At 36.0% G+C, this 56074-nt stretch overlaps 1 protein-coding gene and 1 long non-coding RNA gene across 7 annotated transcripts; one reads left to right on the top strand and one right to left on the bottom strand.

Annotated features, from left to right (window-relative positions):
- Positions 1–7054: 7054 nt before the first annotated feature.
- Positions 7055–21078, bottom strand: LOC141677551 (uncharacterized). Of its 2 annotated transcripts, XM_074483538.1 has the most exons (8): positions 20909–21078; positions 17044–17293; positions 16744–16959; positions 13653–16655; positions 13246–13430; positions 12960–13126; positions 9376–9498; positions 7055–7267 (listed from the first exon to the last, which is right to left on the bottom strand). In XM_074483538.1, the coding sequence occupies exons 2-6, from the start codon at positions 17248–17250 to the stop codon at positions 13072–13074; spliced, it is 3666 nt and encodes a 1221-aa protein (XP_074339639.1). In that variant the 5' UTR covers positions 17251–17293; positions 20909–21078; the 3' UTR covers positions 7055–7267; positions 9376–9498; positions 12960–13071. The 2 variants fall into 2 exon arrangements, with proteins under 2 accessions (XP_074339639.1, XP_074339638.1); XM_074483537.1 differs by having other exon boundaries at positions 7055–9498.
- A 16904-nt stretch (positions 21079–37982) lies between these two features.
- Positions 37983–44281, top strand: LOC141677252 (uncharacterized). 5 transcript variants are annotated; one of them, XR_012557371.1, is made up of 6 exons: positions 37983–38158; positions 39042–39127; positions 39271–39883; positions 39962–43004; positions 43093–43445; positions 43525–44281. It is a non-coding gene; the product is annotated as an uncharacterized LOC141677252 (long non-coding RNA). The 5 variants fall into 5 exon arrangements; XR_012557370.1 differs by having other exon boundaries at positions 39271–41194; positions 41556–43004; XR_012557369.1 differs by having other exon boundaries at positions 39271–39314; positions 39608–43004; positions 43525–44278.
- The last annotated feature ends 11793 nt before the right edge of the window (positions 44282–56074 follow it).

Below are 56074 nucleotides of genomic sequence, written 5' to 3'. Positions count from 1 at the left end.
TATCCAGAAGAGATTGATAGAAGCACAAGACCGTCAAAGGAAGTATGCAGATCAATCAAGCAAAGATATGGAATTCGAAGAAGGAAATCTGGTATTACTGGAAGTATCGCCGTGGAAAGGATTGACAAGATTCGGAAAGAAAGGAAAACTGAGCCCTAGATATGTCGGACCTTTTGAGATTCTAAAGCGAGTTGGCAAAGTAGCTTACGAGTTGGCATTACCTCCGCACATGGAGCACATTCACAATGTTTTTCACGTATCGATGCTTAAGAAGTATAATCCAGACTCCAGGCATGTAATCGAATACGAGCCAATAAAGCTTCAAGCAGATTTGTCATATGTAGAGAGTCCGATAGAGATTCTAGAGGGAAGAGAGAAAGTGTTAAGAAATAAAGTGGTAAAGTTAGTAAGAGTATTGTGGAGAAACCCAAAGGTTGAAGAGTCAACCTGGGAGTTAGAAAGTGACATGAGAGAAAAGTACCCTTATTTGTTTTCTTAGGAGATTCTGAGGACAGAATCCTTTTAAGGGGGGAAGGATGTAATATCTGGGAAATATCGTGTAATTATTTTTGCTAATAAATAAATATTATGTATGTTCAGTAATTACTCTGTGAATTATTTGTTAAGTGATATATATGTTTGAATGTTTAAAAAATAATATAAATTGAGTATTGTAATTTTTATATGTCCAAAATAAAATATAGATAATTGTCATATCTTCCTATTTATTTTTATGTTGATTTATGATTTTATAGGAAATATATGGATTTTATAAATTCTTTTTCTGAGTAATTATAAACTAATTTATACAATCGGGAACCAACCGACGTCACCCGTTTTTACTTTTTTATAACCCGAAACTCTTCCGAGAACTCCTTCCTAACCTAATTGCAATATTCCGAGCATTTTCCATATTTCGACTTTTTCGATCCGTCGTACGGTTTGTCCTGCGCAGGTCCCAGCGCAATAGTTTTGATACATTATTCATTTCGGTAAATCAATAAAACTCGTATTTTCGGTAAACGGGATCTTTTTATTAAACTATTACAATTATCACCTCGTAATACGTGTAACTAGGCGCTGAGACCAAGACCGCGGTACAAATTGTACCGATTTGGATAATTATCCTGAAAACCGGTACCGTTTGGATCTGTTTTTATAAATAAACGTACTATTTTATATCCGGAACGATCCAACAGGATACTAATTTTCCGTAAATATAAATAGCCAGTACATTATCTATTTCTGGTTCAGATAATCATAAAACACAGTAAAAATCCTGTAAAATCCATAGAAACCCCTAAATTAAATTATGTTCTTCAAAATCAAACCCAAATTTGGAGGCGTTACCGGTCTCAGATTTTGACGCTCTTATACTCAAATCAAAGTTCTGGAAATCAAGAATCACAATCTTTCATCAAAACATACCCAGAAACATCAGGTGATTTTATAATTAATTATTTTAATTCGAATTTATTGATATTCAAATTCGGATTTTTTGTTCGATAAGTTGTTTGTATGATTTTATGCTTGCATGTTGAAGATCTTTTCTTCCTGATCATTTTGGTATATTATATGACTGATTTGGAATTCAATAACATATAGAAATTGTTGTTTAATTATCGAATGGTAAAATTAGGGTTTATAACCGTTTGAATGTTTTCAATTGGATTAGGTAAATTATTTTCCTAAGGGTTAGCAGTCGAATTGGTTGGTATGTTTGTGTTCCTTGTGAAATTTGCAATTGAACCATGTATAGTACATCAACAACCAATTCCTAGAAGTCAAGTAATCGAGCTCGCCGTGTTTTGTTGAGTTCGTCGGAGTTCATATCGATTTTGACCGGAGTTTGTTCCAAAGCTGTTGTTCGTGATTGATTTGTGTATGTCTGTGTTCCTATAACGATTTAGAATCGTTTTACATCAAAAGCCCTGAAAAACGAAATTGTTTTGAACCCCAATTGTGGTCACCGGATTCTGGGTTCGTCCGGCGGTTCATCCCGACCCGGCGACCCGGTTTCCTTACCCATTTTTTTTATTAAAAACCCGGTTTTGATCCAAATTAATCCTAAACCATAGTTGTTTTTAGCATTTTTACAAATTAGTACCTGAAAGTTTCCAGAACTTCCAGGAATTTGATTTCTGTTTAAAATCTTTTAAAAATTGGATTTCTTTTATAAAATCATTTTAAAAATTGTTTTTAATTTCAAAAAATTCCGAAAATGATTATTTTAATTCTAAATTTCATTTTTAATTCAAAAATAAATCCAAATTATTTATTTAATTAATTTTAATTAATAATTAATTAACTGATTGGTTAATTAACTTAAATATTAATTGATTAATTAGTTTAAATATTTATTAATTTATTTTAATTTATTATTTAATTTGATTTAATTATTTAAAATTGATTTAAAAATTCTGAAAAATAGTTTTGAGTTTTAAAATATTATTTTAAAATATATTCAAGGCTCGATAATTATTATTAAATGATTTTAAGTTCGAATTGAGCATTTGAATCCTATTATTTAATTATAAAATGATTCGGAGACCCGTTTTAATTCCGAAAAATATTTTAAAAAATCATATTAAATACATGAAAGCCTGTTTATGACCCGAGACTCCTTTATAAATGATATATCATTGATTGTTAGACGTGTTAAGTCTTATATGTGACTTGTTGATTGACTGTCGGTCTATATGTTCGGTGTTTACTTGTTTATAGCGTAACTTTCAATCCGTTAGTCGGATTTGGGTAAAATGAAGGGTAGATAGAAGAGTATACTGAATAGAATCGTATGAGTTGAGTATTGATAGATGCTTATGATATGTGAGCAGAAGAGGCAAGGCATAGGATAGGGAAACATATAGTCGAGGAGTAGACGGTTGCGATTGAAAGTTAGTAAAGTATAGCAAGCTAGTACCAGAAAAGTGTTCTGAACTTTCTCGAGATATATTGTAGTTGATTGGTAGTCCTATTTTATATTACAAGTGCTTTGAAGCACTAAACCTTAAACCTTGATTCCATTTGTTGATCTTTGAGCCGTAAACCTTATTTATTTTCTGAACCATTGATTGTTGAATACCCGAGTACAAACCACAGATATACGATACTACTCCACAAATACATACAAACTAAATACCAACCACTGAATCAAATGACTTACATATTCAAACCATTGTACCCTATGCTTTGAAGAAAAACCAAATCCTTGTAACCTTGAAACGTTGATTCCTTTGTTACCCAATTCTTTCATTACCTAACAGCCATTCTTTGAAATTTCCATACTGTTCCTTTGTGAAGATTGAAACCATCTCGTTATTGAACATCCAATGTTGCTTATGATTTTGTTTATTGCTTTACATTAATTATTCTGTTATTATGTTAGAATTGGATTGTTTTATAAAATTGTGGACCAGATTCGTGGTCAGGCCAGATTGGTGGTCAAGTTAGGCCAATGTGTGCCTTGGATCCAGTAATTAGAGCAGAGCTGTGTGCCTTGCTCGGGGTTAGTGCGTGACTGATCAGCAGCCTAACCTTGGTTTTTAAAATGAAAATATAATATCCAATTCTAAATCATTAATCATTGTTCACTTAACACCTTAACCCTTTTCACTTGATGATCATTATTCTCAGTCTTGTCATTGTGACTTGCTGAGCTAGTTAGCTCATTTGTGCAATGTTGTTTATGTTCTTTTCCAGTTAAGAAGGAACCAGTTAGTAGCGAAGATCCCCAATCCAGTGCGAGAGATAGGGGTCCAGATTGATCGAGTTAAGCTAGCTGATGGCTTTTGAGATAGTTTAAGTTTGTAAAAGTTTGTATTAATGTTTAATATTCAGTCTGATTTTGAATAGTTGTGATTTGGACGTTTGTAATATAAGTGTGTGTGTGTGTGGCTTGTGTACATACTTTAACATGTCGCGGTCCGTGGTAGTTGGTAAGTAGGGTCATTGTATATTATTATTATTATTATCTTTATTATTGTTATAAGCAGGTTATAAATAAGGTGTGTGTGTGTGTGTGTATGTGGACCCCAAAATTCTGACCCGGGTTTGGAGGGCGCCACAGTCATCATGGAATGATACATGTTCAGCCTCTTCATCTACATTCTCAAATTCACAATTTTATTCTTTGTCCACAACTTCTTGTTCAAGATCATTGGGGGCTTTACACATGCCCTCTAACTCCAACAATTGCACTAATTCATCATCCTCCCTTTGTGCAATGTTAGGTCCTCAATGTAGTCAAAATTCAACCACTGAGAGGGAATGAAATTCATAGTAACTGGCTCGTTGGGTTACCCTCACAATACAAATGCATCACCCTAGTTGAGTGAAGATGTTTACACATCTCAAGCACATCTGCATCATTTACCAGAGGGAATAATGCTACATCCATATTAGATGATGGATGTTTATAAAATAATTCCAAGATGCTACATCTGAATAACTTGCATATTCCGAGTGAGATCCTGGTTACCCTTCCACCAGAGGAGCTTCATGCAGTGAACAGGGTCCTTGTCACCATGCACCAGAGACTTGTTACTGCTAATACAGACAAGGAAGTTCTTTTAGAAAAACTGAAACACGAGGTTGCTGTAAAAGAGCGTCTTACAGCAGAGGTTTGTAATCCAACAGTATAAAGCTCTATAAGTTTAGTAGTAGTTTTTTATTATTATATATTAGTTCTTGTAAAATGTAAATTGCACGACTTAATTTTTTCTCAACAAGTAAACATTAGGCTATTTTAATAAAAGAAGGAAAGGGCTTGTTGATCGTTGCTTTGAAGGTCGCCGCCAGCTTTTTTTATTCTTTGTATTTATGCTGACTTTACCAACTACAAATAATTGATTGCTTGTTAAATTAGTGATTAGTTGTCTAACATAGTGACTTGGTGATGGAAGTCAAACAGCGGGACAAGGCATGCAGCATAAAGTGAGTAGTTGTCCTGATTATTGTGAGAATGTGTCAATGTGTAGCTAATCTATCCACAGGTACTCATGTTGCATCTCGTGGAAGGGTTCAAAGAGAGAAGAGGCATGATCCTTAGACAAGAACCAAAGGTAGGAGTAGGTTGGCTCAGTGACATGTTTCATATGACTGGATGAATTAGTGGATAATAGATTTATGTTGATATTTTTTGTAGTTTTAGTATTGAATGGTTAAATTATGTAATTAGTTTCGATATTGGATAGTTAATTTGGAATATTTAGTTAGTTTTAATATTGGATGAATTGGACAATGTAATTGGCCAATTAAATGCATGTTTGGTTTTGGTATAATGATTTTTGTATACTGGTTAATTGGAGAATGTTTGACAATGTAGTTGGCCAATTGAATGCATATTTGGTCTTATAAAACAAGATTCATATACCAATCAAACCTAACAAATAACTGATATTCTATGAATATTTGACATCAGCTTATTACATAGCAACTGATGTCTCTTATGAACAAAACATCAGTTTAGTTTAACATGACCGATGTTAAATTACATCTTTAACAACAGTTCGAAAGTTATGTTAAATACAAGTTTACATAACTGATGTCTAATATTATAATTTACATCAGTTCATAAAATAACCGATGTTAAAAGTAGTTATTTACAACGTCCTAATTTTCATAAATGTTGTCTTATCTTTTTTTTCTTTGTGTGTCACATGCTTAAATTGATAGAAATTAAAAGATAAACTATTATTGAACTCATGATCATGTGTTAAAATGTAATATATTAGAAAAAAGATATCAGTTTCTAAGTTAGTACTGTTGTCTACTGGTATTTTAGACATCGGTCTAAAACTGATGTCTCAAACTCTGGATCTTTCTCTACACATGCAAAGACATCGCTTTTAAAAACTTTTAACATCGGTTTATAACCGATGTCTTTTGACCTATTTTTTGTAGTGAAGTTTCACTACACTCATTGAACATCCTAAGTACTTCTATGTAGCTAATTTGATCAACATCACACATGTCTACATATCGGACCTGACCTTCAACATAACTTTTAAGGTTTGACTCGAAATGTCCCCCAAAATGATATTTAATGGTAAAATGACCAGGTGCCCCTGCAAATTCAATACATGGTATAGAAGATAAAGTGATTGTAAACATTCATACCAAACCCTAATTTATCAATATACACGACCATATAACTTAAGATGATACTATGCAGATTTTAACACAACAAAACAAGGCAAAAATCTATTTGAACACAAGATATGCATATCCTCATATATTCAGTTACATGAAAGTGTGTAAACGACCATAAGTTATACAGAAACAAAACAAAACTATTTAACATAGTACTAATTACGGCTATAATCGGGGCACTCATTTGGATGATATGTCAGATGGTCATCAAAATCACGCATAAACCAGGACATTGTTGCTATGGGCTTCAATCAAGAACCAGGTGACTAAGTTACATGTGTGAGTTTGTGTGTATATAATGGCTGCGATAATAAAGATGTAATAATGATATTAAAGGCGGGATTGCCTTTCTTTATGGCGCCCTTTTGGCCATTTTGCAACTACATCACTGTTGTTTGACCTCTTTTGCAATAGAATTAACAGAGTCTTAACAGAGATACACACATTTTTTTAAACTTAGGTACACACAATACATTATTGAAATATTAGGTACACAATGTGCAGTGAAGCCAAATTTTGGGCACACAATATGCATTTTACTCTACATTAATTTGCCCTAAATTGACCCTCATAATTTTAAAATTTTTTAAAATATATTTTTACAATTATTTTGCAAAACTACATTTTCCATTTTTTTAACAAAATCTTGGTTTTGCAACTTCTATGCAACATAATACAGCCAAATTCACCTTCTAATGCAATCAAAAAAAATTCAATTCATTTTAGAAAATGTAAAAGTGGTTGTCAATCCGGTTGATTTTAGATGCAAACTGTCTATAATTTATTATTATTATTATTATTATTATTATTATTTTTATTATTATTATTATTTGTAATTACAAAGAACCTAAGTATAGGTTTAGATTAACTAATAAACTAGTAACATGCAACTAATCTTCCTTCTGGTTGAATAAATATGATAAACACCTGACAGAATTTAATAGTAGGACACATTATTTAACAGAGCTTCACATATATATCATTTGATTTTCATAGTCATACATCTTCAAAAGCACAACAAATATGTGTACATTAGCAATGTAAAAAATGTAATCAACAGCCTCCTGTGCCGAGCAGGAAGCGAACAAGCTCCAACAATTCGTCCAATAAGCACCTGGGCACCTCACAAAACAAAACTTAAATCCGCATTAATATCAACAAATTTAAAATATTCCCTTAATGAATTACATTACACATTAGCTATTACCAGAACACCAGAAAAACATATTTCATGAGGATGCAATTTGCATATATGGCTGGTAAAAAAGGATTTTTTTTTTACAGATACCATTCTTTTTTGCATCAGTTTTGGAGTCTGAGAAAAACCCGAGGGTGTATCCACCACATAATCTGGATACACCAATATTCTGTTCCAACTAATATTCTGAATCTTATAAGATGCATCAAACTGCAGTATACTTGATAACAAAAGAACCAGAAATTCAGAACGCATCGATAACATCAACATGAAACTAAGCAGTTCCAGAAAAGAAACGTAATAATCCAGGCCAATGGAGGCCAATATTATGTTAAAAGCCCTAGTAGCGAGGAGACGCCAATTATAATTATAAAAGCCCCATTAGACGCCAATTTTTTGTCACGAATAAGCCAAAAATCCTAATGGGGCTTTTATAATGGAGAGCTCCTAGTCTGAAATACGAGGAATATGGGGGAAAGAACTACTCCAAATCACTAGGTGCTTCTCCTCGCTACTTAATTATATGTAATCTCTCTTCTCCGAACTCAGATTTTATAACAAAATATTAAGAATAACCGCTTGCTCTCTCTACTGTAGATGTTATTTTCAGAGACCAAAAATACTGATCAGCTAAAAAAGTTATATAAGGAATGAATATAAGTAAAATTGTTGGAGATGAAAATACCCGTTTTTGACTTATATTACAAAGAAGTAAGAACGGATACATTAAATTTAGGAAATGGAGTAAGAGGCTGTGGGGGTTCCTCTTATAATATTTGCAGTTCCTTCTCGATCTTAACATTAAGGATTCAACATAACTGAAAGGCAAATTTGACAAGCATGCTGCAATGAACTTTCTCAAGGACCTATTATTATCATTAAAGGGACAAAATAATCTACAGTGGAAGCATATAGATACAATAATTACGGTTTTTGAGGATAGATATCTAAGGTTGCTGAAGCAACTGTTCTTAGTTAAAATATGTATCATTATATGTTAACCGACAAATTACCACAAGTAAAGAAGATCGCAATTACCTAGGACTGCACCTATTCCTATTGCAATCTTATAAAACCAAGTTAACAGTATCGGCAGAGTAGAGTCTCTGTATACCCAGGTAAAGAAAAATGTTACTACATACCAACTCTTTGCTTCCTGAACATGTCTAATGTTCTAGATAATTTAAATCAATGTCACAATATTTCCACCCTGAATATTAACATAAAGTTTTTACTATCTTCATTTCTAAGAAAATCTCTTCAGACATCTCATTTCATAAATTTATCGCTTGAATTCCTTTATTCCTAAATAATTTAGTTTGAACACAATAGTTAGTTCCAGAAAGTCACAAGCATCCTTCTCTTGTGAAGCCCACTCTTACGTGTCTTCGAAGAAGTTGCAGCTTCCTGCCCTCCTGAACAAATATGACTCAGACAGTAGTGGTCAATAAATTGTGAACTAGTTGACGCTTGTATTCAAATACTGATTTCCTCTTTCAGAATTGATCCCATACTAAAAAACCAATGATGCTGGTATTCAAATACTGAGTCCCTCTTTCAGAGTGATCTCATACTAAGAAACCAATGACACTCGTATTCAAATACCGAGTCCCTCTTTCAGAGTTGATCTCATACTAAGAAACCAAATATAATCATCAACTTACAAAAAAAATCAAATATAAACTTTAGAAGTATCCACTTAATGTCCCATCAGACGCTCTATTTAAGATTTTACTGTTTTATTCTGATTCATGCACCATGTTCCCGTGATTCTTAACCCCCTCTATTTCTACTCATGTTCCATGTGCCCTGTGACTTCCTAGCACAATTCTTTACTAACAAATTTTTAATGCAGTCTAAATTTAATTGAGCTGGTTATAAACTAGAAACGTAGGGGATATGTTTTTCAAAAGAAAAGTTTACTTCAACAATAACAAAAACAAAAAAGACAAACTATGATATAACCATATTTCAATATATGCATATTGCCATTATAAACTTAAAACTCCAAAAATACAGCAAACCTGGAAAGACTATACCGAAGTAGCACCTCTAAGTCCAACATTGTCCCACAATGGCAAGTCTACCTTGTAGCTCCAATCTAATCCCGGGATTTGCCAAATACACACCTGTAGCAAGGAAGATATCTGCACATGTACAAAGAAATATATGATTAAGCACGAGTACACGATACAATTATTAACCTTTAACAATAGAAAACAAAAAGAAAATTAAGGCCTTACAAAAACTATCCATAAGCCTTACACCAGCAGTCTGTTTTCTACCAATGTGAACCTATATTGCCTTTATTCAGAAAACTCCCTAATTCTTAAAAGACATGCAGTGTTCCACTTATAAACGATATCATGATTCCTAACTCTTAACAATGAATCTTTTATATATTTTTGTAATATTAAATCTTACACATACTTTTGTAATGACTAGGAGAGAGAATTACAAGAAATCTTATAGAATGTGAAATTTAATTAGAAAATGACATATATTATGTGGGATTTAATTAGAAAATGACATATAAGTTTGTTGATGTCATAAAATTAATAAGAAAGTGACCCCTAAGCTGATGGCATCAGCTGTCTTTTGTTTCTTTCGTTCTAGTATTAGGTAGATTGATTATAATAAATTTATTGATCGAAATTGAATATGAATATCAAATCCATATTAGGTATCTTTAAAGTCAATAGTATCTATTTAAAAGGTCAGAATCAAATAAGTTACTGAATTCAAATCTGAATCCAACAACATTTATGGTGTTAATAATATTATCACATATTTATATATAGTTGATTATTAGTATCTTTAAAGTCAATAGTATCTTTTTAAAAAGTTAGAATCAAATATATAAGTTACTGAATTCAAATCCGAATCCAACATTTGATAATATAAAATTTTATAGTTTATTATATGGTAGATAAGATTCGACCACTAGACCTTTGACTGTATCTTTCGAGCAAATAATAATACTAATTAAGATAAATTGACATGTCATTAATAAGATTTGATCCCTTGAAAAAATTGTATATACTAAAGTATAAAATATTTCATTTTTAAATCCAAGAGCTCTCATCTATTCAACATAAAATACTTAAAATCTAACCGTTCTTATTCATTCTCATTCTGCCATACACCAAAGTTTTGGATAAGATATCTCATACGATACAATATTAGGACCACAAGACTTATGTACACATAAACTTACAAATCACTCGTTAATATAGAATTTTATCAATTTACAAAGTAATTATATTACTTTAACCAAGGTAACATTTTAACAGATTATGTGTTTAGTTCAATCTATATAAATAATATAAGAAATACACTCTTTGGAATTTGGTGTGTGTTTATCACCAAAAACAATTTTTATATTCACTTTTTATGAAAAAGATTATTATTAAAAGTACCTTTTTTTGGTAAAAGTATAAAAGATACTCGTACAGAGTGAAAAAAAGAGTATCTTCCTTATTTATTATACACTATATCCTAAAGAGTGGTGAATACAGGAGGCATTAAAGAACAAGATTTTGGTCATCCCTCTTCGAATCTAACTTAGGAGGCAAAATATAGCTGCTCTCGATGATGCTCTTAAAGTGGTTGAAATAGAGATTTAGAGAATAGTTATTAAAGGGGGTACATAAGAAGTGATGCACTCAAGCTAACGTGTACTGCAACGAGCAATTAAGCTCTTCGTTGAAAATTGATAGATAAGAAAATACATATTTATAAGTCTTGAGACCCTTACAAATTTTGGGCATCCCATACAGAACTTTAAAAACACCTAGATAAGAAAAATAGATAGATAGGATATATTCTAGGTCACATTAACAGGGATCCTTAAACAAAGGGAAACATGCCCCTTCATAAATTTATGTAAAAGATGCTTTTTTGATGCAGAGGAGATCCAAGAAGACAATGTGACTTTTTAAAACAAAATTTGATAGGTGGTGAAAATAATTTTATAACTTTTATGAAGAAGAGTAATTAATCTTTAAGACAAGATCACAAGACACTTTTTAGTAACCTCGACTCTCGTTGATCACATTAACTTTAATTTTGCCGAATTTGATTACCCTCCTATAATTTTCAATAGGATTCTTCTCGTTTAACAATTTTATCCTTACTTATTTACCTGGTTCAAATATTTAACATAAAACCAACTAACAAACTAGCTCAGTAGGACATGATACAAAAATAGCTTAAAAAACAGCCGGTACCAATACTTTATTCATGATTCAACTATTGCACGGGTAGTATATGACACGAAAATAGCTTAAATAACCGATGCTTAAATAACAGTCGGTGGAAATACTTTATTCATGCTCCTATACATTGAGAATTATTGATTATGGGCTATAAGTTAGTCTATTCAACAAAAAAGATGCCAGATTAATATTAAAATTCTGTCATTTTCATTATTTCCACATTATAATATACATTTCCAGGAATGATGGTATCTCAAGATTGTGCTTACAACAACAAAAAATATTAATAAAAGATATACCACAAGGCCTATGACATCTAACAGTAAATCATGAGCTAGCAAAATTATACATTAACTGCTTTTAACATAAAGATTTAGGTTTAAAGCGTTCCTTGAAATAATAACTTTAAAAGAATTTAGCCTCTCACAAATGCACAATGAAGGCAAATTAGGTAGAAAAAAATTTGTCATGACAAAATTTATTTTCTTAAGACTAAAGCCTAGTTCAGCACTGCTCCCTAACATGCATTTGGGCGAAGTGTTATTGGGGATAGCATCGTGCAAGAAAGAGACATGGGAACAAAATCTGCCTCAAAAAAATGATAACATTTGGTTAATGTCACAAAAGTTTGAACTTTATAACACAAAAAAAAAAAACTTTTTTTCTGTTTTATTGAAGTTAGGTTGAGGGTTGATGTTATTTTAATAAAGAAAAAAATATTTTAACAAGTTGTGAAGGTTTTTTCCGCAAAATCTTAAGACAGAGGCTTTTCTCCAAAACAGCTTCAAAAGAAAACCAGGTTTGGGTTTACAAAAACTGTTTTCGAGTAGATTAGCTCCAAAGGTGCTTTTAGGGTCAGGGAAGGCAATGTTAAATAGGGATCGGGGCCAAAAACACACCTAGATGATTTCATGCCAAAGGTAAGTGAGAACTAAGACCTAAAGATGTATTGCCAGGCTTTCCAATTGGCACTCATTACAACCACCTTATCATTTGACAGCAGTCCAGGGCAAATAATACGAGAAGAAAATATTGCTAGACTCTTGCAATTAACAACGACTTCGAATATTTTGGGGTTTAAGAAGACACAAACTTCAGGGTAATAACATAATATTGCAGATAAGCAGTGATATATAAATATCAGCTCATACCAGCTGCCACTCAGCTCTTGATTAGACTGATAGTCATAATCAACTCTAGCACACCACACTACTACTAATATAATAATATGTAAACATGTGCATCCCAATGCGAAAATTTCAGTCAAAATGGTTTAGGTTTATACTAATACTATAGTCCACAAGTAAGCATGATCACCATATGAAGCAATCTGAAATGACATGTGTAGCATAAATCCGGATAATATTGTGAAACACGGAAGGGTGGATCACCTATTGCTAATTGTATGCAAATCGCAGATTCGACCCTAGATGGAACAGGCACCGCCTTGAAAAATGCCACAGCAGATACTGCTCCATTTAAGCGTTGTTTCCTCGTCTCCTATTACCAGCACCTTGACCTGATTCTCTCTTCAACGGAAGAGTGATCTTTAGAAGTTCTATGACATTATAAATAGGAAAAGATCAAAAATTCTTGTTATTCCTTTTATTTAGTTGATAAAGAGAGTAATCAGCATAACGTTTCAAAATACTAGGGTGAGTCAATATTACAACTTACTTCTGTCTCTTTGCACTCTGCTGTTTGATGCTAATAACCATGTCCATAGTCCTCCGCTGGTGCTCTGTTGTTTGTGAGTGTAGGTCAAGGCCATCCACACTACCACAATCGACTTTGCAAATCCGACACCATCCCATGCTAGTAGGCATTCTCTTTCTCAACCTATCAAAGGAATCCAAGTTGCCCTAAGGAATTCCCACAAAACAGAAGAATGGTCAAAATGCTATTTAACACAATCATGAACATCAAAATGCTATATAACACAATCATGAACATGAGTACACAAAATGAAATGTTAAAAAGAAAAGCAGGCAGTAACTCTTCACAAAAGCTAACTCTGACCAGAGCTTCTGAATAGGATAGAAAAAACTTAAACACATATATTTGCGGAAAATAACATCACGTACTGCATAAAAGCCACCAGAGCTTGAAAATCCATGAAGGGAAAAGCTGCTCCTAAATCCAGGCTCACCAAGACGCAGATGGTTTGATTTATTTCCTACAAATGATTCTGTATTAGGGAGGCCACTACGACCAGTGAATTCCCCCATACGAGGATCTGGAAATGTACCAAAACCATCTACAGCATGAAAATGACTGGGTACATTTCTAGGACCAAAAAATTCAACCCTGCGCAAGTGGTTGGGAATAAAATCTTGTCCAGTCATGTCACCACTCCTAAGATAATCACGTAGAGGCTTTCCAGTTGGATCAGAAGACATGTCAAAAGTTCTGGACCCTTCCTGAACTGCATAGGTGCCCCTGGCATGAACATCAACATGGCCAGGCTGATTATATGGCCCATCTGGTAGCCCTGCAAACCCACGGGATGGAATGCCATAGTATTCCCTTCCTGGACATCTAGGTGGAAGATGATCCACAACACATTCAGGCCCTGAACCAGGAAAATCTGGCTGAGTACCAGTTGGTCTTTCCCCAACATTATTGGCATTAAAAGTCCAGCTTGGATGATATGGGGGCAAGAACTTTGAAGGATTGTCATAATTACATTTATGAGGATAATCACCTGCGCTTAACGAGCCATTCCCTATATGTGTAGGCAGAAGCTTAGGGAACTGTTTCGGAGCTTGCTCATACTCACCCTGACCGATACGTCCAGATCCAATCATAAACTGATTCTTGTGATCATCGACATTTTTAAGATGCGGACCTGAGGCAGCTTCAAATGCAGGTACACAATGTTTATATAGACTTTGATCAAAGGATTCTGATAAATAGGGGTCCAGATATCCATCTTTCGAGTGGTGAAGCCTCTGATTCTGGAGTAAAGCAACACCATCAAAGCCATGTAGTGGTCCGATTGGCTCAGCTTTAAGAGTATTCGAAAACGTAGGCTGTGAAGGTGGGTTATTCTGATTAACTTGCCCCCTTTGTACACCTTGATAATATTCAGATGGATAACGAGATTGATGGAGTGGAGCCGACAGTCCAGGTCCTTTAGGTTTTAAATGAGAAGGTCCTTGACCTGGTAGCGCATTAGGTGGAGCTCCTAAATAAGAACCTGACTGCGAATTTGAAGGCATGGCAGGTCTTTGTTGATGAGATGAAGGCCCGTAGGGCCCTGAAGGCATCTGATACCTTCCTTGATCGGTGAGTGTAGCTGGAATGGAGGAATTAATAAGACCCTTGTCCTGAGTCCTAGCATATTCCCTAACGGCATGCCCTTGTGCAGTGACTTGTTTGTTACTCAATTTATGTTCTTGTGCCAATACATGTGTATTATGTCCCGCATAAGCTTCTGTTTGCCGCACAGTTGAATTTTTTGCACGGGAATTTTCTGTTTGTTTTGCAACAAAAACACTACTATCTTTCTCATCAAGTATTGCAGTTTCTGATTTATTGCCACCAGATAAAGAATCTAAGTTAAAAATTCCATCTTTTTCCGTAACAATTTTCTTCATACCAGCTTTTAAAGCATCAACCTCAGCTTCTACAGCCTTGTTCCTAGTTCCTTCATATGTTGCATTATTTTCACCTGCACTTGTGATTTTATATTTCTCATCCCCAATTTTTCCTCTAATTTCAGCTTCCAACACTCTAACCCTAACAGAATCCTCTCCAGGACCACTAACATCAACAGTCTTGTTTAAAGCTGGTCCACATTGTGCAGCATCACTTCCTTCACCCAATGTAAGTGTAATTGATCTATCAGAATGAGAAAACTTTTGCACAGAAGGCACTTGTGGTTTTCCAATGCCACCCTCAAATGTCTGATGCCCAGATGGTTGCACTAAACTCGATGGCAATGGTCGGGAGTCAGCAGCACCACCAAACACACCACCAGGTTGTGGAAAGGGATGAGATGCTACTGTTTGATTTGATTCAACAGGTCTACCTCTGTAGGCTTGAGGGTACTGAGGTGGCATGTCATGTGCTTGTACACTGCCCTGCATTGGTGGCGGAGGACGGGCAACAACATTTTGTTGCGACAGAGTCGGGCCCTGTGGTTGAGACTGGGTCTGCATAGGCTGCTGACCAAAAGGAATCTGATGCGATGGACCTTGAACCGAACCAGATGCCAGTGATGAAAAAGGCTGTAGTCGATATTGCAGAGATGGTTCCTGCAATGGTATTAATGCAGGAGGTTGGTGACCGATGCACCCCTGCTGTGAAGTCTGAGTATGCTGGGCAGTAGGGACACCCTGGATTTGGCTTTGACTCAACATATGGTTTGCCTGCTGCTGATTTGGCGGTAAAGCATTAGTCTGGGACGATCGTACATGTGGGGATTGCTGACGGAACTGAGCAGACGGAGGAAAAGAACTGCCAGAAGGATGTATAGGAATGGGATTTTGTTGTTGGGGGGGCTGCAGGGTTTGCTGGTGAGATTGAACTGGAGGATGCGGTTGATTACCAGGTACAACACTGGGTGCAGGTTGCTGACTTGGATGATTGTTAGGCTGCAATGGGTGTAGATAGGGATGACTTTGGGGATGAGATTGTAAAATGGATTGGGGATTAGATTGATGCTGGACCTTTGTCTGAAGCTGTGCCTGATGTCCCTGAGACGGTGCTTGAAGATTCTGTTGTGCAGGAGGCTTCGCAGAGTTGGGTAACGGAGGAGGTTGTTTTTTAGGGTTAGGCTGATGCTGAGTAATATGACCCTGGGCAGCAGTTTGAGCGTTAACTTGGATATGTGGACAGGGCTGTGTTACAAGATGAGATTGTTGTTGTGCATCAACCTGACTCTGCACAAAGGACTGTGCGTGAGAATGTCCCTGAGGCTGTGGCTTAGTCTGTGTTTGGCCTTGCCCTTGGACCTGAGACAATGATTGATATTGACCCTGCATCTGGTGCTGAGCATAGGCCTGAGGCTGTCCTCCATATGTTGACTGTAGCTGCACCAGCTGTGCAGGTAGGTAGTATTGCTGATGTAGATAATATTCACCCTGTAGTAGTTCAACGAATAAGAAAAAAATTCAAGCATATGAAAGACTTAATTAAAATTGTGCATTACTTAATGATTTGCACACTTACAGGACAACTTTGTGCGTGCTCCTGTACTTGGCGATGTATAATTTGCACACCACATACGTTGCACATGACAGGAAAATTTCCAAAGGAACAGCCAGAACAATGAGAGTTGCACTCAGATAACGGGCCCAGCCACAAACATCCACTCTTGTAGAACAGACAATGCACTAGTGTATTGCCTATTCGGTCTGCCAGTGCTTTGTCTGATTCAACTAGTGGCTGCAATTAAAAGGTCAATGAACAAACTTAGAAGATTGAAATCATAATAATTTGCTAAAGAGCCATAAAATAGAAAGTTTAAACCTTAGAATCCTTTTCTGTCACCAGGTATCCATCATAGGGACAAGCCTTTGTAGTCCTAACCACATATGTTAGACAGAGTTTACAGTACAGATGAGTGCACTGTGACTGAAGCGCTTCATTGGGGTAAACAAGTGTGCGACAAACAGGACAGAAGTACTCGCCCGCTAGAGATTGTATATTCACTATGCACTCATTGTCAAAACCCATATCTGCTCTGGAATCTGCCTTCAAATCCCAGAGTATTTCAAATCTGGGATAAAATAAATTACAGCCATTTATATATCAACAAATTCATATCACTTAAACACAAGTAAAAGTAATAATTATCATGCATTAAACATGGCAAAATTAGATAGAATTTTTTTGAAAAATACACAAATTTGTAACTCAAACTACACTTGGAGAAAAAGGCCAACACAAATAAGGAAATTAAAGAGCATGATCACAACATATGATTATGATATACTAAATTTGACTGATCCGCCACAAATAGACAAAAAAAAATATATGTTGGCAGTCCGACAGCATGTTAGCAAATTTACTCCACTCATATTTTAGACATAGTACTTAATCCAAATGAAATAAATATATATATATATATATATCAAAACACCCCAATTCAACTGAAAATGATTATTACGCCTTTCGAGTTTTGAAGTACAGACCTTTACACACAATGAAACACGTGATCATCTATATCCAACATTTACAGAAATTAACAAAAAAAATGTAAACATCAAATTACTTGAGCATAAAAACACTAACAACAATATAGAATAGCCAAACATACCCATACATATAAATATATATATGTAGACATGTGAATTGAGATTAGAGTAAAAACAAGTTCCAAGATTGAGCAGAAGACGAATCCAAATGGAAATTTGAACCAGTCAGATGTGAAAATCGAAACTTTATGATAAATCAGTTTGGAATGAAAAGAACAATAAGCAGGCGGCGCTACTATTATATAATAGCCCTAGTACAATACTGACCCATTAAGGAAATAAACACATTTGTATTCAACCTCAGCTCCGCCTATACATTTTTTCAAGCAAAACAATTATATTTTAAAATTGCAACTCATATTACACTTGGCACAAAAGGTCAACACATGGGGAAATTAAAGAGCATGATAACACAATTTGATAACACTAAATTTGACCAATCCAGCATCAAGCACACCATATAAACACATAGCTTGATCACTTTAGCAGTAACTATACAAGACACCTATATTTAGACATAAAATATAATACAAATAGAATTTATATCGAAACACATCAGTTAAATTTGAAATTAATTTTCCGGCTTTTGAGTTTTGGAGTAGGAATCTTTACACAGTGAAACACGTGATGATCTATATCTAAATATTCACACGAAAATTAACCAAAAAATGATTAAAAAAAAAGATGTAAAGATTAAAAACTACACATAAAAACACAAGCGACAATAGTGAATAACCAACCAAACACGCACACAGATTTACATACATGCATACATCTATTTATATTTAAAGATGTATAAACATGAATGAGAATAGAGTAAAAACAAGTAAATGAATCCAAATGTAAATCTTTAAATCTTGAATCAATGAGATGTAAAGATCAAAACTTGATGGATAAGTAATCAGTTTGGTCTGAAGAGAATAATAAGTGTTACTATTATATAATAACCCTAGTACTACACTGACCCATCAAGAAAATAAACATCTTTGTATTCAACCTAAGTTCCGGCTATGTACATTTTTTCTAGTAAAACAATTATATTTTTTGAAAAAACACACTTGCAACTCATTCTACACTTGGCACAAAAGGCGAACACAAGTAAGGAAATTGAAAAGCATGATCACAGTGTATGATTATAATATACCAAATTTGACTGATCCACCATCAAATACACAAAAAAAAACACATATCTTGACCAGTCCAGCAGCAACTATACACCACTCATATATTAGACATAGAACATAATCTAAATAAAATATATCAAGACATACCACTTCAACAGAAAATAATAATTCAGACTTCCAGGTTTTAGAGTATGGATCTCTACACACAATGAAACGCGTGATTATCTATATCTAACATTCACACAAAAATTATCAACAGAAATGATTAAAAAATGTAAACATCAAAAAGCCAAACATAAAAACACAAACAACAATAGAAAACAGCAAAAACAAACACACACACACACACACATATATATATATATATATATTTGTATAGAAGCATGAATGAGAATAGAGTGAAAACAGTACCTAGATTGAGCAGAAGATGAATCCAAATGTAAATCTTAAAATCTTGAACCAATCAGATTTAAATATCGGAACTTTATAATATATAATCAGTTTGGTCCGAAGAAAATAATAAGCGAACGGTGCTGCTATTATACTGACCCAAACCAATTTGTAAACAACCTGAGTTCCGGCTGTATACATTTTTTCAACACAATGATATTTTTTGAAAAAGCACAGCAACTCATAGTACAGTAGGCTGCTAGGCATGAAAGACCAACACAGATAAGGTAATAAAAAAGCATAATCACAACATATAATTATAATGTTCTAAATTTGACTGATCCATCATTTTTCAAGTAAAGAAAAAAACAATTATCTTAATCTGTGCAGCATTAACTATAAACCACTCACATATTAGACGTATACCTTAATCAAATTAAAATATATCTCAAAACACACCAATCAACTAAAAATACTTATTCCAGCTACCAGCCTTCATTTAAGTTTTAAAGTTAGGGCAATGAAATACCACAACTGGAAAAGTTGATTGAATCAATCACAAATTCATGCATGCAGAAAAAAGGAAACCCTATTTTCAATCAGTCCCAAATGTTATTCGGACATAAGAGAGGCTTATGGTATGAGGGGCCTAAAATACAATTTGTAATATTTATGTAATTTTAATCATTTACTGCCATCAAATCCATCACCCAATACCACCTCCCCCCATATAAGAATTTTCATTAAAGCCCTTGATGAAAACAGCAAAAGAACATCATCGTGGAGGAAATTGAGTAAGAATGACACACATAAAACACACCCAAAGAAGAAATTGCTTCATAACCCTGAACAAAAAAGGCAAAAAAACATCATGGAAATAAATAAGAAAATTGGATAAGAAGGACATACGTAACCTATACCCATATAAGATTTTTCGTCAAAGCCCTTAACAAACACAGAAGAGGAACATCATCATGGAGAAAAAGAAGGAACTGAGTAAGAATGACACGTAAAATGTACCCAGATCAGATTCTTTTCGAATCCCTAAAAAACACCGCAAAAGAACATCACTGAGGAGATGAAGGAAATTGAGGCTTGACCCACATAAAAATGTACCTGGATCAGAATTTTTTTCAAATTGCTAAAGAACCTACCGTAAAAAAACAGCATAATGTAAATTAAGAAAAAAATTGAGTAAATAACGTACATAGATGTACCCAGATCATAACTTTTTTAAAATCCCTAAACAAACATAGCAGAAAAACATCATCATGGAGAGAAAGAAGGAAATTGAGTAAGAATTACACAATTAATTGTACCTAGATAAGAATTTCATCAAAACCCTTAACAAACAGCAAAAAAAACATCATCATCATCGAGATAAAATGGAAATTGAGTAAGAATGATACACATAAAATGTAGCGATATATTGAAATTCAAATGAATAAAACAACAAGAAATGATCATCTACATCTAACATTTACACATGTTATCAACAAGAAATGATCAAGAGAAATTAAACATAAAAAACACAGACAACAATCAAGGACAACCAGACATATATAACACATAAACATATATAGATGATATAAAAATGTAAGAGAAAAGAGGAAAAGCAAGTACCAAGATTGAGCAGAACACCAATGGGAATGTAAAATCTTGAAGCAATCAAATGTAAAGTTGAAAGCTTTATAGATACGAAATGAGTTTGGTCTGAATGAAATTAAGAAAACAGGCGGCTCGTAGGTTGTCTTGTCAGAACCCTAGTTCCTCACTGACAAACAACAAAAAACGCCTGTGCATCTGTCCTGGCTTCCGGCTTTATACATTTTTGCCGCGTAGCATTATTTATTATTATTATTATTATTATTATTATTATTATTATTATTATTATTATTATTATTATTATTATTATATATTTGACATAATAAATATATTTTCTTTTTTCAAGGAATAATTTGTTTTTAGATAGTGTTATGGATTAAAAATTAGGGTCTATTAATTGTTGTATTTATTACTAAAGTTCGTGAGCTCAAGACCTTTAATGGCTGCTCTCGTGTTTCGTATCTTAACTCTGCTTTAAGAAGATGTCTACGTACATGTGAAAATTAGAGAATCAAGCCAAAATTATAGTTCTGATTTGTGGGGTGAGGCCCCTTATATGGGAGTCCTTGAATTGGACTAGATCTAGGAAACTTGGTGGGCAAGTCTCAGAGTTAGAACGGACTTTGGAGTCCTAGGAAGTAGTAATTGATTCTTTATCTTATTAGGTCCTTTGGAGGCTGATCTACAAGGATTTATGCCTTCATTGGGACTCATCTTGACAGCTGATTTATCTCTTATTAATTTCGTAATTAATTAATATTCAGGGTTTTGGGCCCTCTCTAATTGGGCTTCGTTATTGGACCGTATCTGGTCTAATTAATTTTAACACCAATTATATTCCTAGGCTATTTTTGGGCACCTATCCAGGGTCGTGGGCCTCTTCTAATAGGCTTAATTGCTAGCCCAATGTTAATACAATTAATACTATATTAATTTCGTAATCAGGGTTTATTTTATTCCCTATCATTTGCCCCCCAACTTCTCAGAAACCATAAAAGATTTCGCAGAAGTTAAGTTCATTCGTTCCCTTACAGGGTATCGTTTTGGTGTAAAGTCTGGAGCGATCTACACATTTACAACGATTTGCCTTGCACATGGCTTCAGGGTTGTCTTAAAACTTCCTTATCATTTCCTTATCTTTTTCCCTCTTTTTATGAATTTTCTGGTATTTCTCAGGAATTTTCCCTTAATTTCTGGAACTTTTTCCTAATTTTTCAAGAATATTCTATCAAAAATAATTTTTGAAATTATTTTCAAATTTTCCCTCATTTTTCTGGGATTTTTTAGAATTTTTTCAGTCCTTTTTCGACTAGGATTCTAGTCGAAAATTCGACCTGGATCCTAGTAGAATTTTGGGCCAGCTCTTGGATCCTGGTTGAAGAACTTCGACTAGGATTTACGACCAGGATTTCGACCTGGATCCTAGTCGAGTTTACGACCTGGATCATGGTTGAAATTTTGGCCGTTTTTTGAATCCTGCTCGTGTAACTTTGACTAGGATTCACGACCAGGATTTCGACCTGGGTTCCTAGTCGAGTTGACGACCTGGGTCTTGGTCGAACTTCATGCCACCTTTTGACTCCTGCTCGTGAAACTTCGACTAGGATTCACGACCAGGATTTCGACCTGGATTCCTAGTCGAGTTGACGACCTGGGTCTCGGTCGAACTTCATACCATCTTTTGACCCCTGCTCGTGAAACTTCGACTAGGATTCACGACCAGGATTTCGACCTGGATTCTTAGTCGAGTTGACGACCTGGGTTTTGGTCGAAATTCATGACCTTCTTTTTGTTCCTTTTCGAATGATTTCGAGTTTGATCCACGATCAGGATTTCGACCTGAATCCTGGTCTTTTTGATGGGTGTTTTCCTGGCTCCTGTTCGAAAGAATTCGAACATGATTCACGATCTCAAACATGACCTTAATCATTGTCCATTAGGCGGGTGTTTTTCTTGCTCCTGTTCGAAAGATTTCGAACAGGATTCACGACCTCAAACATGACCTCAAACCTTGTCCATTAGGCAGGTGTTTTTCTGGCTCCTGTTCGAAAGAATTCGAACAAGATTCACGAGCTCAAACTCGACCTAGATCTTGGTCTATTTGGACGAGTAGACTTTGTTCGGCCTTTCCTAATTCAATTTGGATTTGGGCTTTGAATTGGGCCTCTCATTTTCCAAATCATGTTTGGATTTGGGCTTTGAATTGGGCCTCCAATATTTCTGAATCCGGGCTTTGAACTGGGCCTCCAATATTTCCGAATCCGTTTTTGGATTTTATAGTTTTAGAAATCCTTAAGAATTATCAAGGATATTCTGGAAAGTTCCAGAACTTAAGAATTTTCAATGATATTCTGGAAATTCTAGAATTTGGGCTTTTTCTTTGGGCCTTTAGCTCAATGAGCTTTTTTTCCCTTTCATCTTCTCCTTTTCTGCCTATATAAAGGAGTGAGTAGAGTCAATCACTCCTCACTTCTTATTTCCAAATTCTTTCCCTCTTCTTCTCTCAAAGGTCTTGGAGGTCAAAGTATAACTGTAGGTCAGAGTTTTCGAGCCTTGAAGTTTCAGCCTTTAGCTCACCAGTCTTCAGCATTATTTCAGGTAAATACCCTCTTTCTCATTTTTTATTTTCAGGCACGCCTTTGCATAAAGTTTGTTCTTAAAATTGTTTTCTTTTCCGCCCTTTTTCAGATGGCAGATGTAATAACCCCAAAAATTTTGGACTTTTTGTAAACCTTATGAATAGTGATTTTGCTGATTATGCTGAATAAGAAAACTTTTCATGCCACACAATGTAGCAGTTCTTTTATTGATATTCTGAGGTCTTATTAGTACTCTATATGGTATATAAGTGTATGTAAAGATCGTCAGAATCCAAATCCGAACACTTTGATTTTTACCGAAAATCCACCAGATACCGAAAGAATTGAGTATAAGGTAACATGATAAAAAGGATTTAAATTCAAGGATTTTTAGAGAGGATCATAAAAGGAATATAAAATATTGAGAAAGGTTTAGGGGAACCTAAGTAAAAAGATCCCCGGTATGATCCCTCAAACGATAAACGAGAACGAAAGTTAAGCGAACCGTATAACAGATAAGCGGTCATTAGCCAAGTAATTAGGGGTTAATCAAAGAGGTTAGTGGATGATGATGTCATCACACCAACAAGAAGAAGACAAGTGTAGGAGGATGACATGAGAAAGATGACATAGGCATGGTGACATAAGCATGACAAATGGAGGGATTGGTAGGTTGATTGTGAGCCACACAATTTTTACCATGGTAACAATCTAATTAAAAACAAAAGGAAGTAACCAAGCTAAACACCACACAAATCATTTAATCAAACTAGAAATATTTTTCCTTCACTTTTTCTTCCCTTGCTCTCGGCCAAAACCAGAGCAGCAACTTAAAACTACCATATCTCCTTCAATACTCACTCAAATGTTGTGTTCTATAACTCATTGGAAAGGTATTGAGATGACCTACAACTCTTGTTCACAAGTCTCGTCCAAATAAGCATGGTAAGACCCTCATTTTTACATTTCTTTAAATCGGACTTTTAGAAACTTCAAAACCTAACTTTGTGTTCTTGATTTCTTTGGAAAGATCAAGCTTGTAGGAGGTTAGATTAAGGCTCCTTAAGGCTTCCTAGCAACTTAACACCTACCAAGGAAGATATCAACTTCAAACCATAGCTTTGATTTTATGATTCCATTAAGTTTTATTGAAGAATTGTTAGTATTAAGACTTGATCTTTGATTATAAGTAGTTTTGGTGGATTTGTATTGGTTTTGAATATTGGGTCTTTGATTGGTTGGATAAATTTGTAAAACTTGGAGTTGGGGACTGAGTTTGTAGTATGATGGTTGAAAATTGTTGTATTGGTGGTTGTGAGTGAATTGATGATAATTTAGAGTGTTAATTAAATTGGAAATCGCGTAAACATAAACGTCATAATACCCGATTTTCCTTAACTGTTCTGTTCTTAACTTTAGGACCCGTGAACTCACTGAAAGATTCTAACCTTTGCCATGTTTAGATAGGTCATGTTATGAGATTCGTTTTGATATGTGGTTCGCTTGAATCCAATGTACGGTTTAGGAGAAACGACCGTTTTAAGTAACGGCGTTTCGCGAACGAACCATTACCCCTCGCCTTACCTTGAAACCTTGGTTAAGGCCCTTAAATGACTAATTGGAGTATGAAACAATTATGTAAAGTGGATTAGGCAGTTGGTAGAGTACTCGCGAAAGAATCTCCTTAAAATTCTTAATGGTTAATTTATTAAAAAAGGTGGAGCCGAGTGTACTCGAACGACTTATGTGATTCGTTAAGCGTAGAAGTGACCATAAGTGAACGATAGGGTTCAATTGGTTAAAGTCTAGTTTCTTAAGCGACCAGGGTCTAATTCCGACTTATGTTGTTGTTCATAGGTTGTCGGACCCACTCTAAGCTTAAGTCTATCCGGGAGCACTCAGGCAAGTTTTCTACCCGTTATAATGTTGTTGTGATGTATATATGTATATGCATTATCTTGTGATAAATGCATGATTGTTATTAGCAAATCTTGCGATATATTGGAGCATGCTGATATGGTATATATGCATGTCTGTTTCATAATCTTGATATCTAATTATTGATTCGATTGCTTATAAGTTGCATAATACCTATGATAGAGATAAGCAGTAGTTGCGTATACCCTTAGTATAGGGGACCCAAAGGTGAACATATTGCTAAACCGGGAGTCGATGTTCCCGAGTATAATATATATATATATATATATATATATATTTATATATATAGATATAGTTTTCAAAACTATTAATCGAATAAGGTTTATTCGATAACTTTATTTTATTTAATGAATATTATTTTGAATATTCATTCGAGGACTTATGACTCCGTTTATTTTATTTAATGAATATTATTTTGAATATTCATTCGAGGACTTATGACTCCGTTTATTTTATTTAATGAATATTATTTTGAATATTCATTCGAGGACTTATGACTCCGCTTATTTATTAAGTAATATTCTTTATTTTATTAAAGAATAATGTTTCGATAATCAAACTTATTTTCGATTATTCAAATAAAGATCGTACTTTCGTATAAGTATATCTTTGGTTATTTATTATTCATTTCAAGTATGAGTTTTAAAACTTCTACTTCAATTATTTTTATAGAGATTATCCTTTATGGGAATATTATTTAAATAATAATATTCAGATATTTTCTAATATATCGGGACTGATTTATTTCATTAAATCAGCATTACTCCAAACATTCTTAAAAATGTTTTCTAGTCTTCAAAATGATTTTTAAAAGTTAGAGCGGATCCCAAAACTCATTTTTATATTTAAGATCTTCCTTTCGAAGGGGATTTAAATACTCGCTCAAAACCTGAAGGATCCGGCTCTGTGGTGTATTTTGTATTCGCAACGAGATTGCTGTTTTGAGAAAACATTTTGATTACTTGCCCAATGTTCGGGAAGTAAGTCCATCTATTTGAGTCGGCATAAGCAGCATGGGCTCAGTGGGCGTCCATGAAAGTGTCAGTGGCTCAGTGGGAGTCCATCAATGCGTAAGTGGCTGAGTGGCAGTCCAACATAGGTCCTAATGCGGCCAGGGTGATGACCAGTGGGGAATTCGTCCATCTACTAGTAGAAAATGTTACTTATTGGTATCTTTGCCTGATCAGCAAGATATCAGGTTTATGCCAAGGTTTTCTCCTTTCCAAATTCATTGGATATTACAACTCTGTTTATAATTTTCATAACAGAGGGTTTCAAGGAGTGTATGAAATGTATATATATATAGGTGTATATATATATCGGGACTTAATGAAGTATCTCATAATTTCATTATTTATAATGATATTTCAAAGATTGAATCTATCCAAGTCTTTTCTTGTAGTCTCATCTATGTGACGAACTTTTGAAACTGATTATACCTTGAACGGTGGTAGTTCAAGTAGTATTCGGAAAAGATATAAGTATATTGGAGTATCTTGTAACTTCATCTTTTCAACTTATATCTGGTTAATGATTATCTTATGCATGACAAAGATTTTCACAAAAACGTTGAGACAAGGTTAGATATATGAGATCACCTTGCAACAATATTTTTATACAGTTATAAACTGGAACTCTGTGTATATTATGCATGGAAGAGGACTTCCAAGATTTTGAAAAGTATATATACATATATACTGAATATTTTGCGACTTGGTCGCGATAAGATATCAAACTTGGTTCATTTTTACTTGACCAAGACTTTCATGAGTACTATGAGGATGCTCACATATTGTTAATCATTATATATATTATTCTGGTGGGCTTGTTGCTCACCCTTGCTTTCCTCTTTCATCACACAACAACAGATAGACAAGATGAACAGGACCAAACTCCCAATTTGTGAGGGGATAGGAAACGTTCTGCAGTTTCCTGTAGGCGTTGATGCCGTTGTAGCTGAGGTAGGAACTACCAATAGGCTAGGCTTTCAACTTTTGATGTACCAGACTTATGCATACTTATGAATTGTAATAATGGCAAAGAATATGTAAATTTATTCAGAAACCCTTTTAAGGTGTAATGATTTATAATTGTGGAATAAAATGACTTGTGTTATTTTTTGGTATTTATCTCTGAGACTATAACTTGTGGTGTGTGTGTGTATATTATAGGGTCATAGTACGCAGTAGTTGATTGACTGTTAAGATTAAGTATTGATAAGGGAAATGGAACTCGTGACAACCCGAATCCCCGACCTCGGATTTGGGAGTGTTACAGAAATGGAATCAGAGCTAAGCGTTATAAACCTCAGAGATGATGTGACATTAAAATAATAAGTTCACTAAGATAATAAGAACTCTTGCCAAGTTCATAGTCGGACTACCTAACATAGTATTGACAGTTAAAACCCTTATGGGAACCCTTATAAATATCGTGATAGAAGCGTAGTTCGTTATCGTATATGGTAGCGGGACTCCGAACCCTGAGGTTGAGGAGCAACAACGCGATGATGTTTTATTACTTATTGGAGATCACATTATGGATCCGATAGAGCGTCCTAACGCGGGACCGGATGATGTTCATATTGAGGATGTAGTGGTTGAGGATGTTGTCCTAGAAGGGATTGTTGCTAAAAAGAATCCCGTGGAGGATCCTGACAAGAATGAATAAAGGACCACTGAGAAATTGATGACTATGGTTAGGGCGATTACCAGAGGTAGGATTGGCCGGTACTACAGGAGGTTCGTTCAAGTTCGTAAAGATAGTAGCCCCTTTAATGCGGCTTACTCATAAGACTGAGAAGTTCGAATGGACAGAGAAATGCGAGAACAGCTTTCAAGAACTGAAGCAAAGGTTGGTGATAGCTCATATGTTGGCGTTGCCGGATGGAAAAGGAGATTTTGTGATTTGTAGTGACGCTTCGCATAAGGAATTAGGGTGCTTCTTATACAGCACAACAAGGTAATCGCGTACGCGTCAAGATAATTAAGGGAATATAAAATTCGATATCCCCACCCATGAGCTTGGGCTCGTGGCAATAGTTTTGCCCTAAAGATTGGAGGCACTACTTGTATGGAGAGAAGTGGGAGATTTACACAAGCCATAAGTGCTCTAGTGCATTTTCACGCAGAAAGAGCTCAACATGCGCCAGAGGAGGTGGTTAGAGCTAATCAAGGATTACGATTATGAGATTCTTTATCATCCAGGGAAAGCCAAAATGGTGGCTAATGCCCTTAGTATAAAGGAGAGACTCAAGATGAAAATGTCTTTGGGAGAGTTGATAAGAGATTTTGAGAAAATGGAAATAGAAGTGAAGGTAACCGGAGCCGGTACCGAAATGATGTTTGAGATTGCAATACAGCCCGAATTATCGAAAAAGATCATATTGTGCCAAGAAAAAGTGATGAATGAAGGCAGAGAGTCAATGACTGGAGAAGAGATTAATACCAAGAAAGATGATAAGGGAATAACGAGGTATTCCTACAGAAATTGGGTTCCAAACGTTTAAGAGCGTAAGGACTGGATCTTAGATGAAATCCATAGCTCGAGGAATAAGATTTAGGGCAAACCCCGAATGTGATAGTCAGGGATGTTGCCATTAAGAAAGAAGGAGCCCATAACATAATGAAGTGGAAAACAAGGATTTTAACGTATAAGATAACCCCAAGTATGGGAGAAGGATGAAACATTTTATACTAAGGAAACAGAAAGTCGAGTAAGGAAAGGAGACCCGAGACGGTACTCCTATACGGCAATTCATGGACCTGTCTAAAAAGAACTTAGACTATTATCCCAACCACCACCTTGAGGAAACAATGCGGTAGGAAATCCTTTCATGACCTTTAAGTCGCTAAGCTCTCAGAGTTCCAAGGAACAGGTTGACCCAGTCGAGGAAAGAGCCTGGCTAAAGGAAATATAAGAATCATTTGAGATTCTAAATGATTGACGAAGCACAAAAGACTGTTTTTGTCACTTACCCTCCTAAGAGAGAGGCTACCCGTTGGTGAAAGGACAAGAAAGGCACGGAGCCAGAGGTTATAATAAACTGATTAAAGTTCAGACAATTATTTTCGGGAAAGTACTTCCCAAGGTTATGGAGGTAGTGTAAAAGCTTTAGAGCCAGAACAAAGGCGGACTAGTATGATGAATTATGAATCTAAGTTATAAAAGTTGTTAAGATTCGTTCTGAGGACACGAATCCATAATGACGGGATGTTTGAAATCAATGCTTATGTTGTGTTGGTTCATGTAATGGTTGTAATAGAACGAAAATAAAAGACTGAAAAGGGAAGGAGTATAAAGGGATATAAAGGAAATAGAGTTGAGAAGTGATAAGGGAGTTAGGTATGGGAAACCCTAAGAAACCCTTACAATAAATATAGAGAAGTGTGTCATCATCAGCGCGATGGTGACTGATCATGAGATAAATTCAAGGTTTGAAGGCGTAAGCGATACGTATAGTTAATTCCCTTTAAATTGAGAGTATTCGATGAAACTTTGAGATAGATCGATGGATTAATAAGGAAACACAGATGAGCTGGGGAGACAGGATAACAATATATTAGGAAAATGGGATGAAGGAAGTGACCTTCAAGAATGGGAAGTGTATGAAAGACCTGTGACTTGATACCCAAAAAGGGAGACACCAAGTATAGAAGATATCTCAACATTGAGATGACTGTTGAGATAAACAACAAAAGTAAATGAGGATTTAGTAAAAGGAAGTTCACGTTGAACACGACCAATATCTTCTAGAACATCCCTGTTATCATTACTGAATCAGGCAAGAAATGTAGATAACCGTTGTTATCTTTTGGAGGCCATATTGATTGACCTCATTTTGAATACAGATGTTATTGTGAAATTAGGCATATACTATCGAGATGGGAATGATTGAATAAGACACCCTTATCAGGGATATATGACTTGATTTATTCATGTAAGGATGCATGTACCTTTTTAAAGGTGGAATTAAGGATAGAACATCGGTAACTTAAAATGAATCCTAGGGGAATGCATAAAGGATGGCATTTCACCCTTAATAGGGACATTATGAGTTTGGGTAGTATGGAACGAAGGACTAAGGTAACAACCTTTAAAGATCAGTAGAGAAATTTTTCAGAAGTACATAGACAATGGTTCTAGTATTAGTAAATGGTATTTTGATATGCCTTGTATCTAGGGAATACAGGAGGAACGATTCAAGGATAACCTTAGAGGTTTTACAAGGAAAAAGGTAATATTCAAAGTTCTCAAGAATAGAAATTTTGATAAAGAAAATGTGACGTAATTATAATAATGTCAGGTGGGCACGTGTTGAAGCATAAGAAAGTATAGATCGACCCAATGAAGGTCGAGATTGGTGAAAACAAGTAGGACCCAAGATAAGAGACGTCTGAAGTACGATCGAGAGTCAGCCATGATAATGTTTACATTTAAAGACTAAGGCAGTGACTTATGGAAAAATGGTGATTTTTTTCCACAAGGACTTAAGAAAAGCATTTTCACATAAGCAGTGATTTGAAATGAGGTAGAAAATTTAGTGAAGGTGGTTAAAATGACATTGATTGTAAGGAAATATTACTATCAGGAAAGGCCAAAGAGGTGGCTGGCACTTTAAGTGTAAGAAGACAATTATCGGCGCTCGTGCTAGAGGAATACAGTGATAATGGTTAAAGCCGTGAAGATTGTATTATGGGTTGAAAGATTGACATTCCTTCTGATGATTGTGCGATACTCAACCGTGATAGTAGTTTGGTAAAGATTTAATTTATGAAATCGCCGTGAGCGGGCTATCTATCTTATAAGGTCATATCTTGAAATAAGCCAGGACCATGTTACGAAAGGACTAAATGAACCTTTGAGCTTCATGTCTCCTTATAAAGACATATGGTTAATAATGGTATTAACCTGCTATCGTTGCTTTTATTGAAACTCTTCTGCAATTTTATCTGCTTCATGTCATATGTACGCCAAGTTCAGGAGTGTTCTTCACGAATCATGAATGGTGATTATGTTACCTCCTTAGAAGGATTCGATATGATATGAATGGACTCCGTATGGTTAGCTATTAAAACTTCATGAAAAATGAATGACTACAGTAGGTCAATGGTGAGCCATAGTAATACAGAAATGATTCTGCGAGTAATGAGCCGATTACTAACAACCGTGAGAGTTGTATTGGAATGGATGTTGAGCGTGAGTACCACTAATCGGGTCGTGGTGGTGTATAAGTTATCATTGATAGGCTAATTAAGTCGATTATCTACCTATTAAATACTTATTCCTTCTTATTAATAGAGAGTCGTATCACTATACGAGGAAGGTTGCGATGCAAGCATAGAATTCTAATAACGATGACGTCTAGAATGAAATCCCAGATTCGATTTTCGATGTCGAGGGAGTTTCAAAGGTGATTGTTTATAAGCTCGAGCAAGAGCATGGGTCCATAGAATGATGAACGGAATAGTAAATATTCAGACACGTGAAATACGATGCTATAATACTTGATGTTGATATATATACGTATATGTTTTGTTCTCCTATGACAAACCTCTATAGTTCAGAGGTAGATTCCAAGCCAAATATTTTGTGGCAGTATATTTTATATACATACAATTCTCTTCAATTCGTTCTTTTCTCTCCTTTTTATTTCATATAAGCTGAGAAGAACAACCCTTCCAGAAGGGGAGGTATTGCCGAATGACTATCTATCTGTGTGATAGAAGCCTAGTAGGATACCATCTATTATTTAATTGCTTGTCAAGTACTAAAGGCTGGCCACCTTCTGTACTAACTATACAATGTAACAAGTGTTCATGATCATAGTGATCTCTCAATAAATTCTTTTACTTCTATACGAAGGACCAAGCTTTTGAAGATAGAAGCAGCTAGAAAGGAGTAGTACCAGTGCGGTGGTATTCCAAATCTAACGCGCTCGTGATACTAAGGTAGACGTGGTTATTAAAAGGTTATAAAACTCTAGCGAGTAAAGGTATATCTAGAATAGTATTCTGTACGGAAGATAGTAACGCTTACGAACAAGAAAAGAAGGAGTATTGAGAAGCAAAAGCTATAATGCTAGAAGCTATGATGAGAGTCTGTGCAATAAGACTTGAAAGAATTTGGAATGATCACTTAACGCGGATTGAGTTTTCTTACGATAATCGATCATATGTCAGTATCGAGGTATCGCCTTATGAGATCCTTGAGGGAAGACAATGTCGATCTCCCTTATGTTAGGATGAAGTTGTAGAGCGCAAGATGCTCGGACCCGCAGTAGTCCAAAGGACCAAGGATATAATAGATCTAATCAGAAGACGGCTGGTAGTAGCCCAAGATGGACATAAGAAGTATGTTGATTTGACACGAAAGGACAAAGAATAGGAAGTAGGGGACCTAGTGCTGTTATAGGTATTCCCTTGGAAAGGATGGATGTGGTTCGGAAAGAAAGGAAAGCTAAGTCCACGAATTGTTGGACCCTTGGATATATTAAGTCATATTGGGAAGTTAACATATGAGCTAGCCTTACCCCAAACCTTAGCAAGTTCATAACGTGTTCCATGTATCAATGTTAAGGAAGTGTAATCCGGATGCCAGACAAATAGGGGCATATGAGCGCATAGACATGCAACCAGACGTAACCTATATAGAGCAACCAGGAAGGGTTATAGATCAAAAATGGACAAGTGCTTAGAAGAAGGGTTATCATGCTAGTCAGGGTTTGTGGCAGAACCACAATGTGGGAAAATTAACTTGAGAGTTAGAAAGTGCAATGCTAAGAAAGTATTCCTATTCATTTTCTATCTGATTCCGGGACGAAATCCTTTTAAGGAGGGGAGACTGTAATAACCCAAAAAAATTTGGACTTTTTGTAAACCTTATGAATAGTGATTTTGCTGATTATGCTGAATAAGAAAACTTTTCATGCCACACAATGTAGCAGTTCTTTTATTGATATTCTGAGGTCTTATTAGTACTCTATATGGTATGTAAGTGTATGTAAAGATCGTCAGAATCCAAATCCGAACACTTTGATTTTTACCGAAAATCCACCAGATACCGAAAGAATTGAGTATAAGGTAACATGATAAAAAGGATTTAAATTCAAGGATTTTTAGAGATGATCATAAAAGGAATATAAAATATTGAGAAAGGTGTAGGGGAACCTAAGTAATAAGATCCCAGGTATGATCCCTCAAACGATAAACGAGAACGAAAGTTAAGCGAACCGTATAACAGAAAAGCGGTCATTAGCCAAGTAATTAGGGGTTAATCAAAGAGGTTAGTGGATGATGATGTCATCACACCAACAAGAAGAAGACAAGTGTAGGAGGATGACATGAGAAAGATGACATAGGCATGGTGACATAAGCATGACAAATGAAGGGATTGGTTGGTTGATTGTGAGCCACACAATTTTTACCATGGTAACAATCTAATTTCAACAAAAGGAAGTAACCAAGCTAAACACCACACAAATCATTTAATCAAACTAGAAATATATTTACTTCACTTTTTCTTCCCTTGCTCTCGGCCAAAACCAGAGCAGCAACTTAAAACTACCATATCTCCTTCAATACTCACTCAAATGTTGTGTTCTATAGCTTGTTGGAAAGGTATTGAGATGGCCTACAACTCTGGTTCACAAGTCTCGTCCAAATAATTATGCTAAGACCCTCATTTTTACAGTTCTTTAAATCCGACTTTTAGAAACTGCAAAACCTAACTTTGTATTCTTGATTTCTTTGGAAAGATCAAGCTTGTAGGAGGTTAGATAAAGGCTCCCTAAGGCTTCCTAGAAACTTAGCACCTACCAAGGAAGGTATCAACTTCAAACCATAGCTTTGATTTTATGATTCCATTAAGTTTTATTGAAGCATTGTTAGTATTAAGGCTTGATCTTTGATTATAAGTAGTTTTGGTGGATTTGTATTGGTTTTGAATATTGGGTCTTTGATTGGTTGGATAAATTGGTAAAACTTGGAGTTGGGGACTGAGTTAGTAGTATGATGGTTAAATATTGTTGTATTGGTGGTTGTGAGTGAATTGATGATAATTTAGAGTGTTAATTAAATTGGAAATCGCGTAAACATAAACGTCATAATGCCCGATTTTCCTTAACTGACCTGTTCTTAACTTTAGGATCCGTGAACTCATTGAAAGATTCTAACCTTTGCCATATTTAGATAGTTCATGTTACGAGCTTTGTTTTGATATGTGGTTCGCTTGAATCCGATGTACGGTTTAGGAGAAACGACCATTTTAAGTAATGGCGTTTCGTGAACGAACCATTACCCCTCGCCTTACCTTGAAACCTTGGTTAAGGCCCTTAAATGACTAATTGGAGTATGAAACAATTATGTAAAGTAGATTAGGAAATTGGTAGAGTACTCGCGAAAGAATCGCCTTAAAATTCTTAATGGTTAATTTATTAAAAATGGTGGAGCCGAGGGTACTTGAATGACTTATGTGATTCGTTAAGCGTAGAAGTGACCATAAGCGAACGATAGGGTTCAATTGGTTAAAGTCTAGTTTCTTAAGCGACCAGGGTCTAATTCCGACTTATGTTGTTGTTTATAGGTTATCGAACCCACTCTAAACTTAAGTCTATTCGGGAGCACTCAGGCAAGTTTTTAACCCGTTATACTGTTGTTGTGATGTATATATGTATATGCATTATCTTGTGATAAGTGCATGATTGTTATTAGCAAATCTTGCGATATATTGGAGCATGCTGATATGGTATATATGCATGTCTGTTTCGTAATCTTGATATCTAATTATTGATTCGATTGCTTATAAGTTGCATAATACCTATGCTAGAGATAAGCAGTAGTTGCGTATATCCTTAGTATAGGGGACCCAAAGGTGAACATATTGCTAAACCGGGAGTCGATGTTCCCGAGTATAATATATAATATATATAATATATATATATAGTTTTCAAAACTATTAATCAAATAAGGTTTATTCGATAACTTTATTTTATTTAATGAATATTATTTTGAATATTCATTCGAGGACTTATGACTCCGTTTATTTTATTTAATGAATATTATTTTGAATATTCATTCGAGGACTTATGACTCCGTTTATTTTATTTAATGAATATTATTTTGAATATTCATTCGAGGACTTATGACTCCGCTTATTTATTAAGTAATATTCTTTATTTTATTAAAGAATAATGTTTCGATAATCAAACTTATTTTCGATTATTCAAATAAAGATCGTACTTTCGTATAAGTATATCTTTGGTTATTTATTATTCATTTCAAGTATGAGTTTTAAAACTTCTACTTCAATTATTTTTATAGAGATTATCCTTTATGGGAATATTATTTAAATAATAATATTCAGATATTTTCTAATATATCGGGACTGATTTATTTCATTAAATCAGCATTACTCCAAACATTCTTAAAAATGTTTTCGAGTCTTCAAAATGATTTTTAAAAGTTAGAGCAAATCCCAAAACTCATTTTTATATTTAAGATCTTCCTTTCGAAGGGGATTTAAATACTCGCTCAAAACCTGAGGGATCCGGCTCTGTGGTTTATTTTATATTCGCAACGAGGTTGCTGTTTTGTGAAAACATTTTGATTACTTGCCCAACGTTCGGGAAGTAAGTCCATCTATTTGAGTCGGCATAAGCAACATGGGCTCAGTGGGCGTCCATGAAAGTGTAAGTGGCTCAGTGGGAGTCCATCAATGCGTAAGTGGCTGAGTGGCAGTCCAACATAGGTCCTAATGCGGCCAGGGTGATGACCAGTGGGGAATTCGTCCATCTACTAGTAGAAAAGGTTACTTATTGGTATCTTTTCCTGATCAGTAAGATATCAGGTTTATGCCAAGGTTTTCTCCTTTCCAAATTCATTGGATATTACAACTCTGTTTATAATTTTCATAACAGAGGTTTTCAAGGAGTGTATGAAATGTATATATATAGGTGTATATATATATATCGGGACTTAATGAAGTATCTCGTAACTTTATTATTTATAATGATATTTCAAAGATTGAATCTATCCAAGTCTTTTCTTGTAGTCTCATCTATGTGATGAACTTTTGAAACTAATTATACCTTGAACGGTGGTAGTTCAAGTAGTATTCGGAAAAGATATAAGTATATTGGAGTATCTTGTAACTTCATCTTTTCAACTTATATCTGGTTAATGATTATCTTATGCATGACAAAGATTTTCACAAAAACGTTGAGACAAGGTTAGATATATGAGATCACCTTGCAATAATATTTTTATACAGTTATAAACTGGAACTCTGTGTATATTATGCATGGAAGAGGACTTCCAAGATTTTGAAAAGTGTATATACATATATACTGAATATTTTGCGACTTGGTCGTGATAAGATATCAAACTTGGTTCATTTTTACTTGACCAAGACTTTCATGAGTACTATGAGGATGCTCACATATTGTAAATCATTATACATATTATTTTGGTGGGTTTGTTGCTCACCCTTGCTTTCTTCTTTCATCACACAACAACAGATAGACAAGATGAACATGACCAAGCTCCCATTTCATGAGTGGATAGGAAACGTTCTGCAGTTTCCTGTAGGCGTTGATGTCGTTGTAGCTGAGGTAGGAACTACCAATAGGCTAGGCTTTCAACTTTTGATGTACCAGACTTATGCATACTTATGAATTGTAATAATGGCAAAGAATATGTAAATTTATTCAGAAACCCTTTTAAGGTGTAATGGTTTATAATTGTGGAATAAAATGACTGGTGTTATTTTTTTGGTATTCATCTCTGAGACTATAACTTGTGGTGTGTGTGTGTATATTGTGGGGTCATAGTACGAAGTAGTTGGTTGACTGTTAAGATTAAGTATTGATAAGGGAAATGGAACTCGTGACAACCCGAATCCCCGACCCCGGATTTGGGAGTGTTACAGCAGATAAGAGAATGACTCGTTTGGCCAAGATGAACGTGGCTAAAAATACTACGTCATAAGTGAGCTACTGTAATGCAAATGTTACAAACAACGTTACATTAGTTAAGAAATATTTGTCCTATTACAACACCTCTTGATTTGTGTTACAATAGCTATAAAACTAGTGTTGCAGAGAAATATCGGTGTTGCACAACATGTAACACCAGCAGCTGGTGTTACAATAGTTATTTTTTAATTTTTTAAAAATATTAAAGTGAAAATATTATTTATTAGTATTACAATTTATATTCTTGTTTATTAGTGAATGAAAAATGTAATATATAATATAACCAAATTTATAAAAAATAAATTTTACATAAATACAGAAGTTACTTCATTTGTCTTTATATTATAAATAATATTTCATAAATTAAAAATAAAAAAGTAAAATAAAAAAGATTATTAAATGATATACGGTTTATATAATATAATACAAAATTATAAAATTTATTATACATTAATATAAAAGTCACTTTTTTAGTTTATTAATTCATAAATAATAATTTAATAATTAAATAAAAACTAAAATTATAATAATAAAATATTAAAATATTTTGCTCTTTACTCACTAAAATTTAGGGCGGTAGTTTTCCCCCTTAAATGGAAACACACGGGTATACTTTCTCCCAAACAAAACACTGAGACAATAATTGTCTTTCTCACGACCCTCTCTTTCAAATTCTCTCTCTCTCTCCCTCTCTCTCTCCAAACGTTGTCTTAAGAACAAGATCTAAGGAGGATTTGAAAAGCAAATCGAAGATTTGATGTCTATGGTTCTATTTTAAAGGTGATTTCTAATTTTTATATTCATATAATTTTGCAGTCGATTAAGGTTTCAAAGGGGCTCCGATATCTTAATTGGGTTCTGTTTTGCATATTTTGAACTATATTTTTCAGTTTGATATCTTAAGAGATTAGGACTATAAAATTGGCGTTCCAATTTAAAGATTCTATTAAGGTCAATTTAGGGCTTTTCTCATTCTAACTCGATTGGGTTTTCAATTATAAGTTAAATTTATGATATTTTTTGTTGGTATGTCTAGTTTAATGGTCTAGATTGCTAGGTTCGGTACTTTATGATGAGGTTTTTGATTAAGTGTTTGTATTGTTATATCGACGATTATGAATTGAGCTATTACTTTATTGCTTCAGAATTTGTTTTTATTGTTATAGTTATAATTTTATATATTTTTGCGTGGCTATCATGAATAGATGAGTGACATGATAATATTAGAGTTGTTAAATGATAATGAGTGATATTTTTGTTGCTATTATGATAAGAATTATTTGGCTCTGTGATACGAGTCCTTGGTCATGAGGACGATGAAGTTGACTTGTAATCCATGGCTAAATGTTTTATATGGACAGTGATTCACCTTTGCAGATCATTGTCTGAAGGTTTTATTAAATGGGTATTAAGGTAAAATTTTATTAATTCAATATAGTCTTTAACCATGTTATAAAATTAATGAGATGGCATGACAATATTAGATAAACAAATGATCGTATTAATATATTAACTTGGTTCCATGGTCCGAATTTGTCATGCACAGGTTACAAATACATACTTGTCGATCATCGAGTACTTGACATTTTATCTCTTAAGCTATTTGAATAGTTGATTTATCATATGTCCGTTTTTTAAACCATTTATCTTATGTGCTTAACAGCTCCCAAAGAAAGCTATAGAGAGCTTGAGAAAGAGCTTAGGAAGATAACGAAGGATGAAGCAATCAGTGGCCAAGAGTTTGAAAAGGTAATAAGTATCTATTTTGAATAAGTCCTAGATACTTGTAATGACTAGTCCAAATATTCGAATTGAGTTATTCAGATTCTTTTTTCTCATTTTTTGGTTTTGTTACGAGTAGTTAAACTGTGTCTATATACTTGTTAATACAGTTTGATCGGAATTAAATCGATATGCAGTGAAGTTCAAATGCAAGGTAACTTTCATATATGTACTTTATAGGATTGAATATATTTAGATGATGGTGGAAGTTGTTTCACTATACTGCCACTAGTAATACTAATACTAGTTAACAGAAAATGTAATACTAATACTAGTTTTCCGGATTTGATGACTTCACTGTTGTATACAACTTGTACCTTTGAGTAATTGTGTTTAGAGATTTCACAATAAAGGTGCAGAGCTTGTGATCCACTATGGTAACGTTTTTCACAATAAAGATCCTTATAAAAGGTATTCTAATGTTGCACATCATGGCCTTCTTTGCAGCAAAATTCAGCATATAAGGTAGCATTTTCCAACAGATTTTCTGAGTTATTGGAGCTCTTTTACAAGCGCTCTTTTACAGCTTTTCTCGATGAATTTTAGAACTGATTCAAGTGCTGACTCAAGTTAGTTTTTAAGTGCATTTTAGTAGATTTTTCAAAAAAAATCAGCAGGTTTTATGGCCATTTTCCAGCAGATTTTCTATTGGTTTTTCTGCACCTTTTACCTTTGTTTTCCAGCAGATTTTATGAGCACCGTTGAACGGAATTCAAGCCATAGGTACTTGTTTTTACAACTTCTTTTTGATATAAAAATCAGAATTTATTATTTTACCATTATCATTGATTTTCATGCCAGAAAATGATATTCCAGTGGTAGCATTACATAGATCTTACCATTGTGAGGTTGGCTATAGAAGACACAATTTTCCCATTTAAGCCGCTTGAGGACAAGTTCCTGAATACGAGTTGAATTATGAATTTAGTATGCAGATGAGATTCATTTATTTATAAATTACTTAGATTATAGGCAAGTTCTTACAAGGATATGATCCTTGGTAAATCAGAGTTATTATAGCTGCATCCAATACCGTTCCAAGCTGCTCTGCCAAACAGGGAAGTTGTAGAATGCTTAAAGCTTAAATTCTACACACCTGTCATGTTTACTCTCTTAATTTTTTTAATTATTATTTATCATTTTAAATCTGGGTGTGATTGGAAACTTGATTAGTTTTGTGTAATCTATTTTCATGTATTAATTTGGTAATATATAGCATAAAGATTGGATTTTTAATTCAAAAAAATGATTGTACTTTGTGAATTAATAACCCTGCTTACATTTGGGCTTTTCGATTTGATTTGATTACATTGTAGGTGCTACTATTTTTAAGCTTGTCGTAGAGATCAACTTCCTGCTATTGCAAGTTACTAAAATTTAACTTTATAACTAATAGTCTGTGTGCATTTTTAACTTAATTCATGCCTGGCATTTACAACCTCAAAAGTTATTTTACTACTTCATGCCTGGCAGATATCGAAGGCTTGAAGCACCACTTTGTATTTTTATGAAAAATGTGATAAATGAAATAAACTTGTTGACCAGGAAACGGTAACTTGTCCTGTTAATCTTTAAGAAAAATGGATAGGTATGAGATATTAAATATTATTTATTTAGGCGTGAATTTGTCCAGCAAAGTATGTTATCCACTTTGCCCCATTTATTTTTTTTAACATTTTTTCTAATTATTTTTCAATTTATTGTTCAGATCTTGATTTTTTTTATTTAATTTAAATGTTTCGATGTTGTTAGGATGGACCGATATGTTTGTGTGTATCTTGTTTTAAATTGTAATAGAATAAATGAATAAGGCTTAATCAAGATGGGCTCCAGGGGCACAAGAAATGGCTGGTAAATAAGAACTGATAAAGTAGAACTTCTTTTATCTAGTGCTTGTAGAAACAGTTGCAATATGTTGTTATATCATTCGACTTGCAGGCAGAAATCAACTATCTTGGGCAGATGCATCCTAATCTTGTAAAATTAGTTGGTTACTACTTAGAGGAAGATCACAGACTTTTGGTATACATGAAGGTAATAACAAAATCTATTACGCCCTATGACATTGGTTGAACATAAATACTTCTCATCTTTTTTGACTTTTGGTTATAGATTTCTGATCAGAAGTCACGTAGGAGAACTGGATGTGTTAGAAGTGTAACCTTTTATCCACTTGATAATAAGTTACCTGTTTTCTTATATGGTTGATATTTGCAGCAATGTCATTTCTTATATGAAAGTCAACAAGTACATGATTAATTTACATAATTCTTTTTTTTTTGCATTTACTTTAATATTATTCTCCACTTGGTCGAGAACTGTGTAATCTCCTAGTGTCCGTAAATTTTGATCCGAGATTTATATATTTATTTTAAGCGTTTATCTCATCTTGTAGGTACCTCAAAAAATGTACCTCATAGGGATTACTCTTTATCCAATTCAAGTGATCGAGATGACAATAACCCTGTGTCACTCAAGGCAGCCAACTTCTTAGATATTGTATATTGTTTTAAATTGGTACATCGCTCAAAGTTATGGTTGTCAATGTACTTGTAATAATCTAGTAGAATTATCATTTACACTTGGTTTGGAGATGGGACTGTTATGTATGGCTTTTTTGATGTTACGTTGGTCTTGGGAATGTTGTTTAAAAAATATGTATTTTAAAATATTTAAAATTAATCATTATGTTTGTCTATCCTACTGTATTGTATGTTTAAATATGGTATTACATTATAAATGCTAGTATTGCTTAATTACAAAAAAATGGTGTTGTAATAGATAAAATATACTGTTACAATATGCTATCTGGGCCCACATGTGGATCCCACTTATGCAATCTTGGTCAAGCTATTCTATCACTTGTTTTATGTTACATTTGGGCCTTTTAGTGTTACAGTAGCTGCCTATTGTAACGTTTTCTTCTCTGTTACAATAGATCACTGAAGTGTTACATTAGGGTGTCTATTGTAATGCTCGTATACGTAATGCCCTCTGGTGTTATAATAGACCTAATGTAACATTTTTTGGGCCTATTGTAACACCATTTAGGCATTACAATAGCCCACTTATGGCATAGTGAAAGTCTAATGAGTTCCCCATCCGGTCCAGGTATACCTCTTTGATCGATATGATTAATACGCGAGGGGATGAGTACCCGTCCGACGCGCACCTGGATGCACATGATCACGTTAATATTTTCCGGGATCCAAAGGAGTTGGAGAAGATGAGATCTTTCTTCAAGATCAAGGAGCCCTTCAAGTTGGTTCTTGCGGGTCCGGCCGACAGGGCCTGCCACTGGAAGAAAGACGCTTTATGTGTCTTTAGGGATACCTTAAGGGCATGTATCAGACCCCCTTTTCATCCTTTTATTCCGGTTTTACTAGCTGATATAGGCATCAGCCCTTGCCAACTCCCTCCAAACTCTTGGAGGTTGATTCTTTACTATTTATCCCAATACGCCAAGCATAACGTCCCTACTTCGGTCGCCCTGTTCCGAAAATTTTTTCAGTTCAAGAACAGCCCTGACAAGAATCCGGGGTGGGTTTCTTTGAACCAGCGCCCCACTGTCCCTCATATAGTAAATGAGAAATCATCCCCGATAACAACTTGGGGTAGAAAAAAGAATTTCTTTATGTCCTCTGGGAAGGCGGCGACTGGGGGACTCTCTTTCGCTCGTCCTTTGGGCAAGCCGTGGATGGAAGCCCGAACGACATTATTTTAACTGAGGAGGAGACCAAGGCCTTCAACCTCCTTACCCAGGATAATGGGACATCACATTCTTGGGATCTTATCAGAGAGACCGTTCTTGTGGAGCGTGGCCTTTCTCCCGTTCCCAAACAAGGTACGTTTTCTTCCCTTTCTAGTTGTTTTCAGTTTTCCCACCTTTTTACTTTACTATTTTCTCAATTCACTTTACTTATTCGTTGTAGTAGCAGAGAGGATCGGAGAGGCTACCAAGCCTAAAGACCTGGAAACGACCAGAATGAAGCGTGATGGGAAGGTCTTCAAGGACCCGCATCTTGGGGATCGCTTTCCGGAGTTCCTTTTTCAGGCAAAGGAAGGAAATGAGGAAGGCCCCAGCCAACCCTTGCGTACAAAACAGAAACCAGGGGCCTTCTTCTAGCCTTCCGGAGAAATCCGGGGAAAGGACTCGATTGTTGGCAATATAAAACTTGCCAAGGAATGGTCTATCCAGTCTATTTCCCCTGTAGACTATCATGATCTTATCCTCCAACAGGACTTGGAGGCTAACGAGCTTTTCGGTGCTCAGGCCCTGGTGACGGTACGTCTTTTTCCTTTTGTTATCCATAGCTTTTTGTCATGATTTTCCTTATTTCTCACTTTCTCTTTTTCTCTTGTAGGCGAACTTCCATTTCCAAGGGGCGCTTCACCAAGCTAAGGCTTAGAAGGTTGGCCTGGAGGATACAACCAAGAAGCTGGAGGAGGCTAACCAGCAAATAGAGACTCTCAAAGCCCAACTTGCCTCCTCAACTTCTGATCTGGAAATGGCCCGGGCTGAGATTGCGATCCTTAAAGCTCAAAAGGATAAAGTCTTTGATGGCTAGATGGACACACAGGAGTTCAAAGACTTAATGGTATAGTATGATGCCCTCTTGCACCCAGTCAGCTATAAGGAAGGCTGGGATGCTGTTGTAGAGGCTATCCAGGACGAGTTTCCTGAGATTCTTGAGCAAGCTCCCTTCCCTTGTCCTATGAATGTCCCAATACTTGGAGGCGTTGCTGACAAGCTAGCTGATCTTATTAAGGAGGGTACTTCAGCGTCCCCAGTCAGAGCGCCATCAGGAAGCCAGGTCCAAGGCCAGAAGAGGAAGGAGCCTGAATTCAGCTCTGAAGAGGAGGAATCTTCTTCTGAAGAAGAGGCCGACCCTATTGTAAAGAAGGCTAGGGTGGAAGAGCCTCCAAAACCAGCGTCCCTAAAGGCATCTGAGGCGTCTGAGGGTAGTTCTGAGGAGACCTCTGCGGAGACTTCTGAAGAAACTTCTGAGGGACCAACTCAGGAGACATCCGAGGAGACTTCAGACATAGTCTCTGAAGAATCCGAGCCTTCTAAGGCCTAACTTCTTTGCATTATGTATTTTTCTTTTCTTCAGACATTTTAAAACTTTGTAATTGACTTTGGATGTTTTTACTCATTTTTCTTAGTGATTCAATCATAGCCCAACTTTTTGAGTTTCCGAACTTAAGTTTATAACTTGATTTTGTCCTTCACAATATAACAATCCAACAAGCTAGATCAAACTGAACGTTTCTCATTATAACTTGGTATTTTTAACACCTTACACGAGATGGGTTCAACCCTGATAAAACTAAAATATATCTTCTATCAAATTTATCCTAGGCAAGCAAAACTTCAAGGTGCTTTAAACCTACTTGTCATCTCGACAAGTGAGAATCATGCTCAACCATTTTACACATAGTAAACCTTCAGGTTCTGCGCGTGCCAGGTTTTTGGGACTTCAAAACCATCCATAGTCTCCAGCTTGTAGGTTCCTCTTAGTTGAACACTTTCGACCTTGTATGGTTCTTCCCAATTTGGGGCAAGTTTCCCTTTCTGCCCAACACCAGAAGCTTCCACCTTCCTCAGAACCAAGTCACCTTGCTTGAAGAACCTTTCCTTAACCCTTAGGTTGTAGTAGAATGAAGCCTTTTCTGGTATTCCACTATCTTTGCATGTGCCTCATCTCGTACTTTGATAAGTGGCATTTTATACCACTTAGAACGTCTTAAAATAGCTTAAATTGGTGTCTTGAAATCAAGTATTTTGTGTATTTGATGTGTTTTTCTAGTGTTTGTGCATTTTAGGGTAATAGTTGCATTTCGGAGGAGTAATCATCAAGAATAAGCCTTGGCATGTGTTCAGCATTGCGAGAGGAAAGAAAGGGGCAGATTACAGCGAAGAAACGGAGCAAACTCAGGAATTTTCCAGTAGGGTCCTGAGCGCCCGCTCAGCTATGCTGAGCGGCCGCGCAGAAAGCTGAGCGCCCGCCCAGCTATGCTGAGCGGCCGCGCAGGGTCGGGAAAAAAGATAAATTGTTTTAAGACTTCTACTTCTGTTTGGCTTCCACTTCTATGTAATCTGAGTTTTATGGGACTATTATATAAGTAGATTTAGAGACGTTTTCAAGAGGTTGGATCATGGTATTAAGCAATGAGAGAAGGAGACAGGAAGAAGACCATTTTAGCACACCGCAACGAAGAGGAAGCATATTTTCTTGTGATTCTTTATTTCGTTATAACGTTGGATGCTAGTTTTCTTTGCTTTGAACCTATTTACTCTTGTGACGTACTCTGGTTTAATATAATTAGTTTAGTTATTATTCTCTTGTGTTTGTCTATCATATTTTCATATGAACCCATGATGACGATAAGTGCTATCATGGGCTACTCGTGATCATGGGGTCATAACGGATTTACTATGGAATTCTTTAGTTAGTTGTTTAATACTTTAGTGTGTGATGATTGTATGATATCTAGTATTGGTTGTGCGTATTCGTCTTATGTGCGTCGCGAACATATAAGATAGGGTGTTAATCTCTTGTGAAGCGACGGTGGATCTCAAGATTTAGAACTTGCCATGCTAGCATAGGTTCATGTATGATGTTGCATGATTAGTGGGTAACTCTAACTATTTTATTCGCCCTGTGTAATCAAAAGGAATAACTTGTGCTTAAATCATTATATTGTCAATTTCTGTAGACATATAGGGACTCAACATAATTTATGCCTATTCAACTTCTATCTTAATTGTGGATGTTTGGTAGAATGGTATTAGTACAATGAAAGTTGGCTTTTATTAGTTTCGTGTTATTCGATTAATATCATCACTGTTGCATGCTAAGGGTAATAACAATAACTATTGAAGGAAGTAGTAATGAAGTTGTGATCTCATGAATGTTTTAATATTGTTAATTCGAAGTGTTAATTAAGTGGTTAATTATGTAGTTAATTATAGTTAATATTTAGTCAACAATTCTAAGTGTTAGTGTCTTAACATTGAGAAGTAATCATACATTGGTGAGTGAGTTTAGTTGAACAATAATTAGTCTGAGTCTCTGTGGGAACGAACTAGAAAGTATTCTATATTACCTGCGAACGCATATACTTGCGTGTATTATTAGCGCGTGTTTTTGCCCTAACAAGTTCTTGGGTACTTCATCAATTAGATCCAGGGCTAATCTCTGCCCCTCCTCATTTTCTTCAGCATTAAAAGCTTGGATTCTGGGAGACAAATGTGATATCTCCACAGGAACAACCACCTCTGCCCCATATGCTAACATGAAGGGAGCTGCTCCAGTTGTGACTCTACAAGTAGTCCTATAGGCCCATAGAATCAGGAGTATTTCATCCACCCAGTTATTCCTTGACTTCTCGATCCTCTTCTTTAGTCCATCCAGGATTATTCGATTTGCCACTTCCGCTTGCCCATTGGCTTGCGGGTAAGCCACAGATGTAAACCAGAATTCAATTTCATTTTCCTCACAATACTTCTTAAATTCCTCATTGTTAAACTGTGTTCCACTATCAGTGACTAGGATACGGTGAATTCCATATCGGCACATGATGTTTTCCCACAGGAATTGTGCAACTTGCTTAGTCGTGATCTTGGCCAAAGGCTTGGCTTCAATCCATTTAGTAAAATAATCAATGGCTACAATCAGGAACTTTCTTTGTATCGTGGCCATGGGGAAAGGCCCAAGTATATCCATTTCTCACATGATGAAGGGGATGGGAGAGTTGATGGAGGTTAACATCTCGGGGGGTTGTCGAATGACAGGTGCATGTTTCTGACAACGATCGCACTTCTTTACATACCCTTTGGCATCGGCCATCATCTCTGGCCAATAGAAGCCTAAACGGGGTATCTTGTGAGCCAATGCTCTGCCCCCAGGTGTTGCCCACAGATACCTTCATGTACTTCTTCAAGAGCCAGGTGTGCCTCATCAGGCCTAAGACATCTTAAGTAAGGAACCACATAAGATCTTTTATACAAAATCCCATCAATCAAAGAGTATCTCAGTGCTCAAACAACCAGCTTTCGGGCTTCAGTCACGTCATTTGGCAACCAACTGGTTTGAATATGGGCCTTAATTGGATCTATCCATGACATTCCCAGCCCTATAGGAGCTACAAGCTTAACATCAATGCTTCGTGTCTTCAAAATACGGAAGTATACGCTTCCTGAACTTTCCTATCTCAGATGAAGCAAACTTTGACAACGCATCCGCTTTAGCATTTTCCTCCTTTGGTATGTGCTCAACATGGCACTCATCGAATTGAGTCATCACAGCTCTTACTAGGTGGACATATTTAGCCATTGTATCATCCCTTGCCTCAAACTCTCCCTTCACCTGGGATATGACCAACTTCGAGTCTCCACAGACCTTCAAGTTCTTGACTCTTAGTGTCCCTGCTAGGTCGAGGCCAGCTATCAAAGCCTCATATTCTTCTTCATTGTTTATGGTTGGAAAGTCTAACTTCATAGCATATTCAATTAGGAATCCATCGGGGCTTTGTAAAACTAGCCCTGCTCCACTTGAATTTGCTTTTGATACTCCATCAAAATAGAGAACCCAATGTTCCTTCTCCTTAACGTCCTTTTCTTTGCCTTCTTTATCAACTTCTGTGTCTTGAGGTATAGTGTCTTCCTGCCCCTGACTTCTTGGTTAGGTATGGTACATTCCACCACGAAGTCAGCCAATGCCTGGGATTTTATTGCCGTTCGTGGATTGTACTTGATGTCAAATTCTCCCAACTTTATTGCCCACTTAATTAGCCTCCCACTATCCTTGGGACTATGAATAATATTTCTCAATGGATGATTTGTTAGCACCTCAATTTAATAAGCCTGAAAATAAGGACGCAACTTTCTTGAAGCCATTACCAAGGCTAGAGCAAACTTCTCAATAGTTGAATAATTCAACTCAACCCCATGCAGAATTTTGCTAACATAGTATACGGGTTTTTAGACTTTAAGTTCCTCCTTAACCAATACAGCGCTCAAGGCATTTTCTGAAACGGCCAGGTACAAGTATAAGATTTCATTCAGGGTTGGCTTGGCCAATAACGGGGCATGGGCCATATATTTCTTTAATTCTTCGAATGCCTTCTGGCTTTCCTCAGTCCATACAAAATCCTTAACTTTCTTCAAGGACTTGAAGAACGACAAGCACTTGTCCCCGGATTTGGAGATGAACCTCCCCAATGCAGTAACCCTTCCAGTGAGCTTTTGAACATCTTTGATAGTTTTTGGCGGTTCCATATCCAGGATTTCCTTTATTTTATCAGGATTTGCCTCAATTTCTCTCTTGGAGACCATCAGTTCTAAGAACTATCTAGATCCCACTCTGAAAGCATACTTTGCAGGATTTTGCATCATTTTGTGGTATCTCAGGACCTCAAAAGCTTCCCTCAAATGGGTTACATGGTCAGTCTTCACTGGACTCTTAACTAACATGTCATCAACATAAACTTCCATGGTCTTGCCAATAAGATCCTTGAAAATCTTATTCACCAACTTTGATAGGTGGCTCCCGCATTCTTGAGACCAAATGCCATAACAAGATAACAATAAACACCAAAGTCAGTGATGAATGATACCTTTGGGATGTCATCCTTTTGCATCTTGATCTGATTGTATCCACTAAATCCATCTATGAAGCTCAGCATCTCATGTCCAGCAGTAGCATCTATTAATGTATCTATCTTTGGCAATGTGAAACAGTCCTTTGGGCATGCGTCATTCATATTGGTGAAATCCACACACATCCTCCATTTTCCATTAGCCTTCTTTACCATCACAAGGTTTGCTAACCATTCTGGAAATTGTATCTCCTCAATGAAACCAGCCTCTAAGAGTTTCTCTACTTCTTATTTAATAGCCTCTTGCCTCTCTGGAGCAAAGCTTTTTTTCTTTTGCTTCACTGTCTTTCAATTTGGATCCATATTTAGCTTGTGAGTGATCAGTTCTGGGTCTATGCCTGGCATATCGGTTGCAGACCATGCAAACACATCACTATTTTCTTGCAAAAATTTCACCAACTTCCCTCTAAGGGGCTCCTCTAGTGTTGCTCCAACGAAAGTCACTTTCTCAGGATCCTCGGGAGCCAAAGGAATTGAAACTAAATCTTCTGCTGGCTTCCCTCTTTTTTCATCATTCTCTCGGATATCCAGATCTTCAATAGGCAGAACCTGCCCCCCAACTCCATCTACCCTCAGAGAGGCCACATAACAACTCCTATCCATTTTTTGATCCCCTCTCTCTTCTCCAATCCCATTCCGAGTGGGAAACTTCATAACTGAATGGTTAGAAGAAGGGATTGCCTTGAAGGCATGTATCCCTATTCTTCCTATGATTGCGTTGTGGGTTGAACTAGCCTTCACCACCCCAAAGTCCAACATCTGCGTTGCTTGCCTTGGTTCCTGACCTATGGTTATTGACAACTTAATTATCCCTTCTACGGGGCATTCCACTCCTATAAATCCATATATTGGCATATCGGTCGGGGTCAGTTGAGAATCATTATAACCCATCCTTAAAAAGGTATCATGGAGCAAGATATCCACTGAAGCACCATTATCTACAAGGACCCTCTTCACCGGGTTGTTCCCTATTGTTGGTGTTATGACCAACGGGTCATCATGAGGAAATTTCATACCCTCCAAGTCAGAATCATCATATGACATTGTTACTCCTATCTTGACCCTTTTCGGGGCTTCCCCAACAATATGCATAACCTCTCTGGTATATGTTTTCCTGGAGTTCCTGGATAATCCAGCAGCAGTTGGTCCTCCAAAAATTGTGTTTATCACAGGCCCTCGGGGTCTCGGTCCTCCAAAGATTGCATTTATAACCGGTCCCCTAGGCTGGGATTTCGCCCCTGATCATCTTGGTCCCTCCTACGATCTTCAATGTTCTTTCTCCCATTGTTATTCCTATCTCCTCCATCTCCAGTGTGCTTGCTCAATCTTCCTTTTCAAATGAGAAACTCTATTTTATCTTTCAACTGCCTGCACTCACCGGTGTCATGATCAGCATCCTTGTGAAATCTGCAATATTAACTCTTATCTAGCTTGGTAGGATTAGCCTTCAGGGGTTTAGGCCAACGAATATCTCTATCTTCCTCAATTTCCATCAAGATCTGTCTTTTAGGAGCATTCAATTTAGCATATTCAGTGAACTTTTACCCAGGTCTTCCCTTCTTCGGGGTCGAATCAGTGTTTTACTCAATTCTAGGAAACTTGTCCTTAGCAATATACTCCAGATCAGTCTTTCATTTCTTGCCACTAGCGGGCTCGTTATTCACTACTGTCTTCCTCATGTTCTCCTGCACTTTGATGTATTTCTCGACCCTATCTTGGAGCTGTAACATACTTTCAGGAGGGCGCTTGGCCAATGACATCTTGAAGAACTCATCCTTGGTTCCCTGCTGTAGTGCTATCATAGCCACCTTGTCATCAAGATCCAGGACCTTCAAGGCTTCCTTGGTGAAACGACTCAGATAGCCTCTCAAGGATTCTTTTGCTCCCTGCACAATGCTCATGAAGGATGTTGAACTTTTCTCATGCACTCTCCCGCTGATGAATTACTTAATAAAAGCCTGGCTTAATTCTCTAAAGGACCCAATAGAATTCGAGGGCAAACGACTATACCATCTTTGAGCTATTCCTGATAGGGTTTGAGGAAAGGCCCTACACTTAATAACGTCATTCACGGGCTGCAACAACAGTGCATTAGAGAATGTCCTGACATGATTAGCGGGATCTCCAGTGCCATCATATGCTTTGATAGTGGGCATCTTGAACTTCCTTGAGATATGGGCACTCATTATCTTTTCGATGAATGGTGGAGTAGGATCATCAGGATCTCCAAGGGGAAAAAGATTGCTTGGATCAGCTCTTGGGACAACAGTCCTTCTTTGTGACGGACCATCCAGGTCTATGATTGGAGGAGGATTTCTCCTCTAGGTGGTAGTGGGGGTCTGGAGGCATGGTGCGCCTCCAAGTCGCGCTTCAGCCTTTGAATCTCAGCCTCATGAGCCCTGATTCTCTCCCGCACTTCTTGGGGATTTGTCCCTCAGGTGCTCCTGGGACGTTGGTTACCATCAGGCATCTGCTCTTTGCCAGCACGTCTCCTTCTTGGGGGCACTTCATCATCCAAAGATTCGGAGTCTCTCTCAGTATAAGGACCAGAAAATTCCTGATCCTCGGGGATAGGAGCCAAACCTTGTATATAGGGGGTGTTTGCCCCCGTGTTTCACTCCGCCCAGCATGTCCACTTTCTCCAACCTCGGGGTAAAGGGGCATTTCATAAGGGGGGTTGGTGGTCACAATAATTGAATACTCATACCCAACGGGTCAAGAATTCACAGGTGTATGTAGTTGTTGAAGTTGGGGATTCGTCCCTTGAGGAGCCGGGGGAATCGTCCCTTGAGGTTGAGGTTCAGTTGCCCCTACCTGGGCTCCTCCTTGGGTGGCGGCATAGGTTGAATGCGAAGGTACCTCCATTGTTGACAAAATCGCTTGGGTCATCCCCACTGGTGTTTCTCCTTCAAGTGCTCAGCTTCCTCTCCGTGTTCTCGCCATGGTTGTTGTTGTGTTTCCCACAGACGGCGCCAAATGTTATGGATTAAAAACTAGGGTCTATTAATTTTTGTATTTATTACTAAGGTTCGGGAGCTCAAGGCCTTTAATGACTGCTCTCGTGTTTCGTAGCTTAACTCTGCTTTAACAAGATGCCTACGTATCTCTAAAAATTAGAGAATCAAGCCAAAAACGTAGTTTTCATTTGTGGGGTGAGGCCCCTTATATAGATGTTGGGAGTCCTTGAATTGGACTAGATCTAGGAGACTTGGTGGGAAAGTCTCAGAGTTAGAACGGACTTTGGAGTCCTAGGAGGTAGGAAATTGATTCCTTATCCTATTAGGTCCCTTGGAGGCTGATCTACAAGGATTTAAGCCTTCATTGGGACTCATCTTGACAGTTGATTTATCCCATATTAATTAATTTCGTAATTAATTAATATTCAGGGTTTTGGGTCCTCTCTAATTGGGCTTTGTTATTGGACCGTATCTGGTCTAATTAATTTTAACACCAATTATATTCCTAGGCTATTTTTGGGCCCCTATCCAGGGTCTTGGGCTTTTTCTAATGGGCTTAATTGCTAGCCCAATTTTAATACAATTAATGAGATATTAATTTCGTAATCAGGGTTTATTTTATTCCCTATAAGATAGTTGGAAATGTAAGGAATATATTTCTTAAGATATTATTTTTGATTTATTTGTCAAAAGATTTTGTTTTTGATTTTAAATAATGTAACATTCTTGTTTTTCTTTTGATCAAATGATGACTATAATTTAAGTCAAACAGATGTGTTTTAAATCAGAAGTCAAATAAAGGATTTGTGATAAGTGCATCATGTAGTGAAACTTTTCGCAAGAGAGGTCAAAAAGTGAAATAAAAAATACCCACTTTCGCAAGAGAGTTGAATACGGTAAAAAATCTAGCCATTTTTATATAACAGAACTATATTATATGTATTACTAAAAAGTGTAAGAATAATGATATATCGAATTCAGATCAGTGAACGAAGATCAATCTATATAATAATGATATATTGATATATAATATAATGACCGAAGATCAATAAAAAAATAAACCTAGCCAATTTGATGAAAATGATAAAAGTTAACTTTTAGGGGGTTAGGGATTTTGATGTAAATATTTTATTAATTATGCAAGGGGTGGTATATCACATGAACATAATTTAAAAATTAGAAATAAGAATAATAAGGCGATATAGCGAAAGATTTACCATGTTTATCTAGTGAGCAATCATATTAAACATAATCGTGATGAAGAGGAAAACGATGAAGTCAAATGTGCAAAACGAGAAAATTTTATGAAAATTGATGAAGGTGATCCAAATTCGTATATCGAATATGAGATAAAAAAATTGAGGGGTTTTGTAAATGGTGTTTATGAAAATAATGTAATTATGGTTGACAATGACTAACCTGACAAATGGTATTAATTAAATTTGAATGTCATGACGTTTGTAATTCACGTTAATTACGATATTCGGATGTGACAATCAGATAAAATTTATTTTTATGTAAATTATGATAAGTTCAAGAAAACTTGAAACTTAATTGAAAAGTTTAAAGACAGGAATATCGTATGAAAAATCTGTAAAAAAAATACATAGGAAAAATAATTATAAAGTACTTAAGTAAATTATTTTCGTGAATGATCCCTCTCTGATACTCTTGCAAAGATGTCGATTTTCGTTTCAAAAAACGTTAATCAAATTCTTGTAGTTGATTAAATTTCAGATAAAATTCATACTTCCGGCTTTATACATTTTTTCCAATTGTGACCGAGGGGATTGAGCAATACTGACCTCCTCCTGGCGAGGAAAGGCAATTTCCGAAGATGAGTGAGTTTATCGGAAAAGGCGACCCGAAGGATCACTATGAAAAGTACGAACTGCTGATGATATAGATGAATCATAATGACATCATGATCTGCAAAATTTTTAAAACTTACCTGAAGGGATCAGCTTCGATATGCTACAAGTCTCTCAAACCAAGGTCCATCGGCTCATACGAGCAGTTAAAGAGAAAATTCCTTAAGTACTATTCCCATTTGTGTCGAAAAGTGAAGGATACCGAAGTTTTGGTCCACTACAGAAAGAGGGAGAACGAAGAACATGTGGATTACCTAGCTCAATTTAAGGAAGAAGTTGGAATGGTCACTAACTTGGATAAGGTCAAAGTAATGGGCTTTCTTACGGCGGGGTAAAACCCCTATAAAGGTAAAAAGCTTCACTCCTCTCTTTATAATTTTTCCTCCAAATCCCTCAATGATATCTATGTGAGGGGAGAGAATATTCAGAGGAAAATGGAAAGCATTGGAGAATACAAAAATTCTCGAAGGGATGACAGTCCGAAGCGAACAGAGAGGTATGACAACTAAAGGTCTGGTGGAGACCGAAGGGATAATAGGAAGGAAGGAAGGGAAGAGATAGATCGTGGGGCCGAATGACGCCAAGATAGAGATTCGGCTGTATTCACCCCTTTGAATGCACTAGTCTCCAAAATTCTCCACGAGATCAAAGGGAAGCCTGGGTTCGTTCGACCAACTAAATTGAAGGTCCTGAATCATAAGAAAAATCCTGAAAAGTACTGTGATTACCACAGGGACAAGGGACATAATACTGATGAATGATACCACCTAAAGAAACTTATTGAATGAATGATCAAAGAAGGAGAACTAAATTAGTTCGTCCAAGAACTAAGGGATAGAATGGAGCCGAAGGACAATCATGAAGAGCCAGAAGTCGAAGAGCCTGAACGAAGAGACATGATAAGGGGAAAAGTGAAAACCATCTGGGGGAAGTGTGCTCGATTGCGGTAGTAAGACATCGAAGATAAAGTATGCTAGACAAGTATACAACCTCTACAAGTTCGTCCAGGCGAAGCCCCATATGCCGATGACCTTTAACACAGAAGATTATGAGGATGTCATCTGTCACATGAAGAACCCCTCATCATCAATCCTCTCATTGGGAAGAATAAAATCTGGAAAGTGCTTGTAGACACTAGTAGTTTGACTAATATTTTGTTCCATAAAATGTACCGTAAGATGAACCTGGCTGGTGGACAATTGGAACCATGCGATGACATAACCTATTAGTCAAAGCAAGTTTAACTAATAACAGAAATGTAAGCAAAATTAGTAGTTCAACATGCAGTTTTCATATAAAATCATTTAGCACAATTTGCATGTTATCATGGCATCAACATTTAGCAGAAGAATCAGTATCTAACAAGTACTGACATATAATAAGATACCATGCTTCAATAATATCAGCAGACTTAATTATCAGAGTTTGAGAATTATCCTGAAATCATTCCCAATTCATTCACCAATCTTGTGAAAGTAGCTTCATAGAGAGGCTTGGTGAATATAACTGCTACTTGCTGATCTATTGGAACAAAGACCAATTCCACTGTACCAGCTTCCACACGTTCCCTTATAAAATGGTATATGATACTGATGTGCTTAGTCATTGGATGCTGCACTGGATTTCCTGTCATTGTAATAGCACTTTGATTATCACAATATAAAGGAATAGAAGAATAGCCTAACCCATAATCCAGTAACTATTTCTTCATCCATAGAATCTGAGCACAACAGCTTCCTGTAGTAATGTATTCTACTTCTGCAGTTGATGTGAAAATTGACTTTTGTTTCTTACTGTACCAAGAAACCAATCTACCACCAAGGAATTGGCAGCTTCCAAAAGTGCTTTTCCTGTCTATTTTACATCTTGCAAAATCAACATCTGGATATCCAATTAGCTTAAAATCTGAATCTCTAGGATACCATAATCGCAGATTCATGGTACCTTTGAGACTCTTAAAAATTCTTTTCACAGTTAATAGATGAGGTTCTCTAGGGTCAGCTTGGAACCTTGCACAGAGACATGTAGCATACATGATATCAGGTCTACTAGCAGTCAGATATAGGAGTGATCCAATCATACCCCTGTACTTAGTTATATCTACTCAAGAACCAATATTTAAATCTAAGCTAGTTGCAATGGCCATGGGAGTTGATGCAGTTGAGCAGTCTTGCATTCCAAATCTTTTGAGTAGACTCCTAGTGTATTTGGATCGATATTTGAAGATTTCTTCATCAGTCTGTTTAACTTGTAAGCCCAGAAAATAACTCAATTCTCCCATCATACTCATTTGATACCTGGACTGCATTAGCTTTGCAAATCTCTCACAAAGTTTATCATTAGTAGATCCAAAAATGTTTTCATCAATATATATCTGTATAAATAACAAGTCCTTACCATGGTATTTATAAAAGAGAGTTTTA

Source organism: Apium graveolens, chromosome 8, assembly GCF_009905375.1.
Source record: "Apium graveolens cultivar Ventura chromosome 8, ASM990537v1, whole genome shotgun sequence".
Classification (NCBI taxonomy): Eukaryota; Viridiplantae; Streptophyta; class Magnoliopsida; order Apiales; family Apiaceae; genus Apium; species Apium graveolens.
The sequence above is the reverse complement of the archived record's forward strand: the minus strand, read 5'-3'. Positions and strand labels throughout refer to the sequence as shown.

Bases quoted from the DNA above. Each gene is read 5' to 3' on its own strand.
- LOC141677551 (XM_074483537.1), bottom strand. From the start codon at position 17,250: ATGGGTTTTGACAATGAGTGCATAGTGAATATACAATCTCTAGCGGGC. The intron at 13,431-13,652 runs GTACGTGATGTT...GGAATTCCTTAG, and splicing joins GCTCTGGTGGCTTTTATGCA to GGCAACTTGGATTCCTTTGA. The intron at 13,127-13,245 runs GTAAGTTGTAAT...ATAATGTCATAG, and splicing joins CAGAGTGCAAAGAGACAGAA to AACTTCTAAAGATCACTCTT.